Source organism: Quercus lobata, chromosome 4 (genome assembly GCF_001633185.2).
Source record: "Quercus lobata isolate SW786 chromosome 4, ValleyOak3.0 Primary Assembly, whole genome shotgun sequence".
Taxonomy (NCBI): Eukaryota; Viridiplantae; Streptophyta; class Magnoliopsida; order Fagales; family Fagaceae; genus Quercus; species Quercus lobata.
In genome coordinates this window covers 92371240-92443328 of record NC_044907.1, presented here as the reverse complement: position 1 = coordinate 92443328, position 72089 = coordinate 92371240, and the positions used below count along the sequence as shown (strand labels likewise).

Below are 72089 nucleotides of genomic sequence, written 5' to 3'. Positions count from 1 at the left end.
GTACATACTCACATAAAATCATAAATAACTTAGCACTTATTTAACACATACTATTCAAGTTTCTCCACAATGTCAAGCATGTTCTAAATCAAGAGAGAAATATCATAACTTATGTAATCCTCAAGAAAAATAAAACAAGACTCAAAATAAAATCTTTTTGTCTTTTTGAAAATTTTTCAATGTTTTTGGATTTTTTTTTTTTTAATAAAAACCAATCTAAAAAACAAAACAACCAAAAACAAAAACAAAACATGTCCATAAACAATTGAAAGAATTAAATCAGGGACAAGTTAGCAACACTCACCTTAGAGAATCTTTTCTCACCCATATAGCATGAGTCTTCGGCTTTGTAGGTGAAAATCCATTTGAAGCAGAGTGTATTTGAGAAATTATACCAATCTTCTGAGAAAGACTAAAATCCTGCAAATTCCTTTCACAAGCCAACAAGCTTAAATTTTTCAAAATAATATGAAACAATTTATATGGACTTATGGCAGGAGAAATATCATCACATATCCTAGATTGAAACACAAAATGCTTAAATTTCAATTTATGACAATTAGGACGAATGTGACCGGAGACACCACAAAAGTGACAAACAGGAACAAATTTAGGAACATCAGTATTCCTAATAACAAGTCTAGTCTCAGATTTTGGTTTTTGCCTCAACAAAGAACAATTTGGTCTAATATGACCAACAACACCATAAAGGTGACAAGTAGGCACAAAACAGATTTATTATGCTCTCTAACAGTAGGTTTAGACATAGCTTTAGAAACATCAGAGTTAACATCAGAATTTTTACCTTTGTCTAACCTAGCAAAATAAGCCTTTTCTTTATTATTCCTCTTGAAAGGAGGGATATAAACTTTCTCAATTTTAGGCTTAAGAGAAACAGAAACACTTCTGTTATCAACAGCAGACTTGCTACAAGTCAAATTTTCAATTTTAGCTTTAGATTCAACTAACTCTTGTTCCAAGCTTTTCATCTTCTCATCTTGAGAGGAAATTTGATTTCTCAAAAATTCATTCTTTTTATTAGATTCATCTAATCTAACAATCAATTCCTCTTTTTCAAGATTAGCCAATTTTAACTCTTCCTTGAATTTCTTAGCAATTTTCATAGATTTCAATAATTCCTTACGAAGAGTTTCACAGGCATCAATAAAATTAACAGAAGCATGAGCAGAAACATGATCAGAAAGACACTTCAAATTATCCATGACAACAGGGGTCAAGGATCAGCTCTTAAATCAAAAGATCTAAAACAAAAGAGCAACCCGCTCTGATACCACTTGACAGTTTTTAGACCCCTTAAACAATTGATTAAACCTAGGTAATTAGTCAAGTTGTTACTTAGTCCAATTATGCAAGTCTAGGTTATCACAATAATAAAGATCAAATCATGCAAAGCAGCGGAAAATAAATAACACACGATATGATCACCCAGGAAACCAAACCGGTAAAAAACCTGCGGAGGATTTAACCTAGCTATCTTCAAGGTAAACTTGAATCCACTATCTTGAAAGAATCGAAGTTCATACAAAAGGACTTACAAGCACCCCCGCTTGACTTCCTAATGCTACCAACCAGTAGAACTTACTGACACGACCACGTGCAAGCTCCGAATCCACGGACTCCTTCTTTCTTGGATTCCCACCAGCTACAAGCACCCCTGCTTGTGTATTCTTTAAGCTTTAATGGCAGCAACTGTTTTGATCATCAAGGTGTAGAGAATATCTTCACCTTGAAAACCCTCAGTTTGTGTAAAGGAAAACTCATCTAGATCTCACAAGAGATTTACACAAACCGAAATATGAGCAACACTAAAACGTGGCTAGGGTTTGCCTTTTATACTTAGGACAAATAAGAAACCCTAAAAACGTTTTAAAACAACTAGGGCTGAGTTGGAAAATTCTGCAGAAAAGCAATCTGCCCGAGTTTCGATCGGTTGAGCCAGACAGATTATGAAATCTTCTTCTTGCAGCTTGTATGTTCTTGAATCTTGACTTGAATCACATTGAGCATTGTCTAATAAAACCTATAGACTCTAAGATCTATATCTAGACAAGTTTGTGTTCACGATTTGCCAATTGTTCTAAACATTTAGAACCTAACAGACTGATTCCTTCAAAATATTTTGAAAAATCTACTAAAAGATTGGTTTCTGCTAATGGTTCTCAGATGAAAATTAAGTATGAATTGATTAATGCTCATGTCTGTCATAATAATATCTGTTTCGAGATTCCTTCTATTCTTGTTAAAAACATGACTGATAAAGTGATTCTTGGTTTGCCTTTTATAAATGCTTTGTATCCTTTTCTTGTGGAATATGATGGAATTACTACTAATTACTTTGGACAGAAAGTAAAGTTCAAATTTGCTTCAAAATTTGAAATTGACACTGATCCTACTTCGAACATGATTCATGCTAAATTTAGACATCTTAAATTTCTTCAGCAAGAAGTTAGATACAAGAAAATTGCTGAACAAATTTTTGATAAGTTGTTGCAATCCAAAATTGATAATTTTTAGAAAATACTGATTGATGATGTTTGCTCTAATGTTCCTAATGCTTTTTGGCATAGAAAAAACATATTGTTGACTTGCCTTATGTTAAATATTTTGATGAGAAAAATATTCCTACTAAAGCTTATCCTATTCAAATGAATGCTGAAACTATTGAATTTTGCAAAAAAGAAATCCATGATTTGTTGCAGAAAAAATTGATTAGGAATAGTAAGTCCCCCTGGTCTTGTTCAACTTTTTATGTACAGAAAAATGCTGAGATTGAAAGAGGAACCCCTAGATTAGTAATTAACTACAAACCCTTGAATAAGGTTTTGGAGTGGATTAGGTATCCTATTCCCAATAAGAATGACCTTGTCCATAGGCTAAGTGAAGTTGTGGTGTTCTCCAAGTTTGACATGAAATCTAGGTTCTGGCAAATCCAGATTAGTGAGAATGATATGTACAAAACTGCTTTTACCACTCCTTTTGGACATTATGAGTGGAATGTTATGCCATTGGGTCTTAAGAATGCCCCGAGTGAGTTTCAAAACATCATGAATGATATTTTTAATTCCTTCAGTCATTTCACCATTGTTTATATTGATGATGTTCTTGTTTACTCTAGTTCTATTAATGAACACTGGAAACATTTGTATTCGTTTCTGGATACTATTAAAAGAAATGGCCTTGTTGTCTCTACTAAGAAAATCAAATTGTTTCAAACCAAAGTTCGTTTCCTTGGCTATGACATCTCTGAAGGACAAATTCATCCTATAGATAGAGCCATCCAATTTGCTGATAAGTTTCCTGATGTTATCATTGATAAAATACAGCTCCAAAGATTTCTTGGGTCATTAAATTATGTAGCGGATTTCTACAAGGATATGAGGAAACAATGTAAACCTTTGTTTGACCGGTTAAAAACTAATCCTCCTCCTTGGTCTGATGTTCATACTTCCCTTGTTAAACAAATCAAATCTCATGTTAAGACATTGCCTTGTCTTGGTATTCCTACTATTGGTGCTTTCAAAATAGTTGAAATCGATGCCTCTAACATTGGTTATGGTGTATTCTGAAACAAAGAGTTTCTCCTGGGTCACCAGAACAAATTGTTCGTTTCTATTCTGGTATTTGGAACAATGCACAATTAAATTATAGTACTATTAAAAAAGAAATTTTATCCATAGTATGATGTATTTCAAAATTTCAAAGCGATTTATTAAACCAAAAGTTTTTGTTACATATTGATTGCAAAAGTGCTAAATATGTTATTGAAAAAGATGTTGAAAATATTGCATCAAAACATATTTTTGCTAGATGGCAAGCTATTTTGAGTGTTTTTGATTTTGACATTGAATATATTAAAGGATCTCAAAATGCTATCCCTGATTTCCTTACCTGTGAATTTCTGCAGTGTCACAATGGCAAGTAAACAGTCGAAAGACAAGACACTTGCCACTGCTAATCCAATTGTTAAAAAAGAACTTGTTTCCTCTTTGGACATTGTTAACCGTTTCACTCCCCTAGGTACTATTCCCAAGCCCAATTATTCTTCTGTTTTAGCCTCACCATATGATCCTTATGCTCTAGTCACTGTTAACCAACCTGTTAAAACTGCTTACCCTAATGCTTCCCAATATGTTAAAAAATAATCTATCCAAAACCTGTTTTCCATAAAGCCAAATAGGGCCTCCATTTCTAACTTTTTTAGGCTTGCTACTAGTTATTTCCCTCCACAATTTCACTGGATTCCTGAGCATGGCCAAAAGACTATGCAATACTATTCTAACATTCTACGTCATGAGAATTCAATCACTATCAAAGCCATAAGTGACAAGGCTAATACTAATAAGATTATTTATCACAGTGTTTACTTAAACCACATTATTTCTGAAGAAATGTGGGGCCCCAACCTTGCCACCACAAGAAGATTGCCAAAATCTCCTATTCCCTATTCATATCATGATTTATTACTGCCTGGTTCAAGTTCATGCTCCACCAAAATGAAAATATGTTTCACTCATGGTTTGTCAACTTTAACAAGGATTTTAACTTTGAATTCCCCCTCTGGTTCATCCGCTGGTGGTCTCAGTTTGGTTCAACTGTTGAAATATTCCCTACGCCATTGAAGGATGCTTTCCAAAATTTTACATTAAGATTCAGAATTGATGCTCATGGAGCTAAGTTGACTCCCCTGCTTCATTTTATTAAGGAATATAAGGTTCCTTGGATTCTAAAAAGGCAGTATGCTAAAAAAGGTGACGTTCTCGCTTGCTGTTGGTATGTTAAATGGTGGGATAAGTTTTCTCACACCCAATCCATTATTAACAATGTTACCAAAGATTTCCCTTCCCCAAGTGCTTCCCCAATAAGAATCACTACCCCAGTGCAAAAAGCTGTGGCTGATGCACCTGCTTCCTCATCTACTAAAAATGTTAAACCACATGTTAAGCCCAAAATGAAGGGTTCTCCTTTGGATGCAATCCACAAAGACCCCGATGCTTTGTATGCTCTGCTCACCAAGATGATTAAGGAAGATGAAGTTGTTGATTCAAAAGATGAACGGTCCTCTCAAGCCTCTGTTACAAAAGACCCTTACTACCCCTAGAATCAAGAGTGGTTTGGTCATGATGAAGAAGATGCTGATGACTTAGCAAAAGATTGATTGGAAGTTTGATTCCCCTTTATGGTATAAATATATATATATATATATATATATATATATCTAAAAGCTGAAATGTAGTATTTATTGTTGTTACGCTCCAGTTGAGCCATATCAATGTCCACGTCATTATCTTTTTTCTTTCAAATTTTCCTATAATTATTTTTAATATTTATTTATTTTAATATTTACACTTCTCTAACCTTTTTCTCTCCCTTACCTTTTCATCTCCCCACTACTTCTCCAACATTTCTCCCTCTCGTACCCTTTCATCTCCCCACTGTCCTCTACATTAATGTCATTCTTCCTCTTTCACTTCATCTTCCTTTATTTTTGTCTCTTCTTATTCACACCCTCTTACTATAAATTTGTCAGTATCTCTACCATTCAATGCATAGTTTTTCCGCACAAAACAAAAGGTCTCTCTCTCTCTCTCTCTCTCTCTCTCTCAATTTTTGGTGGATTTTTTTATTTTTCTTTCATCTCTGCTTTAGATTGATAATTTTTTATATTCTTTAAAACTCTACTTTGGGTTAATGTGACTTAGTTTAGTTTTTTAAATTGTTGTTGTTGTTTTTTGATTTCTTTGATTGTTAAATGTTATCATATTGCCTTATAAAGAATTAAATATAGCATATAAAAATATAATGTTATTCTATTACATAGCATAATTTGGATAATTTGGTATTTATTGTAATTTGGTATTTATTCTATTACATAGCATGATTTTATAGTGCTCAATTTAAATGTTAAATTATGAAACTTTACTAATTTTTTTTTATTTTTTAATCATTTGTGGTGGACAAAGTACTCTTAATAGTTGTATTAGAAGTACTCTATAATTTCATTTATTTAGATAAAAACAAAGGTTAGCCAAACGAAAATAATTGGATGGGTGACAAATTTTAGCTTTTGCAATTTTATTTTAATTATTATTATAATTTTATAACAATGCATATATAGAAATTTAATTCTTAGATTTTGCTAATAATTATTTATTTGATAATATGTTTTAGGTGGATGAAATTATAATTTTTGCAAAGAAAATAACTTTAATAGATAATTAACAACAAATTTTTTTTTTTTATAATTGGTCCAGTTAATCATTGTTAAGTTTTATTAATTTTTTTAGTTACATTTTATAGTGTTTGGATTGTAGGCAGAAAAAATAAGGTTTGAAAAATTTTGTTTAAAACTAAAAGAATAATTTCTAAAATTTATATTCTTTTTAATGATTCACAAATGTTATAAATAAATTTTATTAAAAAATGAATATTTTCATTAACTTGCCTTTTGAATTTTTGAGAAAAATTATATTGTTTTCATTTTGGTACTACAAAATTTATATTTATAATTTATGATTGTTCCAATATTACATTTATGATTGTTCCTATAATAAACAAAAATATGATTACAAATTAAATACATTATTCTTTACTAAATTAGTTTAAATTGAAAAAAAAAAAAATAATAAAACATACTCACAACTCAACTCGACACGCGAACATGAATTGTCACCCCTAGTCTTCTCTTATTTGTGTGTGTGTCTCTCTCTCTCTCCTTAGGAATCCCAAACAAATTAGTGGTTGTTCACCTTTACTATCTCACAATTGAGTAATTTTTCTTTTTTAACTTCTTTCTCTCTTCTTATGGTTCTTCTTCTTCTATTTTTGCCTTTTATTTTTCAGATTTGTAAAATTTTGTTGTCATTTTTTTCTTCCTTCTTATTTCAATTTCATTCTCTAAATTCTTTTTTTTTTTTATCATATGTTTTTTATTCCTTTTGATTTTGGTTTATATATATGTTATAAATGTTTTTTTTTTTTTTTAATACTTGTGTAGATATGAGATTGATGGCAAAAAATGGTGATGAAAAATTTTGTCACCAATAGGTTGAACTGACTATAAGCAAAAATTGGTGACGAAATAATTCTATATGTATATTATATATATATATATATATAGAGAGAGAGAGAGAGAGAAAGAGAGAGAGAGAGATGGGTTCAAGTTACACCTGGTATAACTTCACAAGAGTTAGAAAACATTCTTGCTATGTCATAATTATTCCCTAGAAATCAATGGTTGGCATTAACTCTTCCTATTAAATGTAGGAAAAAAAAAAAAAAAAAAGCATTGAACTCTCCCATCTCCACCGTCATCGTTTTCTCCTTTCTTTGTCACACGTCTTTTTAGTTCTATGCACTTTAAGCCTCAAGGCCCTCAACCATTGATTTCTAACACCATTGTTTCAAGGTACTGGAATTAGTGCTATAACAACATTTTTTTAAGAATCACTCATGGCCAAAATCACAATTATTTTAGAGAACAATTGTTGTGGCTAAGTTTTTCTAAAATATTCATGACCAATTTCGTTTAAGATCTGCCAAAATAATAGGTCTAAGGGTGAAATAATTGGAAAACCACTCATGGCTGAGTCTTTCTAAAGCACTCTACGTAATAATGTAATCATCTCTTTCACTTAGCTTATCATAATTATTATTTTGAAATTATTATTTCAAAAAGCAAGGATTATCCTTTCCCAAAAAAAAAAAAAAAAAAAAAAAAAAAGCAAGGATTACAAGGTCAAAAAAGCAGTAGGAACTAGGAATGGAGTTGGCCAAGATTGGTTTTGCAGTATGAGAAACCAGATCTACATAGAAAATTCTTCAATTCAATGAAGCTATTTATGAAAGAGGCTAATGATGAAAAAAAATCAGCCACAAAGAGTCTTTGCAACAAGACAGGTAACCAAACTGACTTGGTGGTGCTCAACAATCAACATAATACATGGTGGCTGCTCAGAATCATCTATAATCTAGGAGGAGAGAGAACAAATAACTCGTTTTTGGTAATGAGAGACTGGTATGGAATGTCATAAACAAATGATAATAAATGAAATGCTAATCAAAATATCAGTATTAATGAATTTTTTTTTTTACCGTTAGATCTACTTAAATTTAATGGTTTAAAAAATGTGTATGTAACTTGAACCTATCTCATATATATATATAATCAATGACGAAATATTTCATCACCTTATATGGTTAAATATTATAATAAAAAAATTACAAATTTAAAATCATTGGTGATGAATTTATTTCGTCTCTGAATATAATACTTAGTAACGAAAATATTAGGTGATAAAAAACTTTTATCACCTATCATTTTTTTTATTAAAATAATTTAGACCTATTAGTGATGAAAATTTTCATCACCGGGACATTTGGTGACGGGGTTTAGGTGACAAACGCTGTTTCATCACCATATGTCTTTGGCGAAGAAATAAGGACATTTTGTGACGAAAAGTTTCGTCACTATAATCCACTTTTGTTGTAGTGATTTTTAATTTATTTCCAACACTTTTTGCTTATTGTGTCTTTGTGGGTTTCACTCTTCTTTTTCTTTTTTTCCTTTTTTGGGCTATAATACATTCAACAATCAATATCTTATTTTCTTTAGCCTACTTTTATCTACAATAATTTAAACAAAAAGCTAAGGGTCCAAATAGATGATCTATGTGCTGCACAAATTCCGTTTCACTATTAACATGAATACCTCCTGCCAAATCATAAAATGCTTCATACACTTCAGGCCCAAAAAAAATACCCTTATTTTCTCATTTATTTGCTCAAAGTACCCTTTTGGTGTGTACATGTGAGAGTACCATAAGCTATACGTGCTCCATCACTCATTTCCCCAAAATCTCATTCTATGTGAAGTTATCTGAATTATGGTTTTACTAAATTTTTGGAATGAAATAACTCAAATAAAGTTATTGCTTTCATAACTTCCTTAAAGAAATTGACAACAACAATAAAATGAGGGCTTGTTGCATTAGCATGACCTGAATGAAGTTTGTCCTGACCGGTGAACTCATATTACCCAAATTATTAGCATCTTGCATTAAAAGAAAAATGGTTGCATATCAAAGGTCTAGTACAAGATCAACTGTCTAATGAAGATCCATCTACTAAATAATAAGAGGGATACCTCACGATTAGTGGCATTACGCCATCAGATGGTAAATTCCATAATCTGGCATTACAATAAAAGTGCATCACATATTAACTAAATCAGCAACTCATTCAAATACCGTTCTGCTCTGGAAAGGCTGAGTTCTGATCATTACTATGGTTATCATCATCATTTTCATCAAACCGCAATCTTGTGTTCTGGTCTATGAGAATACTCAAAATCTATATGTACAAAAGCTCGCTCAATTTCTGGGAGTTGCTCAAGTTTCACTTGAAGTGACTCACCGATATTATGAGCTTTGTTCAAAAGCATGTCTTGTGGCAAAATTATGTCAACCTCCACAAAATAATTTGAACCAAAAGTGTATGCTCTTACTGTGTCAATGTGCTTGATATCTTCATGGTGGTTCCATATCAGATATGTTAGCTTTGCCAAAAATTCAGGTGGTGCTGTCCTTCCAATTAGTGCCCAGACATTCTCAATGACTGTCTTCGTCCATGTATTCATTGTATATAATGCTATCTGCATCACAGGTTCAACAAATCATTATAAAAAGATAGATTAAGATCAACTCCAAGGAGCCAATCACAAATAGTGTCCATTTCTCTTTGAAAAATGAGAGATATAGAGTGAATACCCATATTTTGTCATGGCTGCAAGTGATTTTGATAATTATAAGAAAATAAAGGAAATTGATAACTTGTATGGTAGCTGAATTCAATTATCTTTATTATTTTTGGATAAATAAAAACAACAAATGCACCCAATTATCGAAAGTATAGTAGTAAAAAAAGAAAGAAAGAAAGGAGCGAAGAAGAAAGAAAAAAAGAAGAAGAGCTGCATATGAACTTACTATAACAGCTCCAGTAGGATCAATCCACCAATAATATCGAATGGCCAGGACGGCTGCTGCCAAACCAATTGAATTAGTAATAACGTCGAAAAAATGATCTTGAGCATAGGCTCTAATAATTTCATTTTTAAATCTTCGACAATAGACCATGAGCATAAACTTCACTATGGTCACACAGACCATTATTCCAATCATCCATTTCTCCTTCTGAGGATCCTTTTCAGGCTGGGTCTGTAATCAGCACAGGAAATGAAATAGATATTAAAGGAATCACTGATACAGTAAACAACTACAGAAAACGAAACTTAGAACAGTCATGTTTAAATGTTACATCCACCAACTCAGAATGTGATCTAACAAGGATCTCATACATTTAGGTAGTAGCTCAAAACCTATGTCATCCTTTTCATGAAGTACCAAGAACCAAAGTCATGTTGGACCTCAGAGTTCAGACGAGACATAAAGAAGGGAGTTAATTTTCAAACCCTCCTCAAAGCCAACTTTGATTAAAATATGTCTGAGTCTAGCCATAACAGTCATCTACATCCTTAACATAGATCGGAGCATGTGAGATAAAAGTTGCATACCTGTGCAAGGAATTGTCGACCAGACTCGAGCAGAATTTGTAATCCAAGAGTTGCCATTACTGAAGCAAAAACAATGATTCCCTGCAATCTCAAGCTAAATTAGTAAAATATTTGTTGCATTAAAGCGAAGTGTTGTAACAAAAAGTTGAAAAACAGTCTGGCTGTATATGATGTGATTATTAGCATGCCTTCACTCTTGAACCTACACTCAAATTTAAGCTCAAAACCAACGCTATTTATTCCCAAGAGAGTAGATTGTCCAACCACTTTTCCATTTTATCCCGGAAATTTTTATTCCTAAGACTAGATTGTGTATATTCACTGCAGTTTCTAATTAAACAAATATGCCCAAAACCAATGCTATTTGTTTTTAAACACAGTAATAGACCCCAAGCTCAACATTTTGGTAACAACATGAGAGCCTAAAGCATGGACCTGATAAAATATTTAGGCTTGAAATAAACTGTGGCATGACATCATGAAATGTCTATCTATTGCTTTTGCCTCTAGAATTTTTGGAATAAGACATAGCTGAGCCAATAGTACTAATGATGGAATAGCATTTCAGTTTATTTCCATCATTGATTACAGAAAGGTTTGATGAAATCATCAAATGGAGAAATAAAAACATAAAATCTTGACTTCTTTGGGGTAATTTTTTTTTTAAATAAAGTTTGAGATGCATAATTTTCACTCCACCAACTTCTGAGCAACCAAATGATCTACAGAAGCAACACTAACCAAGTACACATGAATGCTTATTATCAGCTTCAACAACCTAAATCCATCAGAATCTGAATTTTCAAAGAATTATTCAATTGGATGACTTACCACTGGCTGCATCCGGTTCTTTCCAATTGGATAACGATACTGGTTTGGATTTCTCATGGCATGGGCCGTGAACCACAATATAAAGCCTGACAAGAGATCTAAAAGTGAATCCAATGTTGAGGCAATAACCGCTAATGATCTGCTCTGAATAGAAACATAGAGTTTTGCTGCAAAGAGCACGACGTTAGCCATGTTTGATACATAGATAGCCATCCTCTCATTCTTTGCAAGCTTCTGCAACTCATCCTGAGAATAATAATGTGCAAAAAGATTAACAATGAAAAAATATTGGTTTTTCATTTCTAGGAAACAAGAAAGAAAGATTTTAGCTGTGATGAGATAGTATGGTTTTTTTTTTTTTTTTTTTTTTTTCCTCCCTTTTTGGTTTGTGGTATAGATGGAAGATTGAACTTAACCATTTCATATGAACGAAAATGTGTCATAGAGAAACAAAACATGAACACAAATAGTAGTCATTTGATATTATTTATGCAACCAAACTCAGAAATTTAAATTATTCTCCCATTTTGTTCCACAAAGTTGTCCTTCAAAATCATCAAGTTGAACACAACCAACCTCTGTTAGACTTCCAGGCACATAACCATTTGCAGCCACGGTCTCCATCTCCGTAAACCCTTCAAGGAGTCTTCCTTGTTTCTTATAATAATCAGCAACCTTGCTTCGTTTCCCTACAGTCAAAAGTACCAAGTTTAACATCATGTTCATTACTAGTCATGAATAAGGAGGTAGCATTCAAAGTCATTAAATATTGATGTTCCATTTTCCAAAATAACCCAACATAAATTATGTTAATGAGTAACAATACATTGAATTATTATGATATTAGAACTCCAAGCATAACACAAAAGGCCATATGTGAAGTCTGTAGTCACTCTCTATACGTATCATCTCCAAAGGGCATATTATAGAATGTCCCTTGCTGGTAAATGAAAGTTCCCAAAAAGCATCTAACTAGAATAAATTCTCTTCAAAATTTAAGGCCAAAAGATCAATGGTTTATATTTTTTCTCCATCTATTTATTTTCTTGTGTGGTTGTTGTGGTAACAAAATTGGGATGTCAAAATTCAACAATCAATTCATATGCATCAATAATTTCAGAAAATTTTCCTAGTGAAAGTTTTGGATTTGATGGCAATCATGCTCCACTTCAGCTATTGTGAAAGTCCATAGATTTTTCACCTAAAAGATTTTTCTTCCCAATATGAAAATTGAATCCTGACCAATCTCTAGAAGGGATGCAAAATTTACCATGGGGTCTATAGACCCCAATTGCCCCTTTTTTTTCACTAAACAAAGTTAAGAAACCATTGGATCAGTAACTCGGTTAAGTCAACTTCTAGTTGTCAAGCCCAAAATCAGTAACTTGGCCGAGTCAACTCAGTTACCAAGCCCCAAAAAAAAAAAAAAAAAAAAAAATCAGATCATCAAACATAAGGAACATCTTCGAAGTTCGTACTTTGTACAAAAATTTAGAAACTCGTCTGAGTCAACTCAGTTATCAAGCCAAAAATCAGATTTAGACTGAACCAAGAAACCAGTGACTCGAAGCCCAAAATCAGATTACATATTTTACATTAACAGAGAACATCTGTGTCCTTTTTTTATTTTTATTTTTTGGTAAATTGTTCATGAATCTTGCTAAGAAAAGAAAGAATATGGAATTTGAAGAAAAAAACAAAAAATGTAACTTTCATTCTAGTATTGGCATGTCCTGGCCATTATAAAACTGTTGGTCATTCTAGTATTGGCATGTTCTTTAGGATAATATCATTATATTATACGTACATAAATATATTGATAAAAAAAAGTTTTATCTTCCTTTTTCTTTTTCTTTTTTCAAGTACAATTAAATTCAATTATATGGTTAATCACTTGAAACAACCACACTTTTGAACTCAATTATATGGCTAAAGAATTGCTAATATGTTCTCTCTCTCTTTTATATAAATATATAAATATATATATATATATATATATATATATATATATTCATGAAAGAAGACTTACTTGGGACATGAAGAAAGCTGCTGAGAGTGAAGAAACCATGTTCACCACCATCTCTTCTTTCATCCAGTGTAGGAAACTCTGGCACACGGAGCCTCCAAGACCCAGATGACATGTCACTTCTGGTTGCCGATTCAACATCCTGTGGCACAAAATTCTCTCTTCTGCTCTCATGGGTCACCTCCATGTTATTCCCACCCTCTTCCATGATCACCTCCTCTCTCTCTCTCTCTCTCTCTCTCTCTCAGAGGCACAACAGAAAAACAAGACTGCGTACCCCTCTTATATTTGTTGAGCTTGAGCCTTTTGTTAATGAATCACAAAAACACACACAAAGAAACAGTACAAGACAGCACTGCAGTACCCTTCTATGTTGAGCTTGAACTTTTGTTGTTTGATACACAAAAACATGGGAAGTGTTACATAAATAACAAAGTTTTAGTACTGAGTCTTCACTGCGAAGAATGAGAATTTCTAAAGAAATGGGCTGGATGGATTATAATAAAGGAATATATAGAATAGTGGCATAAAATAGAAAGCAAAGGAATAAATAAGTTGAAGTTATGGATCACAATTGACATCTTTCTCGAACTTGCAAAGAAATTTCCTACCGACTAACAACGAAAAGTTAAAGCAACTTCCACGTGGTGCAGTATCATAAAGATTGCGTGTATAAAGTGTCCCTTTGGTCGAGTTCATATCATGACTCGGATGTTTACTGCTATACTTCCTAGGGGTGGCCAAAATAGGTGCCTTCGCCGTGGAGGCATAGCGGGAAAGGTGGGTCAAGCGAAACGTGTATTTTTCAATAAATTTTCTCACACTTATTAAATGAATGATTATGTATGATATCTATATTTTTTTTTTCAGATAATGTAATCGTGAAAGTGATAGTGGGCACGGAATAATGAGTATTTGATAATTAGGGTGTCTATAGCCCGCCAAACCTAATCCACCGGGGGGATCCGACCACATTTAAACCGAACTTGATCTAATTTGGTGACTGCGGGGCTCTACCTTAAAAATCCAACCACAATGGGTCAAATGATGGATTTTCTCCTCCAAAATCCAACCCACCCGATTCAACCAATGAACCTAGTCAAATCCAATGACGAGATCTATGCTAGATCTAGTGAAATCTCCACTAGATCTTTTCCATTCCAAGTAGTTCTCTGCCTTTCTCTACCATTAATCAATGTCGACTGCCTTGCCACCCTTGAAACTCCCAATCCATCTAATCCGTTGTTCCTTATTAGTCGATATCAAGTTGAGTTTTCCTCCACCTCATCTGATCAAGTTAGGGAGGGTTGAGCACAAACTTGACTTGATTCAACCCGTGGACACTCCTAGTGATTATCATTACTTCTTCTTTTTTTGTTTTTGTTATTATAATTCTCCCAATAATTAGGCTCTATTTGGTTAAGAGGATGAAAATGGGTGGAAAAATGGAAAAGATTATTTTAATAGTCCATTATATGTGTTTGGTAAATAGGATACGAAAGGCCTTTTTTTTTTTCTTTTTTTTTAAGAAGCAAATAAGATCAAAAAGCGAAATGATGGGAAATAAATATAAATTAATTTCCTTTATTTGGTTGAAAATAAAAATAATATGTTGAAAAAGATATTTTGTATGAATTTACTACGGTCCTAATTACATAGTATAAGAAGTTTTTTTTTAATTATTATATAAGAAAAATATTATTTATCATCAATTAAATTAGTAAAAATGATATCTTACAAAAGTTAATACGGCCCTATTTTTTTTAAATAAACGTTTTTTTATTATAAAATAAATGATAATACATCTCATTTCCTATATTTTATATCCTTCCTTTTATATTTCTTTGGGTTACAATTTTCCATGTAATTCAACAAGAGCATCCTAAGGAAACAAATTTCTCAATTTACTGATACTATGTACTCAAACATAAAAGATTCTCTTATGAGAAAATTATTGAGCTCGGTTCAGTATTAATACTAATTAGTACACATTAAAATAAGGTAAAATACTAATTAGTACATGTAAGGACTCAATTTGTAACGACCCCAAATTGGTTTATTGGGTTCGAACGTAAAGGCCCAAACAATAAATTTGTAGAGAGTGGGCTAAAAGGCTAGGCCTTGGTCACCGAACAGTGGTTGGTCATAGTGTTCATGGTGGACGCACAGAGGTGAACTAAGCTTGTCCATGAACCTTGTCCATTGAGCTTAATGTTCTCATTACTCCTTTCACTTTTTTGGTTCCCATCTTTCTTTTGGCGCATGAATCCTTACATTATATAGTCATTCTCAGTTGATCCTGACCTTCCATCTGTCGATCAGACAGATAACTACTCGAGTGCCTATCCCATCAACCGCCTCCCCCCACTTTCTATTAGTTGCAATAACCGAAACCACACTGTTCAGGGGTCTTTTCCCATCAATGTGGCTAGGACATTTGTTGGCGCATTCAATGCGGAGGTGACGTCTTTTCCTTGAACGATTCCCACACTGCACTCCCATACGAGTCCCATTCCACTCGCATTTTCTTCTTGGAGCGCTTTGGAGACTGCCTTTGGTGACATGTCGTTATTCCCTTTTAGTCCTCGGGATGCCGAGGACAGGGTCATCCTCGGCTGCATCTTTAGGCCATTTGGACTTTCGCTACTTGTCCTCGGCAACTACTCTCCTCGGCGCGGGCCTTGGGCCCTAATGGAAAGTGGGCCGGGACCACAAATTCTCTGGCCCCATAATAGCCCCTCAAAATTCTGCTGTCCGGATCCTCGGACGGAGAGGAGGGTTTTGATGACATCAAGTCTCTGTCATAGCTTGTCAATCCTTGTCATCTATCAGTTCAGAGACTCTTCGTCTACCCGAGACACGTTCTTGGAGCCTTGGAAGGTGAAACGTGTCTTCATTAAATGCGGGCAGCTCTGTACTTCCCACGTTCAACGGCGCGATGGTGATCTAACGGTGGAGATTTCCTTACCTTTATAGGCGGGAAAATTCGTGCAGTTACTTTCGATGGGAGATATAAATAATTTTTAGAACTGATTTGTCACTTCACTTTTGCACTTAAGAGTTCTAGCGTACATATTCTAGGTTCAGTCAAACTTTCATCCAAATTCAAGTCTATCTCCAGCACAAAAAGCCTGTTCGAGGAACCTTTCCTCTTTTCTGTAAGTTCTCTACCTTCACTAACTCATGTTTTTTATTTTCTGGGTTTATTTTTCTCTCGTTCCTCTCCTTCTCCCGTCACCCCCTGAGTCTATTTAGTAGTTCCTAAAGATGGTTAAATTGAAAAAGTTGATTGAGACCGAAGAGGTGATAGAAAAGTTCATCGCTGACTATAGGATTCCCCCCAACGTAAGTTTAAGGCACTGCAAGAAGGGGTAGTGGCATCTTAAGAGAAGGACGGGCGAGGTGGTTATTTCCCATGGGGTCGGTAATGAGGAGTTACCTTAGGTATTTCCGATTAGCTCCCACCCAGTGTACCGCCAATATGTTTAGGATTCTGGGTTGTGTGGATGCCTTAAACGAAAAAATGGGGCTAAGACTAACCCATCATGACGTAAATTGGTGCTACATTCTCCAAAATTTGAGGGGTAAATCCTACTATATGAAGACGAGAGAGACGATAGGGTTCGGCTAATCCAGTGCCTCCCCGAGTCTAACAAAGGGTTGAACAAGGACTTTCTTATTGTATCTGGGGAATGGCATGATGGCCTTCCTTGCCCAATTGTGGAGGGAGAACCAGTTGGGGTGTAGAGAGTAGAAGGGTGTCAATCCTTTGCGCCATCTTAATTTGGTGCGGTTCGGTTACTAACCATGTACATGCCTTCATTTGCCGACCCAAAGCACGTGATTAGAGCTAACGATCCTCTACTTCCGAAAATTACTATAGTAGAGTACGGGTTTTTGATCTCTGAAGGATCTCCTGTCCCGGAGGGCATCCCGTTGGCGGGCTCTTCCTCGTCTCACCAAGCAACGGAGGACAAAGGTGATTTGGGTCTGTTCGAGGAGGGATTTGGAGTATTTGACCAAGCTGACCCATCCGAGGATCCTCCCGATGATCTGGGTGATCCTAATTTGTCCGAAGCGGAACTATTGTCAGTGGGAACATCCTCTCGAGCCGAGATGGGTCTTAAGAGAAAGCCCCCGACCAGGTTATTCGACCTCATTGAGGGTCAGCCGGGGAAGGGTGCACAGGGAAAGTCGCAATCCAGTGCTCCAACTCCCCCACCCCAGCCCCAACCTGTCCAGACTAAGTCTTCCTCTTCCAAGTCGCAGCCACAATCTCCCCGTCCCAAATTTCCTGCTCCTCCTCAATCAGCTATACCTCCTCGGCCTGAGCCAACCGACCCAAAGAGAAAGAGGAGTCCCAAGGGTAAGGAACCAATGGACGGGGGGAAATCTCAATCCTCTCGGGAGGGGGACGAAACCCCACGACCTCAAAAACAGTTAAAGATCGGGCATCAAGGCCACGGGAAAGAGATCGATGCCCAATCCGTGCCGAGCACTTGGCTTCCCGCCCCAATGCTCCACGGGGAGCCATTGTTAGAAGACGCATCCATGAGGAGCCTTGGAGACGGAGAAGGCGGTTATGTGGCCGACGCGCTAGAAAGGACCCTACTGCTTCCTACTGATATGGAAGAGTTGAAGAATATAAGGATGCAGGAGGTTTTCCTCAGCGTGAAGAGGTACCTGGGTATGGTAAGGCTCCTAAAACCTAAGACTCCATCGATTCTTTCTCCTAGATTCTCATTCATAATGTGTTTGTCTCAATTAGCAGGCTATCCAGGCCACCTATAGGATGGAGGAAAAAGTTAAGGGGCAGAGTAAGGCCGCAAAGATTGAGCGCAATAAATGTATAGACGCTGCACGAACCCTCAAAACTTCCGAGGCTGATCTCGCGAAGGCCAGGGAGGACTTAAAGGAGGCTACTAGAGCCAAGGATAGTGCCGAGGCAGGTTTGACTGGTACCCAAAAATAGGCCGAGGAACAGACGAGGCGCCTACTTACTGCCGAGGAGCAATTGGTGATTGCCAAGGAGCAGATCAGTGATTTAAAGAAGAAACTGATCGAGGCAGACAACGCTAAAGGCGTGGCGAAATTTGCTAAGGATGAAGCCGTGAGGGCAAGAAGGAGGCTGAGTTTGCCAAGACTGAGGCCGAAACTGTTAAGGACAAGGCCGAGGAGGAGAGTTATGAGGCGGGGGTGGCTGAAACCCAGGCCCTCCTTAAAGCTCAAATCCCTAGTGTATGCAGGCTATACTGCTCCCAGGTTTGGGACGAGACCCTCAAACAAGCTGGGGTGGAGGCTTCGTCCGACTTGTGGAAGGCGGAGAGCATATTTTATCCTCCAGCCATCCATGAAACTGCCTCCGCCAGTTCCGAGGCTATGAGCGTTCCATAGGAGGCTGAGGCTGCTCGGTCAGAAGCTGCTCAGCTCATTGTTATTCCCGGTGAGTCGACTGAGGGAGAAGAGCCTCATGAGGCGACAGAAGCACCTGGAGGCCTGAATCTTAAGATGCCTCAGGAGGCTGCCAGGTCTGCAATCAGTGCTCAGATTTCTGGTGCCAAGGAGCCAGCCCTCTTTGTTAAGCCCTTTCAGGCCATTCCCCTTACTGATGTCTCCAAATGCACCGAGGCTAATCCTGCTCAGCCGTCCCAGGAAGGGGATGTCTCCCAGGGCCCCGAGGCTAGTCCTGCTCAGCCTTCCCAAGATGTGGTAAAAACGAAATTGAAGAAGTAGAAGCCCTGACCAACTTTTGTATTTGTTTCTAGTTTAACCGTTAATTAGTTTCCCTTTTATTTTGAGGACTTTAGAGTTTGCATGTAATTAAACTCTTTGACCACATGTATGAAATTTTTTTTTTCCTTTTTCCTTTAAATTACATGTTTGTTGCCCTTGCCGATATTTACTATTGTTGCAAATCTCATGGTTTTTGAACCAGTTATCTTAACATATATGAATGGTTGTGCATATGATATATTTGGAATCACATCCCGAATTCTAACTTACCCGCGCCCATGGGGTGTTGAACTTGTATCTAAACATATTTCTGGGGAACTAAAGGCATCATCCGAGGTGCCAAGTGTATTATTGAGCAGGGCCTGGTACTTAAATTTTCTTGGAGTATCTAGTTTCCCCATAGGTTTTAGTCCGAGGACCACGCAAGATTTTGGTTCTGTCTAGTACTTTCTTTTTGTAGTGGTTCTTTAAGTAGTTGGTTTCCCCATAGGTTTGAGTCCAAGGACAATACCCTAGTTCTGTCCAAAATTTAGATTTTCTTTAAGTAGTTGGTTTCCCCATAAGTTTGAGTCCGAGGACCATGCAATACCCTGGTTCTGTCCAAAACTTATAGTTTTTGCTTAAAGTAGTTGGTTCCCCATAGGTTTGAGTCCGAGGACCATGCAATACCTGGTTCTGTCCAAAACTTAGATTTTCTTTACGTAGTTGGTTTCCCCATAGGTTTGAGCTCGAAAACCATACAATACCTTGGGTCTGTCCAAAACTTATAGTTTTTGCTTAAAGTAGTTGGTTTCCCCACAAGTTTGAGTCCGAGGACCATACAATACCCTGGTTCTGTCCAAAACTTAGATTTTCTTTAAGTAGTTGGTTTCCCCATAGGTTTGAGTCCGAGGACCATGCAATACCCTGATTCTGTCCAAAACTTAGATTTTCTTTAAGTAATTGGTTTCCCCATAGGTTTGAGTCTGAGAACCATACAATACCTTGGTTCTGTCCAAAACTTATAGTTTTTCTCCAAGTAGTTGGTTTCCCCATAGGTTTGAGTCCGAGAACCATACGATACCTTGGTTCTATCCAAAACTTATAGTTTTTCTCTAAGTAGTTGGTTTCCCATAGGTTTGAGTTCGAGGAACATGCAATACCCTAGTTCTGTCCAAAACTTATAGTTTTTCTCTAAGTAGTTGGTTTCCCCATAGGTTTGAGTCTGAGGACCATACAATACCCTGATTCTGTCCAAAACTTAGATTTTCTTTAAGTAGTTGGTTTCCCCATAGGTTTGAGTCCGAGGACCATATAATACCTTGGTTCTATCCAAAACTTAGATTTTCTTTAAGTAGTTGGTTTCCCCATAGGTTTGAATCCGAGGACCATACAATACCCTGGTTCTGTCCAAAACTTAGATTTTCTTTAAGTAGTTTCGAGGATTAGCCCCTTAACCAAGGTGTGGGGCGTTGACTTGATGTTGGAAGCCCCTAGAACTGCCCGTGCCACTGGCACTTCGGAGCGTAGCTTCTAGTGGAATTTTATATTAGGGCAACAACAGCGGGCTACTGGAAATGATGGAGGGGCTTTCGCAGACCCTTGCTAGACAAGGGCTTGATCCTACCACCGCCTGTGCCAACGCACAAGCCTTCCCATAGACGGCGCCAATCGTAAGGACTCAATTTGTAACGACCCCAAATTGGTTTATTGGGTTCGAGCGTAAAGACCCAAACAATAAATTTGTAGAGAGTGGGCTAAAAGGCTAGCCTTGGTCACCGGACAGTGGTTGGTCATGGTGTTCATAGTGGACGCACAGAGGTGAACTGAGCTTGTCCATGAACCTTGTCCATTGAGCTTAATGTTCTCATTACTCCTTTCACTTTTTTGGTTCCCATCTTTCTTTTGGCGCATGAATCCTTACATTATATAACCCTTCTCAGTTGATCCTGACCTTCCATCTATCGATCAGGCGGATAACTACTCGAGTGCCTATCCCATCAACCGCCTCTCCCCACTTTCTGTTAGTTGCAATAACCAAATCCACCCTGTTCAGGGGTCTTTTCCCATCAATGTGGCTAGGACGTTTGTTGGCGCATTCAATGCGGAGGTGACGTCTTTTCCTTGAACCATTCCCACACTGAACTCCCGTGCGAATCTCATTCCACTCGCCTTTTCTTCTTGGAGCACTTTGAAGGCTACCTTTGATGACGTGTCGTTATTCCCTTTTAGTCATCGGGATGCCGAGGACAGGGTCATCCTCGGCTACATCTTTAGGCCATTTGAATTTTCGCTACTTGTCCTTAGCAACTATTCTCCTCGGTGCGGACCTTGGGCTCTAATGAAAAGTGGACCGGGACCACAAATTCTTTGGCCCCACAGTATACATTTAAAAAAAAAAAAGCTCCTCTAAAAAAAAAAAAAAAAACTAATTCCAAGAGTCAGAGTAATTCCTGGCCCCACTGTAGCTGCTTTCTTTCTTCTTCTTTTTTGTTTCTTTCTATCTTTTCTTTTCTTTTTTTTCTTTTTTTTTAATATAGATAAGTAGTTGGCAAATGACAATAAAGTGAAAGGATATTTAAGTAATTTGACCTAAAAAGACCATTTTTCCTCCTCTACTTTTTTTTTTGGGTGGGACCAACTCATCCATTTTCTTCCAGATGTTTCTTTGTGAACCAAACCGAGAAAAACCTGCCAAAGCTTTTATAATCGAATTGACACCTTTTTATGTATAAAATACTTGAAAATTTAGAGAGAAGAATTTGAATTGCAAAACTAACAGCAGCATATTATAATTATCTTAAAAAAAATTAAAAAAAAAAAAAAACCTACGTGTTCCCTCCACATTTTTTTAAGTTTTTCATTCATCAACTATTCACCCCCAATAATATAAGCTACTTAATTAGGATTGGTTAATTTATTGAGACAAAAGAAAGTTAGGACTCAGATTATCTACCATCTTTATCTCCAGAATGTGGATAGAAAGTTTGGAAATAGAAAAGGACCCCAATGGTCCAATACCCACAAGAGAATACTTCTTTTTTTTCTTTTTTCTTTTAATACCGATTTTATTTTATAGACAAAATTTAACTACAAAATAAGTTATAACTTTATGCTACAACCTTACTCAATATCTTTTTCTTTAAGGTGAATTTTGACAAATCCACCATTGGATTACATATTCTTCTTATTTCCTCCATGTTTGTAAAATTTCTAGAAAATTGAAGATCAATAGTTATGTCATCAATAAATTATTTAAATTACAAATTTTTGTAGTTTAAAATTATGCATAAAATATAAGCTTATAAATCATATAATAAATAATATCTGATTGACATAAAATTTGATATGTGTATTAAGAACGTAAAAAATATGGAATTCAATGGTTAGATTTTTAAAATATATAGTAATGTTTATTTTATTGAATAAGATTGTAATTTTAGCCAACAATCAATTTTGTAACAAAATTTTGTCTTTATTTTATTTTGTCTTTATTTTAATTTTTAAAAAGTTTACAAAATGATACGATATTGGCAGGAGAGAATAAATGTAGCATCAATTTTATTAGAAAAAGTTTATAAGTTGATATAACAATTGTTGCGATGTGCAGGAACCAACCGCAACCGACATAGTCAAAGTCTTAAGTGACCGACAATAGAATATATACTAATTATGATGTGGTTGATGTCGATCGTTAGTGGAAAAACCAAATTATACTACGTTTTATATTAGTCAATCTGATTCTAAAAAAAAAAAGAAAAGACTTAGTCAATCTATATGCTGATATCATCAACCATGGCTGGAGAATGCATTGCAGTGCAGCTTGGGAAGCAGAGAATCGAAAAATGGACCATGTCGGCTCCGCAGGAACTACGTATTGCACACCTCTAATTGTCGGGATGAATGCCACGTCAATAATAACATATATACAATTTTTTAAAAGTTATATTTTATTTTTTATTTTGTATTTAAAAGTCGACTCAATAGGGAATTTGTTAATAAACTTTTTAAAGGAAATTTTGATAACAGAGAAATAAAAATAAATAAAAAATTGTCAAAAAACTAGTTACTTCTATATTTTCTTATAAAAATTTTCTAAAAATATTTTTTAAATCAATAGGTATTCGTTAACTTTTCCTATATAAAGGTTATGTATGAAAATTTTATGTATTTTATCTAAAATTAAAAAAAAAAAATAGTTAACATGTATTTTATGTCAAATAAAAACTAGTTTGTTGTGACAATATGTATATGAGAATACTAAAATTTAAAATTTTGATTTTGGAAGAAATGTAGTTTGTTGTGACAAAATGTATTCTATTGTTGCCTAATATGATTTTGTGGTTACCACTCATCTTGTAACAATAAGATAGATCGATTAATTTAGATGGATAAGACTTCAAATGTTGTTTTATGAATAATTGTTCTTTATCATTAGAACAAAACAACAATTAGTCCCCTACTCTACAAGTTATTTTACCAGTTGAACTTGAGCTAACTCAAATCCACAATATTGTTTGGATTCAAATTCTATTAGATGTGCATTAATATATATATATATATATATATATATATATATATATATATATATATATTCAAAGCATGCAAAGTTGTACAAGGACGATTTTTCTTTCTTGAAAAATAATTAAACCAACTACTCATCAAAGGTAATAAATATTGTTGAAATAATACTCCTAAGCACCAAACTTTCTGTATCATGATGTCTAGTGGTACATGTTGCTGCCAACAGGGATGTTGGGTGTAACACTATCACCCTATAATTTTACTACTAATTTATTTCATATGCATGTATTAAAGAGGAGGCCCATGGTTAAATGAATTTATTTGATTTAGTTCTAATATATTTAAATAAGATAATTATTATGGTATAAGAGACCCAAGAGAGATGGCATAAATAAATAGATGGGCATTGATAAGCTTAAAAACTCTAGCCTTTTATCCTTAAACTTTACATATATATAAATAAGCATATGTTTGGATAGTGGCAAGCATCCCATGTTTTGCGCGTCCAACGTTTTTTAGCAGTGCACGGGACCCGCAAATACTTTTTTCAAAAAAATAACTTTAAAACTAAGTCCCACAATACTATTCACACATTTAAAAATTATTTTACTATAATGTTTTCAGTTTTCAACAATAATCGATATTTAAACAGACACTAAGGGAGTGTTTGGATAGAATTATGTTGCGTCTACGTTTGCGTTTTGCTTCTTTTTTTTTCTTTTTTTTTTCTTTTTTTCTTTCACTCGTTTCCAGCTTTTAGAGACAAAGTTTACTGTTCACGTACTATTCATGGGACCCACAGCCACTTTATTTAGAAAAAAATATTAAAAATGGATCCCACGATACTATTCACACATTTAAAAATTATTTTGCTAAAGTATTTTCAATTTTCAGTTTTAGCAAAAATAAGTTGTATCCAAACGGACCTTAAGAGATTTCCCCTCTTTTAGTGGCACCACACAATTTTCTTGATTATCTTCTCTGCAGCTGTGCGTGTGAGAATCAGGCCAGCCCTCCCCTCCTTATTATAGCACTTGCAGCAGTGGAGCTAAATAGCTATATAGCTATTTTAGCTCCACCAAAACACCAAAAAGAAGCATGTAGTAGTGGAGCTAAATTTATTTTTTTTAGCTCCATTGCTACAATGCACATCTATAGATAGATGTGCACTGTTCATGAGAGCTAAACAAAAAAAATATTATTTTACTCCCGGCCTGATTAAAATAATAAAAACTCTCTCTCTCTCAGTCACTCCATCTAAAAGCTCTCATCTCATCTCTCAAAACTCTCTCAAGCAAACGGTGAGATCAGTGTGCGTTGGTATCGGGGTTAAGATTGGTGTGTGGTTTCGACGTTTGGGTAGCTACATTTGGGTTTGGTGGGTTTCAGCATTTGGGTTGCTGGATTTCAGGGGTCACGGTGGAGATGGTGGTGGTGGTGGGTCGTTTTGCTAATGTTGGGTCGTATTGGCGTGGGTCTGATTTGTGATTTGTGGTCCCGATTTGTGATTTGTGGCTGTGGTGTTTTGTGGTGTGTTGTGGGTTTGTTTTGTGGTGGCTGTGGGTTTGTTGGTGATGCTGTGTTGGTGGTGGTTGTGCCGCATTTTTTATTTTTTATTTTGTTTGTAATTGGTGATTTTGTTTGGTCTAGATTGAGGAAACAAATTGGAGATTTGGGTTGGTGTTTTTTTTTTTTTTTTTTCCCCTGCTATGGACTGCTGGTGGTGGTGGTGGTTGTTGTGGGTGTGGCTGATGGTAGAGGTGGTTGTGGTTTGTGCTGTGGATGTTTTTTGGGTAGTGGAATATATTATTTCATTGTGTTGAAAGCTAAAATAGATCTACTGTTACAGCATATATATAGGTAAAATAGATAAAGTAACTTTTGGTGGAGCTAAATAGCTAAATTTTTAGCTCCACTACCGTGGATGCTCTTGAGTTCTTTTATTTATGTGACACCTATCAAGCTTCTATATGGTTTAAGGGTTAGTGATATCTCCCACATCTAGGAAAGAGAATGTTTATGTATATTTAGTCTTTATGCCCACATATCATAGGTTGGTAGGCGTGAACTCAGGCAATTTAATTTTGTCACCATGCTAATGAGAAAAAGGTTCTTTTATGTTTACTATATAATTATACTTATCTTTTTTTTTTTGAGAAAAATATAATTATACTTATCTAAGTAAGTTCACCACCAATTTATCATCTACGCACATATCATTGTTCAAATATTTTGTCCAGACTTTATCATTTATGTTTTGCGGCATCAAGGGAATAATAGACTATGTGATGGCTAGACGCCTAGACCTATAATGACAAAATATTGTTTCATTTTTTATATTCATTTCTGTGATCATAGAGGAGCCCCTTTACCATTATGTATAAATAGGCTATTCTATTTGTACCAATATGGTATAGGGGTGTACTCAATCCTTCTTTATCCATTAGTTCCCAGTCCCTCTCTTCGTCGCGGGGTAGAGTTCCCTAGAGTTGCGGTACATTCATGCCGATTAATAGATAGTGAAAATCTATGGAACAAGCTGATCAAATGTGAAAGTGAATTGGATAGTTAAGTAAGTAATGAGAAAATTTTGAAAATATTAGTGTAGTACAAAATTATACTGTTAAGCATGAAAATAGATTTTTAAATGGGAAATTTTTGTAAATTGATGGACCTATATTTTGTACAAAAATTTTTTGTATTTCATCTAAAATCGAAACAGTTTTAGTTAACATGTATTTTATGTCAAATTAAAACTAGTTTGTTGTGACAATATGTATATGAGAATACTAAAATTTTAAATTTTGATTTTGGAAGGAATATAGTTTGTTGTGCCAATATGTATTCTATTGTTGCCTAACAAGATTTTGTGATTTGTCAGCCTTATATGATAATTATAGCAAATGGTGTGGTAAATGGTATGATCCTAGAATTTGTGAGATAAATATGATAGTTTTTCATCTTGTAACAATAAGATAGATTAAAGATAGATTGATTAATTTAGATGAATAAGACTTCAAATGTTGTTCTACAAATAATTATTCTTTATCATTAGGACAAAACAACAATTAATCCCCCTAATCTACAAGATATTTTATCAGTTGGACTTGGGCTGACTCAAACTCACGACATTGCTTGGGTTCAAAATCTATTAGATGTGTACCCAAAAAAAAAAAAAAAAAAAAAAAAAAATTCTACCATAACCATGCATGGTTGTACACAAACAAATTTTCTTTCTTGAAAAATAATAAAACCAATTTCTCAACCAAAAAATAATAATAAAACCAACAACTTATCAAAGTTAATACTCCAATAATTGTTGAAAATAATACTCCTAAGCACCAAACTTTCTTGCACCATGATGTCTGGTGGTATATGTTGCTGCCACCAAAGTCAAACGTCGTGTTTTTTTTTTTTTTTTTTTGATAAAAACAACACAGAGAACTTTCATTAAACTGAATTCTGAGTAAATAAGATTACATCTCTTCTCACTTGACATTGAATAATGGGTGGAGTGTCCTCCACCCATACTACACAGTCAGAAACAAGTTTGGCATTTCGAGCCATTAAGTGGGCAGCAACATTTCCAGTTCTCCGAACATGGCTAGCAGTCCATACCTGGACCTTCTGCCTCCAGTGCACTGCTCCTTCAATAATTGGACGGATTGATATCGATGGCAAACTTTTCCCCAGCAGTGCATTGGTCACCACTTGAGCATCACCTTCCAAAATCACTTGATTGAGTCCTAGGTCCCCTGCAAGCAGTAATCCCTCCTCAAAAGCTTTAGCTTCCACTTCCACAGCCCCTAACGGTAACTCCAGCTTTTTACTCATAGCTCCCATAATCTGGCCTTGTGCGTTTCTGATTACAACACCAACACCACAGCTACCCGGCTCCAAAAACACTGCCCCATCCACATTTACTTTGTACCACCCTTCACACGGAGGCGTCCATCTCTCAGTTCTCGAAGACGGAGTACTAATCGAAGCTGCATTCAAAGAATTGAACTCCTCCACCATAATTTCAGTTTCCTTAGCAATTGTCTTCCCTGACTTGCCACAACCTTCAAACTTTACAGCATTCCTATTTTTCCAAATACACCAAGCTATGATGGCAAAAAACTCCCAGCTGATTTCCCTTCTTTCCTCCCATAATTTCCACACAACTTCCATGAAATCCCGCAACGGGCTTTGAAACTTTGGCAAAGCAAGCTTTGACTCCCTCCACACAGCCTCGGCCATCTCACAATCCCAAAGCGCATGCCCCGAAGACTCTACTTTCCCAAAAACTCCACATACGTCCTCCACAGGAATTCTTTTGAGCTTAAGACCGTAGTTTGTAGGGAGGATATTCTTGCACGCTCTCCACATAAAATGCTTTACCTTGCTTGGACAGTGCAGACTCCAGATAAATTTCCAGAACTCATTCCACTTCTTTGGATTTGATGCCTCTCCCCCATCAGCTGATCTCCTTTGTTCCTTCAGCCAACTACATGCCACTTTATACCCACTGCTCACAGTAAATCTCCCATTTTGGGTCCATGCCCAAGTTATAGCATCCTCTGGAAAAGTGTGGCTAATTGGAATGCTTAATATAGTCTCAGCTTCGTAAGGAAGGAAAACGCTGCATACCAAGTTTTTGTTCCAACCGCCACCCTCTCGATCTAGAAGAGAATCCACCATATTACTCTCAAAAGCATGGGGCCGGGGACTAGTAACTTTGAAGGATTTTTGGGTTGGCAACCATCTATCACCCAATATTCTCACCCTTTGACCATTTCCTATGCTCCAGCGCAGCCCCCTTTCAAGGACATTTTTAGCTTCCATCAAGCTCCTCCATGTGTATGAAGGCTTCTTACCTACTTGTGCCTCCATGAAATTGCTTTCCGGAAAATACTTCGTTTTTAAGACTCTGTGTGTAAGAGAATCCGGATTTTGCATAAGCCTCCACCCTTGCTTTGCAAGTAAAGCTAAATTAAACGCCTTGAGATCTTTGAAGCCCATCCCCCCATCAGCTTTTGGTTTGCACATTTTCTCCCAAGCAATCCATGCTAGTTTCTTTTCCTTGTCACGCTGTCCCCACCAAAAATTACAAACCAAAGAGTTTAGCTCGCTGCACAAGGAGTCGGGGATTTTAAAGCAATTCATTGTGTAAGTTGGAGTAGCTTGGGCAACAGCCTTTATGAGAATTTCCCTGCCTGCCGGTGACAACAATTTTCCTTTCCAACTTGCTATTTTGCGCCCAACTTGGTCCTTAATGCGATTGAATGCTTTCTTTTTTCCCCTCCCAACCAAAGGGGGCAAACCCAAATACTTCTCATGTTGGAGAATGATCTGAGCTCCAAACATATCCTTTTCCACTTCTTGAACCTCCACCTTTGTATTTTTACTAAAAAATAGGGATGTCTTTTCTCTGTTTAGCTTCTGCCCAGACTCTCTTTCATAGTTATCCAGAATTTTGGTGACTTTTAGCCCCTCTTCTATCGATGCCTTACAGAAAACAATACAATCATCCGCAAAAAGTAAATGGGACACCCTTGGGGCTCCTCTACACACTGAAATACCCCTTAGATTTTCGCCAGACTCATCTCTTCTTAGCATGGCCGAGAGACCCTCCGCACACAGGAGAAATAAGTATGGGGAGATTGGGTCCCCTTGCCTAAGTCCTCTTGTTGGAGCAATTTTACCCTTAGGTTCCCCATTAATTAAAACCGAATATGAGACCCTGGATACACACATCATCATCAAAGATATCCACCGATCTTGGAAGCCCATTCTTCGCATCATTGCCTCCAGGAAACCCCATTCCACCCGGTCGTATGCTTTGCTCATGTCCAACTTGATTGCCATTAGACCTTCTTTACCCTTCCTTCTTTGATTGATGCAATGCATGACTTCAAAAGCAACCAAGACATTGTCTGTGATTTGTCTACCAGGAACAAAAGCACTTTGAGCATCACTAACCACTTTTGGAAGTACCCCTTTCAGCCTGTTAGCAAGAACCTTGGATACAATTTTATATATCACATTACACAAGCTAATAGGGCGATATTCAGAAATTTTTTGGGGGGATTTCACTTTGGGAATCAAGCAGATGTATGTATCATTTAGACCATTAGGCATTATTCCAGTTCTAAGTATATGCATAACACTTTGAATAACCTGAGGACCTACCACATCCCAATTTGAATAACCTGAGGACCTACCACATCCCAATACTTTTGGAAAAATATAGGGGACATACCATCCGGGCCAGGGGACTTAGTTGGGTGCATCTGCATAAGGGCTCGCCACACTTCCTCTTCCTTAAATTCCTTCAGGAGCTCAGTGTTCATTTCTTCTGAAACTCTTCTGCCAACAGCACCAAGACTTGCTTCAAACTCTGTTGGGTAGGATATGCTATAGATCTCAGTAAAATACTCTAGAATGATATTTTCAACCACCACTCTGTCCTCTGTCCATCTTCCCTGCGGATCACAAATTCCTTCAATTCTGTTTTTTCTTTGTCGATTGTTGGCCGTGGCGTGAAAGAACTTAGTATTCCGGTCTCCACATTTGATCCATAGCGCCCTTGATCTCTGATTCCACATCAATTCCTCCCGAAATAGCACCTCATTTATTTCCTTTTTTAAGCCTTGAATCTCTTCTGCTGACTCATGAAGCAAATTTAATTCTTCCAGTTGTTGTAGGCGCCTTTGTTTCTGTTTCAGAACTCTATTAACATTCCCAAATACTTTGTAGTTCCAATCCTGAAGACGACCTTTGCATCTTTGATGACGTTTCTGAATTGACATTGCTGGACTACAGTTCCACGGATCCCACGCCGATTCTATAACTTCTCTGCAACTCTCTTCCCTAGTCCACATCTCTTCAAACATAAATCTTCTCTTAACTACCCTTTTTGGACCTCTCATTCTTAGAGACAGAGACAGTAAACAATGGTCAGAAGCTGCCATTGCTCTATGATAAACCTTCGCTTCCGGGAACAAGTTTAACCACTCCTCATTAGCTACCATTCTATCCAACCTAACCAACGTTCGTTGTTCCCCAAATCTCCCATTACACCAGGTAAACCGCTGACCCACAAGACCCATGTCAATAAGCCCACAATAACACAAACAATCTCTAAACCCTTTCATCTGCCTAGCATCTCTTTCCAACCAACCCAACTTTTCATCAGAATTAAGAATCTCATTAAAATCCCTAAACACAATCCAAGGCATTTGACACTGACTTTTTAAAGAGACAAGTAAATCCCAGGAGATTGATCTCATACCTAAATCGGGGTGTCCATAAAACCCCGTAGCACGCCACGGCTGTGCACCATTTCCTTCGCTCACGACCACATCAATATGTGTATTGGAGTAGCTCTTCAAACGAACATCACACCCTTCTTTCCACAACATAGCCAAACCCCCACTACGGCCATCTGACTTGACCGAAATTCCTTGTGTCAAACCGATTTTTCTTTGTAGACCCTTAATTCTATTCTGAGTTGCTTTGGTCTCTGCTAGAAAAACCAATAACGGATCGCAAACTTTCACCTCATCTGCGAGAGCACAAACCGCCGGAGCTGATCCCATTCCCCGGCAGTTCCACGCTAGGATAGTCATTGAGCTCGGTGGTGCTGCCTCGCAGCAACCGCCACTCCGCCATCCTTGATTTTTGCTTTCCCTGTACTTTCCTTGCTTTGCGCCTCACCCTTCTTACGTTTTGTATTTCTGAGCTGCTGATCAAGTTCTTCCAGTTGTGTAGGACCTTCTCTTTTCCTCTGAATAGGGTCGGACATCTCTTTACTTTCTTTACACAAACCAGCCCGGGCCTTTCTCTTCCAATGACCGCTATTTGGGCCTAAGTTTTCCACAACCCAGCCCACATCTACTTCGTACATCATCGCCACTGGGCCGTCCTTATTTTCGTCTAAAGCCAAGCCCACTTGACAGTCGTATATTGGGTCTTGTAGTGCTGACTTAAAATCAAACTTTGGGATTTCACTAGGTTGTGTCCCCGTCACCTTTTCCATGCTTCCTCCTTTCCCGCCTAATTCAATCCCACTTTCCCAGTTTTTCTTTCCCAACTGAGCTAACGTTTCCCTTGTATTTTCACCAAGGTTTCTATCATTACCATTTTGGTGAATAGCTTCTGCGGTCAGTTCTCCCCCGTTTGACATTTTTGTCAGCTTCCCCAACGTGTCTTCCTCGAGGATTGATACTTCCGTTACTTGCTCATCACGCGCCACCACCCTTCTTGGCTCAACCAGATCAATCTGCCCCCCTTCCAAACCAACTTTGGTTTACTTCTTGTGTCGCCACCCTCCTTCTTATTTGCAAAGCTATACTCACCTCCCGACCGCCTTGCTAGTTCCCCTCTCAGCCAAGCCCCATATTGGAGATCACCCCTCTCTTCTACCTTGTCACTTCCTGCGCTCTCCGGGCACTCCTTCAGGTCATGTTCTAATAGACCACATCGATAACAGAAGTTTGGAAGGCGTTCATATTTGAAATGCACCCACCTCGCTTCTTCCCCCTCCAAATTAATTTTTCGGCCTCTGATTAACTTCCGTGTAACATCTACTTCAACCCGAACTCGAAGATATCTCCCCCACTGAACACCGGTGTCCGCCACATCTACCTCCATTACCTTACCCAAACTAGCTCCAATTGCTCTCCCTGTTTCTCTAGTTCTGCTCTTGAGGGGAAGATTATAGATTTGCACCCAGAATGGTGACCATTTCAGCACAATATCTTTCGGGTCTTGCTCTCCTTCAAACTCTTGCAAAAGCATCAGCTGTTTTTCGTAGTGCCACGGTCTCATCTCCATCACTCTTTTCTTGTCTTTTGCATCCTCAAACTCTGCCAAAAATAACTCCTCTTCAATCACCGAAAGCTGAAGACTTTTGTTCAGTTTCCATAGCATCCTTATATTCTTTCTCAGAGCATCTAACATAATACCCCTTCGTGATAGTACCCTCACGACCAGGCAGTTTTTTCCCCTCTCGTTTGCAGCTCTCGTACATTCGCCTCCAAGAGAAATACTTACCTCCTCTTCTTCGGTGACTTTAAGTTTCTACCATAAAGTTTCGAGCTCCTCCGCCATTCCTATCCCGTTAACAAAAACCAACCCTGACCTCATCACCAGAGGAGAAGGTCACTTGACTCCCACAAGAACCTGTGGGACCGACTCTGCCTCTACGTGCCAAAAGGCTCGAGAGCACTTCTAGTCAATCAAACGTCGTGTTAGAATCATTTTCTCCCTTCCTTGTGCGTGTCTTTGTTTCTAATAAAAAAATAAAAATAAGAAGGTCAAATGTTGGATGCCATGATACGAGTGCTCAACTATCATTTAATTATCTTAGACTTATTCCTTCAAAAAAAAAAAAAAAAAAAAAATTCCTTAGACTTAAAGAGGCCAATTTTTGTATGTTTTGAATCATATAAATTTATAGGAGCAGATATAGATAAAACTACAGAAAAAATCTAAGTTAAAATTAATTTTACGAACTCCAACAAAAGGTATTTGTATTTCTGTGCTGGAACTGGTTTGGGTCAAATTGTATATAAAATCGTCAACCAAACTGAATATAGTAGGTCATGGGTTCTTGTCTTTGAAACCGAATATATTATGCTTCATTGTATGACCATTGGAACTTTAAGGTGACGATAAGATCTGCACCATTTGTAAAGGAATTAGGAATTAGGAATTTTTGGCTTGGTGGTGACTACTGGTGAGGACTTTGCTTGGTATCTCGGTTATGTTTGGCCCCACCTGATAATGAATGGTGGCCATTTGGACCTTGTCGACAATGGTGATGGAGATATTTCAACTTTTTGGACGTATATATCTTGTTAGACCATTTTCAAGATTGTTATTAAGACCTCTGTACAACTTCTTCAATATGTCAGAAGTTGTTACTTCAGTCTTGCATATGTTAGATCAATATGTCTCTCAACTCTCAAGTTTTAAAGTTTCTTCTTCAATCCTATAAAAAAAAAAAAAAGATTTCTTTCTTCAATTTTTTTTTTTTTTTAAATTATAAAGTAAGGCCCTTTAAATAATAAATAAATAAAATCAAGTCTTCAGTGTGGATTCATCAATCCTATATCACGTGACTATAAGGATAATATCATGTATACAACCGGACCTTAATAAGACTATCATTATGAGTACAACACATTCGTTGAAGCTTTACTATTCGAACTTCTCAACTCATGCAAGTATCATAAGAAGTGGTACAAGAATTCCTACCACTCAAGCCACACCCTGAAATGGTGAGCTGGTCATGCCTTGGGTATGCTCCCGAGAAGTCATGCATTTCACAGTTTCACTCCTCATAGCTATCACTTTCTATGTGGGTATGGGACATCTCAAATGAACCATTAGAGGATAAGATCTTAGCTTAACCAATTTTTTTTTTTCTTTAAACTATCGAAAAAATCTATAACCACAACTTTTTGGACCTCTAATTTGGTAGGTTATAAGTGACGAAGAAAAATAAGTGGGTCCATGTGAAATTAACAAATAACCGGTCACAATCTGTCATATAAGATAAGTGTAAAAATATGTGTGGTAAAAAGTGTGGATCTAGAATTACTCTAAACCTTCACATTCCCTTTTATAATAGAAGGCTAAAATTGTGCCACTTCATCACTCCACCAATGTTCCTATCACCTTAAGTAGTGTTAGTTGCTACAAGTTTTACTACATTAAACTTACAAACTGATATGTCACCCATTGTAAAGAGACAATTCAAATTCAAATATTTATTTTTTTTAAATGGTTGAAACTCATTAATTACATTCATTGCTACATCAATTTGTAAATTTTATTTAGTACAGCTCGTAGTATTTTTAGCATTTTTCTTTCACCCTACTTAATCCCATTAAACTTCCATTTTTCTTTCACTTTAATTAATCCAGTTAAATTGCTACATCAATTTGATATGTCTCCACTTCCATAGTCTGTTCTCTATCCCTCTCTCTCTCCATTTTTATCTTCTCCATCATCATTTTCAAACTTTCTCACTTCCTTATTCTCATCTTAACATTCTCAGTTCTCACTTTATCTTTTATCAGTCCCTTTTTGCTTTTTTATTTTGTTAGTAGAAGAAAATTGTAAAATTTCATGTATTTGCCCTTTTTTTTTTGTGATGCTAATATATTCAAGACTTCAAGTTCTCTTTTATTATATTTTGTACAATTTAGGTTTCTTAATAACTGACCTAGAAAAAATTCAGTTTGGTTTTTTTTTTCTTTAAAAATAATTTTTTTATGATTATGCAAGAAGGTGAAGATTTAAAGAACTAGAATTCCCAAAAAAAAAACTCTAGAAGATCTCTAGATATTAAAACACATCGAGCAAATAATAGGATTTAACAAACGAATTGTAGCAATAGGTGCACACACAAAGGCACTTACTGCTTCTTTCTTGCCTCTACTTTTGATGGCACAAACCATAATTTCGTCTCACATTTGAAGTGGAGAGAAGACCTAGCCTTAATATATATAAGTAAACCAATGTAAGAAAGACCCTTCAATCTAACCTCATATCAAAGTAGGATATAGACCCAATTAACAAAGGTGAACCGAGGCTTGCTCTTGAATACACAAAAAGACATTTCTGACAAAACAAAGCTTAAAGAGCCAACATCTTGAACCTTACTAACATGGCCATAGAATAATTTAGCAGCAGTTACATTGCAGCCTAAACGGCTGTTGCAATACTGACTAATTGGAAGAAGATTTAACACACCTGAGAATAGAAAGTCTTACACACTCATTTCGAGTCGTGGCAGAACAACAATTTTAGCAGCCACAAAATGGAGAATCAATAGTGTGGCAGTACTAAAGAAGTTCCCAAGTAAAATTGAAGGTCAATGCTTCCATAGCTCCCATATAATTAAATCGACAAAAACAATAAAATGAGGGCTTGCAGCTCAAGTTTATCTTATAAAATATCCAACTTTTATCACCTTACATAAAAAGGAAAATGGTTGGGTATTAAGGATTAGCAGAAGATCAACGGTCTAATGATACTAGACCGTAAGATGTTAAAATTCTATTCAGTCTGTTTGGCAAAATACATAAAATTGAGCCACATATTAACTGAATCAGCACCTCTTTTGAAAGCCCTTGTGCATTGGAAAGGCCGAGGTCTGACCATACTACTGCCATCATTGTCATCAAGCCATGGTCTTGTGTTCAGGCCTGTGAGTATACTCAAAATCTATATGCACAAAAGCTCTCTCAACTTCAGGGAGTTGCTCCAGCTTCTCTTGCAATGTCTCGCCAATATTATGTGCTTTGTTCAGAACCATGTCATGTGGCAAAACTACATCAACCTCCACAAAATAATGAGTACCAATAGTGTATGCTCGTACTGTATCAATGTGCTTGATATCTTCATGGTGGTTCCATATCAGATATGTTAGCTTTGCCAAATATTCAGGTGGTGCTGTCCTTCCAATTAGTGCATATACATTCTCAAAGACAGTCTTTGTCCATGTATTCATTGTATATAATGCTATCTGCAAAACAGGTTCAAGAAATTATCATAATTAGATATAGTAATGTTCAACTCCAAGAAGCCTACAAAAATTCCATCCAAATGCCACTTGTACCTGTTTTGAAAACAGCACTTTTTCAAAAAATTTCTTTTTAAAAGCTCTCCTTTTTGTAGGTATATCTTTTTCAAACACCCCATTTTCAAAATGCAGAAAAAGGAGATTTACCAAAAAGGAATTCTACCATGTCAAGGCAAAGAGTGGCATTTTACCCCCCCCCCCCCCTTTTTTTTTTTTAAATGAGAGACATAATAGACAAAAAAAATCAATATTTTGTTATGAAAAACATGGTTGCTCGTAATTATGATAATTTTATGAAAAGAAAGAAAATTAAAAACTTGAAGAGTAGCTGAACCCAATTATATAACATACAGTAAAAAAGGGGAAAGGGAAAAAAAATCAGTTGCATATGAACTCACTATAACAGCTCCAGTAGGATCAATCCACCAATAATATCGAATGGCCAGGACAGCTGCTGCCAAACCGACTGAATTAGTAATAACATCAAAGAAATGATCTTGTGCATAGGCTCTAACAATTTTATTTTCAAATCTTCGACAATAGACCATGAGCACAAACTTCACTATAGTTACGGAGCACATTATTCCAATCATCCATCTCTCCTTCACAGGATCCTTTTCAGGCTCAGACTGTAATCAGCATATGAAATGGAGAATATATTAATCACTGATATTGTAAAAGATTACAAAACTAGAACTGTAGAACAACCATGCACAAGTGTTGCAGCCACCAACTAAGACTGTGATCTAACTAGGATCTCATACATTTGGATAGTACCTCAAAACCTATGTCATCCGAAAGCACTAATAATTAAGGAAGCCTTGGAGCTCTGAGTTCTGACTAGACATCAAGAAGGGTGCTAATCTACAAACCCTTCTCAAATCCAACTTTGGTTAACATGTGTACGAGCCCAACTGTGCTCACCACCATATATGCCCTTAAGTTGAAGAAAATAGTATTAAATTGCATACCTTATTAACGAATTGTCGACCAGACTCAAGCAGTATTTGTAATCCAAGAGTTGCCATTACTGATGCAAAAACAATGATTCCCTGCATGCTCAATATAAATTAGTAAAATATTTGTTGTGTTATAGCGTTAAGTGTTGTAACAAAAAATTCAAACACAGTCTGGGCATATCTGATGTGATTATTAGCATGCCTTGGGTCCACATCCCCATAAGTCATAGTCACCCATGAACCTACATTCAAAAACTATGCACAAAATCAATGCCATTTATTCCCCTTAGAGTAGATTGTTTGACTGCTTTTCCATTTTATCCCCAAAAAAAAAAAAAAAAGGCTTCTATTCTAGAGTATCTTTTCATTTTGCCTGATATGCAGAAGCAAAAAGCCTAGGGTCACCTGCATTTTCTCATTAAAAACAAAGTAGCAAACTCTGTCAAAAACCACTTCTTTTTTTGGCAAACACACTAAGCTCAATATTTCAATAACATAATGAGATTCTAAAGCATGACCTAATGAAATCTCTGGACGTCTATTACATTAATTTCAAGCTTCTAGTAATAGAATAAAACTAGCCTAAGTGCCTAACACCATTAGGGGTCTCTTCCCCCTCCAGCATTTGTGGAATAAGATATAGCTGAGGCAACACCAGTAATGATGGGAAAAGCATTGCAGTCTATTTCCCTCATTCATCAGAAGAAATATTGGCGAAATGGAAAAAAGAAAAGTATATAACCTTGAATTATTTGGGGCTAACTTGTTAATCAGTTTAAGATGCGAAATCTCTCTTCAACAAATTCTGAGCAACCAACTGAGGCAAAGGGTGCAACACTAACCCAATTACAGATGACTTCTCATTATCAGCTTTAACAACTTAAATCTATCAGAATATTCATTTTAATAGAATATGGAATACAAAAACATTAAAGCAGCTAAAACAGTAGCCTTTTCTGTTGTACTCAGTTGAAGTTATCATAATGGCCTGACAGAAAAGAGAAGATTATTTTTTATTGTGGCAGTAAAACATATTAAACTGATTGCAGGAAGGGAGAGTATAAAGTTTAAATATGCATTATGGTATTTCCAAATGCACCCTCACAATTGTTAGATTAGATGACTTACCACTGGCTGCATCCGTTTCTTTCCAATTGGATAATGATACTGGTTTGGGTTTCGCATGGCATGAGCTGTAAACCACAATATGAAACCCGACAAGAGATCTAAGAGTGAATCCAAGGTTGAGGCAATAACCGACAATGATCTGCTCTCAATAGAAGCAAAGATCTTCGCTGCAAAGAGCACAACATTAGATATGTTTGATATATGGATGGCCATCCTTTCACTCTTTGCAAGCAGCTTCATCTCATCCTGAGAAAGTGTAAGTAGATCAACAAAGAAAATCAATTTCTGTTTCCCGGGACACTAGACAGATTTAGTTGAGAAGATCTTTTTTTTTGTTGGGGGGGGGGGGGGGGGGGGGGAGGTGAGTGGGGGAAGGAGCTTGAAACTTTTATTACACAAGGTGATATATGTGTCATAGAGAAGGAAAACATGAACACGAATTGTAGTCATTGATTTCCGCAATCAAACTGAGAAATTTCCTTCCTGCTTTGTTCCACAAGTTACAATTTAACACCACTAAAATGGACATGCATTTGAAAAATAATTTTAAAAAGGGGAAAAAAAACAAAAACAAAAGAAAGAAGTTGGGCATGGCCTCCATCTTGGATGAAACTTGTGAATATGTCCTCTAAACTTGATAATGTTTGACTTTAGAAACAAGCATTAAAAGAATGTTTATCAATAAAATCTTTTTGATAAAAATATTCCCTCTCCCCTTTTCATTTCAATAAAAGCTTGTTGCAAATACCCAAAAAAAAAAAAAAATTAAAGAGCTCTCAAATCCCATAAAATATCACAAGAAATAGATGAAAGTTTTTTGCAGAACTCCAACCTCTGTTAGACTTCCAGGAGCAAAACCTATTTCACTCATAGCCTCCATCTCAGTATACTCTTCAAGGAGCCTTTCTTGTTTCTTGTAATAGTCAGCAACCTTGCTTTGTTTCCCTGCAGTCAAAAGTACAATGTTCACATTACATTCATCACTAATATGAACAACGGGGAAAATTAAAGCATCCAAATTCATCAAATTTTTATGTTTCATTTTTCAAAAGAACTAAACATCACATATGTTAAATATTAAGAAAACGTTTTTTTTTTTTTTTTTTTTTATAAGTGTTTGTTAAAGATTAAGAAAACATTGATTGATTATGATTATAACCTAGGAAGCACAGAAACTTCATTTATGATGTCGTATCAGTGTCATACCGGCTGTGCTATGTAATAATTTTTCAGAAATTGCTCGTGTTGCTATGTCATACCAGTGTCTGTACCCATGCTTCCTAGATTATAATCCTAAGCATAACAACTGAAAACAAAAGGCAATATGTGAAGTGCCTTATCATAACTCCAATAGGAAGTTCAAAGCTGTCAGGTTATCCATAATTACTCCTGCTCAAAATCATCTCTAAAGAATGTGAAAGAGGTTATTCCCAAAATCCTTCCAACTCCACCATTCAGAAATTTTAAGTGCAGGAAGTAAGGAACGTCCTTGCTGTGAAATTGAAGATCCAAAGATCCCAATATATATCTAACAAGAATAAAATATCTTCAAACTGCAAACACAAAAATTTCAATGGTTTTATGTTTTTTCCAATTTATTTATTCAAGTGTAGTTGTTATCATAACTAAGTCAGGATAGTCCAACATTGAGTAAACATTTCAAATATCAATTTATTAGATTCAATAGTTTCAGGATCATATTTGCACGAAATTCCCTAGTTAAGTTTTGGATTTGATGCTCCATTTCAGCTATTTTGAAGGACAACATCACAAAGTTACTTTATCAAATACTAGTATATTTTCAGCAAATATGGGACATCATGACAACCACAGACTATTTTCTGCTTTTAGAACAGCTGGAGAACATAAATGAAAAATTCCATATAAATGCTTGTTTGCGACATATGGATACCTAAGCAAGATTCGATGCCTTCAGCATAAGGACCATTAAATTTCTTTGCTACAAACAGCTTACATTTGACGATCTAAAATCATGATGGGAGGTATAAATTACACCAATTTTTACTCAAAACTGGAAAAACCAGCCCATTAATGAAAACTGATTAAAGGACTAAGATACACCAATTTTGAACCAATTCAAGTCATCCACAGATGACTGAGGGATTCTAATCATTTTTTAAAATGAAAAAAATAAAATAAAATCATACAGCAATCAACAAGGTCAACCTCCCTATAAGAGTCATCACTAACTATAGCAATAGGACGGTGCTTTGTTTTTTTTTTAATTGGTAATTTACTCATGCACTGGATGGTCCTGAACCCAAAACCTCACTCTCCACCTAAGCTCTCACTCTCCACCTAAGCTTATAAAGGGAGAAGGTGCCAGTTAAGCTAGAGCTCATTGGCAGCCAGTGGTTTTTTCTTAAAAACTTTCTGAATATTCTTTCACTGAACAAAACCAAATCAAGTAGAATTGCACATGTTCTATCTAGCGTGTTCTGCTTGTCTTTTCTAGGTTAGGTTAGGACAGTAGATTACAACTAATGAAGAGACAACTTCTCACTTTAGTACACGAGTTGTTGCCTTTAACATTTCAAATTTTTAGGAACAGATAGAGTAACGTTGGCATGACAATGTAGATAAGAAAGAGTTTCTTTTGTTGAATGGGCCTTTGTCTTTTATGTGTTCAACCTTTTGTAATGTTATGTTAGCAGTTTAGATAAGGAAGTTAAGAAAGCATATCTTTTTTTTGATAAGTAGAAGCTAAGAAAGCATATCTCTTTGGCATTCTATATAAAACTTCACCACCGAATGCAAAGGTCAAAGTGTGGAAGACAAAGAGCGGTGAGTTTTCTTAAATGAGAGCAAAGTGTGTGTGATTATTCCAAGTACCAATAAAAAAATTCTCTCTTTCCCCAGAACTCCTTTGTTTGCTTGTGCTGAAACCAATTGCAATATATTTGTGAAGATATTCTCAACCTGAGTGTGAAATTTATTATTGTGACAAAACATCTTCAGTGCAAAACTCAACACAACCAACCATACTTAGGCATAATTTATATAACAAGCTAAAACAATCACCATTTATTTTTTTTTTTATTGGTAAGTTACACATGCACTCAATGGGTCTTGAACCCATGGCCATACCTTCCACCTAGAACTTATAAGGTGAAGGGGTTTTACTTGAGCTAAAACCGTTGCCAAATTCTGATAGAATAGGACAAAAAACTTCTTCTAAGGTTTAATTTTTTTCCCCCTAAATTGAATGAATAAAAATGCCTTTCTATTTTCCTTCCAATAATATTGAGTTAAATATTAATATATTTTTTTTGCTTCTTCTTTTTTACGACTATTTTATGCAGTTTGCCAATTCATAAACCAAAGTCATACTTCTTAAGAATTCCTAAGTGATTCCAAATTTTTTTCAAGATGTTGTAACAACCTTAATTAACCATCTTACATCTTTTAAAACCTTTTGCCAATAATTTATAAATGAATAACATATATCAATCAATAACTGAACAAACAAAACACATGGCTTAAAAGTGTATTAGGCTTTAATGACATCTAATAGGGACCATTACCTGATTATAGACCCGGGGAATTTTTCTTAATGTGTAAAGAGAGCATTAGTTTCCTGTCAATATTTTCTGCTGGACTAATTATTCCAAATTCCTAAGCTATTGAGAAAGAGTGAATGCATCACATATGTGATACCTACACGCATCATGAATCTTATAAATACATAGTGCATGAATTACTATCTTTATAAAGCTACAGATAGAAGAATGCGTCACATGCATAGATGAAGCCCTTTTTATAGAATGCTTTGATATAACAAACAAATATATTATGTAGTACCTGTGTGCATGTATCTTGTTTTTTATTAGCAATCCTCGTCATAGTATTCCATTTCACAAATGGGTTCCATGTCATAATTAATTTTTCCAAAGGTATTCAATACTATACATGCATATATTGTGTTTGAAGAAAATTGTGCCACACAATGAGCCCAAAACTCAAGCTACAGAAACTTCCACATAATTAAAAAAAAAAAAAATACAAACACATTCATTTGGTACAGAGATTACCATATCCTCACCTAAGTCCATACACTGGGCACCTAAAAGATCCCTCTCCCAAAATGAATGACACTCAGAATGTGAAGCCTGACCACTCCCTTGAAGGATTAAAGAGTGTGCCATTTGGCCCCTAGGCCAGTGGCAGAAAAACACAACCATGAAAAAGAAATGTCCAAGTAATACGGATCGGTGACTTGGCTGAGCCAACTCAGTTCTAAGCCAAAGGTAAAATTAATAGTGAATAGTTCCTTCAGTTCTTCTAGGTCCACTGAATTTCCTACAACAATTTGCAACAACTTGGTGACATATGCAACTATGATAGTGAATTATCACATTCACATGGACCCACTACTTTTTCTCCATTACTCTATGTCAAAGACTCTCTATAGTTCATTAGCTCTATATTCTCTATAGTCTGCCTTTTTTTTTTTTAGTAGCAATTTTCAAAGTACAACTTTTTTAACCAACACTATTTCAAAAAAGTTGAAAAATGGGTACTAGGTGCTGGTGCCGTATATTAAGTTCACCAATTAAATTGATTCTATATTCTAACTTCCCTAATTAAATTCAAACATGTGGTTGTATACAAGTACTATATAGCACAAAGTGTTAACTTTCAATAGACAATCAATTTGGTTCGTTGTTCAATGCATTGAAGAAAATGTATCCCCAAATACAATTAACCATGCGGTTCATTGTTATAATGCATCTAGGTAATTGCATCTAAGTTGGGCCCTAAAGCCAAAAATTAGATAAGATTCATCAAAGAAATCCATAACTCGGCTGAGTCAACTCAGTTTAAAAACCCAAATACCAGCTTTCATTGGACAAAGAGCATCTCTTTTTTCTTTTATATATATATATATATATATATATATATATATATATAAAGGGTCTTTAATCTTTCCCAGAAAGAAGCCAAAAAAGAGAATAAAGAGCACAACTTTCATTCTATATTGACATGGGCCACATGGTCTGGCTAATGGCTATTATAAAACTCTCTTGGTGCCAGACTTTCTGAACAAATAAAATCTTTGAGAAAAAATAAATTCTGGGTCTTGAATCTTTACCACTAAGAATCAAAATAAAAAGTAAAAAAAACACAGCTTTCCCTTCATTCTATATTGATATGCCACGACCGTTAAAACTCGCAAACAAAACAAGAAAAGCAAATACCTTATTGCACATAACATCAATAATACCATACATACATAAAGATTTGTGAAGATGGTTTACTTGGGGTTCGAAGAAGGCGGCGCAGATTAAAGGAGCTATGATCACCATCCTTTCTTGGAGGCAGTGCAGGAAAGTCTAGCACATTGAGCCTCCATGTAGTAGACGACATGTCGTCTCTCTCCACCTCCTGTGGCAATAGAGGCTCCGTTTTGCTCTTAATGTTCGCCTCAGCTATGGCTTTCGTTCCATCTTCCATGACCACGACTCTCTCTCTCTCTCTCTCTCTGTCTCTTTCACAAACACAGAGAAAAAACAAAAACAAAAACAACAACAACAAGGCTGTTGGGGTTGTTGTTCTATGCTTTTATGTAGAGCTTTCGGTTTCGGTTTAGTTTTCAATGAGAATCACGAAAACATATAAGTTTCCCAAGTTTTATTTATAGCAAGTCTCCTGGATTGCTGCACAAGCGTACAACTGTGTTGAGAATACATGGTCGGTTTATATTTTATAATTTATTTTTGGTAAATATATTTATTAGTATTTAGAAATATTTATTGCTTTTAGATATATCTACTTGAATACTTAGATTAAATTTAAGTAAAATTTCTATTTTGTATAAAAATAAAAAAATTAAAATTAAAATATATTTTGACCTAATTTGTCTAGGACTTTATATTTTCAAAAAAAAAAAATTATTGTGATGTTCATAATATTTTCACAATAAATCATAAGTGGTTAATTATTATTGGTTCTAATTTAAGTTTACTACTAAAATTATTTTTTTGTCCCACCAATAACAACCTATCACTTAGAATTTATTGTAAAAATATTGTGGATATAATATTTCTCTTAATATAAGAGATTTTTTTTTTTAAAATTTTTAATTACTAGTTGATTTATTAGTATCAAGATTTTTTTTTCTTCTCAAAAATAATATTTATTTTTTACTAAAATAAATTATGTCTACATCTTTTTTTTTATTTACTAATTGGGTTATTTAGTATCAAAGAGAGATATATATATATATATATATATATTTTTTTTTTCTTTTCTTTTCTTTTCTTCTAATAAAAAGAGATATATTTTTTACTAAATAAGTTATGTGATATGTCCACATTTATAATCTATAATTTATGCTAACCTCATCACACATGTATCTAGAGACTTTTTATTAATATTATAATTATTTTATTTCACAATTTTTCATTCATCCAAATTTAAGATTTTTTTTAATAGAATTTTAATTTATAATGTTCATTTCTGATGATTGTTTTCTTTATTTTCAAACTAAGACATCAATCTGTTTTTAGTATAAGTAAAGATTGAACCCTTTATTCATCCAAATTTGAGATTTAATTTACATTCGTGAAACACATAAAATCTCATCATATATATATAAATATATATATATATATATATATATATATTTATTTATTTATTTAAAACCAAAAACTAAGAGAAAATCGAAATTAGATTTCAAATTGAATTTCAATCGTGGGCTAATGTCATGACATGTGTCCCAAAAATTTTCTTAAATTTTTTTTTTTTTTCCTGAGAAATTTTTTTCTTAATTTTGGTGCAACACAATAATTACATAGCTTCAATCTCAATTTAATATTTACTACTCAAATATTCTTGAAATAAGAACCCCCTACATCTCATTCATTGTTCATATGAACGAAAAGTCAATGATCTCCATTAACAAAAAGCACATGCTCCCAAGAAAAGGTGAGTAAATTTTTTCCTTTCTTTTTGAGAAAATTTTGTTCTTGAATTATATATATATATATATATGATTAATGTTGCATTTTATTCTTCCATGATTAATGTTGCATTTTTATTTTTTGTTTGATAAGTGTTTATAGATCAATTTGATTGATATTGTCAGTAATTTTGTTCGAAAAATGGGGTTTCTGGTGAGTTATATGTTGTTTTTTTTTTTTAAATAAAAAAACCAATCTATATCTATCTTTATATATATCTTCTTTCTTTTCTTTTCTTTTTTATAAATCTATTATATATATATATATATATATATATATATATATATTTATTTATTTATATCTAAAAGCTGAAACATAACATTTATTGTTACTATACTTCTGTTAAGCTACATCAGTGACCACATCATCCACCTATTTTTTAACATCTATATCTATATCTATATCATATATATCTAAAAGTTGAAATGTAACATTTATTGTTGTTATGTTTTTATTGAGTCACATCAATGACCATATCATTCACCTATTTTCCAACAACTTTTTTTTTTGGATGGGAAGACTGCAACTTTCATTAAGAGAATCAAATAAAGTGTATATCATGGAGAAGAGCTTGCTCTAGGAAGCAAGGGGTCTCTTCCATCCAAGTCAAATAATCTGCAATGCCTAAAGCATGCTTTACTAACAAGTGTGCAGGTCTATTACCTTGCCTTTTCACATGGGAAAAATTAATTCTATCTAAAGGCCTACAAGACATCAGAATACCTCGTATCACAGGTGCTATCATAGATGGTGGTGTAGAGGAACCACAAAGTGCATTGTAAACCACCAAAGAATCCCCCTTCAAGAACAAAGTCATGGACACCCACATCTCGTGCAAAATCCAGCCCCACTTCAAATGCCTTAGCCTCCACTTCTAGAGCACCTAAAGGAGAGTTCAACTTCCTACATAGAGTAGCAATAACTTGCCCATTTGAATCTTTGATCATCACTCCCACACTAGCACATTTTTGGGCCGAGAATACCGCGCCGTTGACGTTAACTTTATATCTCGCAACTTGAGGAGAAGACCACCCAACAACTATATCTATATCTATATATATCTAAAAACTGAAGTATAACATGTATTATTGTTACGCTTCTGTTGAGCCACATTAGCTACCACATCATCCACTTATTTTCCAACATTTTCTCTCTCTCTCTCTTGTAACTATTTTTTTTTTTCTTATTAATTTTCCATCTTACAATTACATTTCCCCCTCACTTTTACTTTTTTTATCTTCCCACTACTCTATACATTAACGTTATAATTCTTCTATCTCTTTATCTTCGTTTTATTTTGACTTTTCTTCTCCCCTTTTTTATTTACTATAAAAATTTGTTACGCTCTATTTCATTCAATCCACTTATTTTCCAACATTTTCTCTCTCTCTCTCTTGTAACTATTTTTTTTTCTTATTAATTTTCCATCTTACAATTACATTTCCCCCTCACTTTTACTTTTTTATCTTCCCACTACTCTATACATTAACGTTATAATTCTTCTATCTCTTTATCTTCGTTTTATTTTGACTTTTCTTCTCCCCTTTTTTATTTACTATAAAAATTTGTTACGCTCTATTTCATTCAATCCACTTATTTTCCAACACAAAAAGGTGACTCTCTCTCTCTCTCTCTCTCTCTCTCTCTCTCTCTCTCTCTCTCTCTCTCTCTCTCTCTCTCTCTCTCTCTCTCTCGTTGGGACAAGAAAACCAAAAAGAAAGAATAAAAAAAAAAGAAGAAAGAAAGAATTAAAATGAATATTTAAATAAAGTGGTAAAAGAATAGAAGACGTGATGTATGGTGTATTGTAAAATGATATATTAAAATAGATAAAATAACTTTTTGATGTGTCAAAATAGCAATTTTTTGTTTTTTAGAATACTAGATGCTAGTGGTCTAAAGCACCCATATATCAATTTTATCACAAATGTTTTTCTTTTTAAATGAGAACTTTATTCAATTAATAAACATCAATTACAAAGTTTGTAAAACTCACAAAGGCCACGTACGGCAGAAAGAGACACACCTATAGAAAAAGAGGCCAATATCTTGAAATACATGCGACTCCAAATAGATATTCGGACAAACACTTGATAGACTTCTCATAAATATCGCCAAAGTTGATATGGTGGGCTGAATCTTTAGTTTCCCTGCTTAAGCACAACATCAAGAGCACGTCATATACTATACTATATAGACAAATTAGGCCGTGGCTTAAGGTGACTAAACCAGTAGGCAAACGCCGCAAACCCAAAATGGAAGAAGGTTCCTCTATTAATTAAGAAAATATATTATATTCATTTTTCCTACACAATGGCATTTTAATTAAGGCCCCTTGACCTATAAAAAAAAATTTAAGGTCCTATCTATTAGCCAATAGAATGCATTTTCTTAATTTTTAAAATATCAAGAGAACCCAAAATGCAAAAGATGAAGAGACAAACTTAAAATACAAATCCAAGGTTCCTATCAAAATTAAAATCTGAATTAATAGTTCTACAAACAAATTTATTGATAAAATCAAACGTTCAAGACTTGAAAAATTTGCCAAGAGATCAAGGCTGCGTTTGAATCGACTTCAAAGTGATTCCGGAAATGATTTTCCGGAAAATAGGTGTGTTTGGTTGGTCCGGAAAATTCTATTTTCCGGAAATTGAAATCCGTTGACCGAAAAAAAAGGCCTTTGACCACGGAAATCAATTACCACTTCTATTTTCACTTCAAAGGATTTTCGGGAAAAAAGAGAGAGAGAGAGAGCGCGCGCGCGTGCGCGAGAGGAGAAGACCAGTCCGAGCTCCAGTCCGCGCCGATCTCCAGTTCGAGCTCCAGTCCGTGCGCGCGAGAGGATAAGACCAGTCCGACGACGGCGATCGACGCTTCGCGAGATCGCGCCGGATCGAGATCGCGCCGGCGAGATCGCGCCGGATCGAGATCGCGCCGGCGAGATCGCGATCTCGGATCGCGATCGTGTTTTCTGGATTTGTGTTTTCTGGATTCGTGTTTTCTGGGTTGTGGCTTGTGTCTGGATTTATGTTTTCCTTTCTTCTTTTCCAAACACTAGAAAATATTTTCCGGAAAATTTTTTGAAATGCAACCAAACACATAGAAATATTTTTCTTTTCCAGAAATTAGCATTTCCGGAAAATATGTATTTTCCGGAAAACGTTTTATGGCAACCAAACACAGCCCAAGAGACAGTGTTTATCTCAAGGGTTAATTACAACTTATCTACCTGTAGTTTGGTTGAAATTTAAGTTGTCTATCAATGGTTTGAAATTTAGCACTTTACCCACCTAAGATTATCTCAGTTAGGGTTTTGTTACCCACCTCTGTTAAAAATTTGGCTAAATATGTATTTTTGCTCACTTTTATGTCTCTCTCCTCGCAAAACATTAAAATATATATATATATATATATATATAAATAAAAAATAAAAATAAAAAACTTAAAAAAGAGAGGGTTTTGTAAAAATTATGAACAAACATTTCTACCACCATAGAAGCTTATGTCAAGAATCATCTCTAGGAAAAATAAATTCCTTCATCCATTTCTAAGCAACCAACGAAGCTATAGCATCTAAAGCTTAAATCAAACCAAAAAATATTCCCCCCCCCCCCCAAAAAAAAAAAAAAAAAAAAAATCAAATCAAACACCAAATTTTTTATAACTCCATAACTGATCTAAGAAGAAGGCTGGGTTTGTTCCTAGAGAGATAGTATTCAACATAGTCCATGATAAATTATAATAGGTAACAACATTATCATCATCATCATGAATTAAAAAGCCATAACAAACCCCTTTAAGCTTTAATGCTGGAGTGAGGTAAGGTGATGATTCGATCTTATAAGATTAATAGTGCATGTTTGCGGCGTTTGGTTTGATGATTATAGCTTGATTCTTCTTCGTCTTCTTCTTCAGAATTATTGGGATTTGAATATTCATAGTTGTTGTCTCTTGAAGTTGGGCTTCTTCCTTCCCTATAGATAGTAGAATCATAGCCCTCTTCCATTATCTTCTCAACTGTCAGTAGTGAATAGTGTGATACTCGTACCTTCTATTCTTCTTTAAAATATACAAGCAAGGGGTTTGTTCTATTAATTAGTGAATAGTCTGGGTATTTTTTGGTTTGATTTAAGCTTTAGATGTTATGGCTTCGTTGGTTGCTTAGAAATGGATGAAGGAATTTGTTTTTGCTAAAGATGATTCTTGGCATAAGCTTCTATGGTGGTGGTAATGTTTGCTCATAATTTTTACAAAACCCTCACTTTTGATCTTGTTTTCTCTTGTTCTGTTATGTTTTTTTATGTTTTTAGTGGAGAGAGACATAAAAAAGAGCAAAAATACATATTTAACCTCAATTTTAACAAATGTGGGTAACAGAACCCTAACTGAGATAACTTCAGGTGGGTAAAGTGTCAAATTTCAAACCACGGGTAAGCAACTTAAATTTTAGTCAAACTACAGGTAGTTAAGTTGTAATTTTAACCCTTATCTCAAATAAAAAATGAGAAATTATAAAATAATAATAATAATAACAAAAGGAAAAAAAAAATTCACTCTCTCCATCTTTTCTCAAGAAATCAATCCCCAAATTTTTTGTTTCTACTCATTGATCACCTTGTTACTTTAAATCTTGATTTTTTTTTTTTTTTAATGCTTTCTTTGTACTTAATTAATGGACTGCTCTATCCACTACAAAAAAAAAGGTTCTATGGCCGCGTTTTTAAAACGCGGCTATATGTCAAAAAAACGTGGCTATAGCCTATAGCCACGTTTTTTTAGGCCACGCTTTCTAGTGTGGCCTAAAACCTGTGACTATAGGACTGACGGTCCTATGGCCACACTTTTTAACCGCAGCCCAAGACCAGATTCTATAGCCGCGCTTAAAACGTGGCCTAAGACCAGGACCTATGGCCGCGTTTAAAACGTGGCCATAGGACTGGACCAATAGTCGCGTTTAAAACGTGGCCTAAGACCAGGACCTATGGCCGCGTTTAAAACGTGGCTATAGGATTGGACCAATGGCTGCGTTTAAAACGTGGCTATAGGTGACAACTATAGCCGCATTTTTTAAATGTGGCTATAGGACATATTTTTAGCCGCGTTTAAAAACGCGGCTATAGCCCTTTTTTTCTTTTTTTCCTATAGCCCTTTTTTCTTCAGCACAATGCTGAAGAAAGACATTCACTGTCAAACGAAATCCTTGTTTTCAATTTCAATTTACTGTATTCCTTACAAGATCTCCACCCACACAGTAAACACATATTAAAGAGATATCTCCTTTGTTCCAATTTTCATGTTGGCTTCTATCTACTCCCCTTTCCTTTTGTTCTTCAACTTTTTTTTGTTATAATCTTGCACTCTTCATTTATTGTTGGTTTTCTAGTCTATTTTGTAAAAAATTAAATTCTATAAAGATATGGTGTAATACTCAAGTTTTACACCCTCTAATCTTAATATATCCCATCATCGTATCACATATTAAAGAGTAGACACGTATAACCACAATTAATCAATTCTAATATCCATCTGAAAATTCAACCCAAGTGAGAGTTTATTGAAATATTATTAAGTGTGGTATGATGTATAGAGTTTTAAATAAATAGTTGATATGCAATCTTTAATTGAATAATGTAAAATATGAGTTTTACTCTCATGACTCATTTATAACAGCCGAATGAGAAACTATCTTTAGAGTCTACAAGACTAGTTTCATGGCTGAATGAGAAACTCTCTTTAGCTGAACGGTAGAAAACAATTGCCTTAAAAGTGTTTTGTATTCATACAATTCTTTTATAACTGAACGGTAATATATCATACATATTTAATTCTTCAAAACAACAAACTAGAGGAAAAAGAAAAAAAGTACAACGTAGGATGAGATAGCACAAGAGGAGGCTTACAAATCAATTGCAAGGCTTCCATTATTTTACATATAACATTATAGATATTGCATCACATATAAACTAAATCAGCAACTCATTTGAAGGCCCTAGTGCTCTAGAGAGGCTGAGCTCTGTTCATTTCTACTGTCATCATTGTCATCAAACCTTTCTCTTGTGTTCAGGTTTATGAGTACACTCGAAATCTATATGTACAAAAGCTCGCTCAACTTCTGGGAGTTGCTCAAGTTTTATTTGCAGTGACTCACCAATATTATGAGCTTTGTTCAGAAGCATTTCTTTTGGCAAAACTATGTCAACCTCCACAAAATAATGAGAACCAAAAGTGTATGCTCTTACTGTGTCAATGTGCTTGATATCTTTATGGTGGTTCCATATCAGATAGGTTAGCTTTGCCAAGAATTCAGGTGGTGCCGTCCTCCCAATTAGTGACCAGACATTCTCAATGACTGTCTTTGTCCATGTATTCATTATATATAATGCTATCTGCATGGGTTCAAAAACATCAATATAGAAAGCTAGATTAAGAATTAACTCCAAGGAGCCAACGAATATTTTATCCTCACGCTACAAATAGTGGGCATTTCACTTAAAATATGAGACATTACAGTGAAAACCATTATTTTTTTCATGCGCAAAACATAGCAGCTGGTAGAGGTACGCAGCCAACTCACCAACCTGCAAAAATTGACCCGATCCAACTCAACCCATCAGGTTGAGTCAGTTTTTAGGGGTTTGTAGGTTGGGTTGAGTTGTGAATTTTTTTTTTTTTTTTTTTTTTTAATTTACAGTGGGTCAGGTTAGGTTCAGGACATAAAATTTACAAATCCGTCTAACTCGACCCAATCCACTTATATTTAATATATATTTAAATTAAAATATATTATTCAATTTTGTTATTTACTTTTTTTTGCCCATTTTCCTAAATAAAACTCAAACCTTAAGTTTTACTTATGATGTTTGTATTGGTTGGTGTTATACTAAAAGATTATTTAGTTGTAGTTTGTATTGGTTGGTGTTATACTAAAAGATTATTTAGTTGTAAATTTGCTTTTATTTGTAATAGTGTTGTTCTAATTCTCAATCTAATAATAATAAAAGTAATTAAAAAAAAGTATAACACATGGGTCCTACCAAATTAATGTGGATTGGGTTGGATTCCTATGATGGGTTGGATTGGATTTTTTTAACCTACCAGTTATAATGAGTTGAGTTGAAAAAACCTACAACCTAACCCAACCTATGCACACTACTATCTACTGGTGATTGTGATAGTTTTAGGAAGTTGACGGTAAAGCCTTTTATATATATATATATATATAGTAAAGTCTTAATTGAATAAACTTGAAATTTACAAGACTGAAATGGACGAAAATAAAATCAAACGACTGAAATAAATTATGGTAAAACTTAGAGAATGTGTTTTGTATACTATTAAAGTACAAATAAACCCAATTATCAAAAGTGCATTAAAGCTGAAAGATAGGGAAAAAAAATAGTCACTTATGAACTCACTATAATAGCTCCAATAGGATCAATCCACCAATAATATCGAATGGCCAGAACAGCTGCTACCAAACCAACTGAATTTGTAATAACGTCGAAAAAATGATCTTGAGCATAGGCTCTAACTATTTCATTTTTAAATTTTCGACAAAAGACCATGAGCATAAACTTCACTATGGTTACAGAGACCATTATCCCAATCATCCATTTCTCTTTCCCTGAATCAGTTTTATGATGGGTCTGAAATAACACATGAAATGAAAATTAATTACTACAAAAATTAGAAATTTAGAATAGTCATGTTCAAATGTTTCTAAATACAATGTTTAGTGATGAAAATTTCATCACCTATCATTTTTTATATTAAACAAATTTAAATATGTTAGTGACAAAAATTTTCATCACCAAGATGACCACCAATATTATGTGACAAATGATGTTTCGTTACCATATGTCTTATACAACGAAATAAGGACATATCGTTACGAAAAGTTTCGTCACCATAGTCCATTTTTGTTGCATTTACCAACTTAGAATGTGATCTAAGTAGGATCTTATACATTTCGGTAGTACCTCAAAACTTATGTCATCCTTAAGGTACCAATAATCAAGGTCACATAAGGGAGCTAATTTTCAAACCCTTCTCAAACCCATGTTCACAGCCATCTATATCCTTAACATATATAGGTCAGAGCACAAAGTTGCATACCTTTGAAATGAATTCTCGACCAGACGATCAAGCAGAACTTGTAATCCAAGAGTTGCCATTACTGCTGCAAAAACCATGATTCCCTGCAAGCTCAAGCTAAATTTGTAAATTATTTGTTGGGTTAAAACATTGTCATTTTTATAGATGTGATTATTTGCATGCCTTGGGTCCACATCCCCAAAAGTCAGTCATTTTTTAACCTACTTTCAAAACATATAATCTTGGCATCTTTTGGGCTAGGTTGCACGGACACGCCATTTTTGGCGTCGTGTCGGTGTCGGACACATGTCGGACACCGGAACGGGTACGACTCGTCGGATTCCGGTGTCCGGCGAGTGTCTCTTTTTTTTTTTTTTTTTCGCTTCTCCAACACGCCGCCGACACGGCTCCGACGCTGCTCCGACAAGCTAGCAGTGAAAAAAAAAAAAGAAAAATCACAGATGTCTGACCTCTGACCTCTACCCGCTGCTGCTGCCGCTGCCCTCCGTCGCTTGCCGGAGCTAGATCGGGCCGATCGGCGAGCTCCTCCTCTCTCCTTCTTCTTCTTCTTCTTCTGCTTCTTTTTCTTTTTCTTTTTCTTTGCTCTCTCACCCAGATGCCTTCTTCTTCTTCTGCTTCATTTACGTTTTCTTTTTCTTTTTCGTTCATTTTAACTTTTCTAATATTTTTTTATATTTCCTCTTTGTTTTGTGGGTCTTCTGCCAACCCCACGTGAAAGCCAGTTTCAAACATTCAATTTCAAATTTTAACTATTGAGTACCATGTGTCAGTCATGATTTCTTTGATATGCCATTGGTCCAAAAGAAAATAATTTATATTATTATTTTGACTATTATTTTTAGTATTAGTATTAGTATTTGAACGTAACATATTTAAACTTTTGATTTGTACTCTAAATATTTTATGTGTATTATTGTATTATTTTTGGCGTTAGTTTACTTATTTATAATTTTTATATAATTTAAATTCTAGACATAAATGTATTTTATGTCTAAAAATATTAAAAAATATCCTAAATATAAAATTTAATTAATTATTTAACCGCCGTGTCCCCGCCGTGTCGTGTCCTTATTTTTCAAAAATTGCCGTATCCTCGTGTCCGTGTCCGTGTCGTGTCCGTATCCGTGTCCGTGTCCGTGCAACATAGCTTTTGGGTTAACTCTAATTTCATTAGTTGAAGATGAATAATTTTCACTCCACCGACTTCTGAGTAAACCATATGAGCCACAGATGCAACGGTATCTAAGTACACATAAAAACTCATTATTTATCAGTCTCAAGTTTCAACAACTTAAATGATTGGATTGGATGACTCACCACTGGCTGCATCCGGTTCTTTCCAATTGGATAACGATCCTGGTTTTTTTTTCTCATGGCATTGGCTGTAAACCACAATATAAACCCTGACAAGAGATCTAAGAGTGAATCCAAGGTTGAGGCAATAACAGCCAACGATCTGCTCTCAATGGAAACATATAGTTTTGCCACAAAGAGGACGACGTTAGCCATGTTTGATACATAGATCGCCATCCTCTCACCCTTTGCAAGCTGCTGCATCTCATCCTGAGAATAACAATGAAAAAAAATATTGGTTTCTGATTTTTAGCTGCTGCATCTCATCCTAAGGAGGGGGTGAATTTTTCATTAACCATTTCATATGGTCAAAATTTTGTCATAGTCATAAAGAAGCAAAACATGAACACAAATAGTAATCATTCAATATTGTTATTTCTGCAACGAAACTCAGAAATTAGCTTCATTATCAAGGTGAACACGACCAACCTCTGTTAGACTTCCAGGCATACAACCTGTTTCAGTGACGGTCTCCATCTCAACAAACCCTTCAAGGAGCCTCTCTTGTTTCGCGTAATAATCAGCAACCTTGTTTCGTTTCCCTGCAGTCAAGAGTATGAGTATCACATTATGTTCAATGTTCATCACTAGTAAATGGATAAGGAGGTGAATGAACGCATCCTAAAGTTCTCAAATATTGATATTTCTTTTTCCAAAAGAACCAAACATCAAGTTTGGTAAAGAATAATAAGAAAACATAAAATGATTATGATATTACAACTCCATGCATAACACCTTAACGCAACAAGCCATATGTGGAGTGCCTTGATAAAACTATACATGCAAAAACACACGCACACATATAAAACAGTGATTGTTGCACATCAGTGTGTACGTACACACAGTTTTTCAGCAACAGAAATCGTGAGGTGATGAAAGATGATTTCAGTTGTTGCACACCTGTATGTCCGTACACTGGTATACAACAAGTATTTTCCATATATATATATATAGAGAGAGAGAGAGAGAGAGTCATGAAGAACGCTTACTTGGCATATGAAGAAGGCTTTGGAGTGTGAAGAAACCACCCTCACGAACTCTACTTTCAGCTATTGCAGGGAACTCCTGCACACTGAGCCTCCAAGCAGACCGAGACGACATGTCAGTCCTCGGTGCTGATGCAACATCTTGTGGCAAGAAATTCACCCTTGCGCTCTCATATCTCCAAGACTCAGATGACATGTCAGTCCTTGGTGGCGATTCAACATCTTGTGGAACAACTTTCACCCTTCCACTCTTGAGCCTCCAAGACGCAGATGACATGTCAGGCCTTGGTGCTGATTCAACATCTTGTGGCATAACTCTCACCCTTCCGCTCTCATGGGTCACTTCCATGATGACCTTCTCTTTCCCTCTCTCTAATAACAAGACTCTACCCTTCTATGTTGAGGTTGAGCTTTTGTTATTTGATACGCAAAAACATGGGAACGTCTTCCATATATATATAGAGCGAGTCTAGTATTGCTTGGCCTTCACTCCAAAGACCAAGACTCTCTATGTTGAGGTTGAGCTTTGTTATTTTTTAAACAAATATTCTAGGACTACAACGAATTTTATATTTATTTTCATAACAAACCCATGCATGATTGACTGTGAGTGGTGGATTTATGCAATAGTGAAGACAATATTTCAATTCAAATGACAAGATTATAATAAAAGAAAACATTAAAAGTAAAATTAATCTAAAAATTATTAATTAATAAGTATAATAAAATAAATGAAAAATTTTAGGCCAAAGTGATACAATCTAATAAATGTGATAGATTTTTTGTTATTATTATATGGACCGGTTATTTTTTCCATTGAGCTACCATGAGTAGGGTGAAAGTCCATGGGAATGAATTTTTAGAGCAGAACCCATTAGTTAGCGAGTAATACTACAATTACAAATTATTTTACAACATTTTTACAAAATTATTGATATGACATATTCTTATTTGTACTCATCTAAGCCCACGACTAGTAACGCTTTTTTACTTATCAATAATAACTCACTACATCAGCAGTTTATAAAAAATTTTATAAAAAAAATTGTAGCTTTAACATTTTCCTTAGCTAACTTTTTTTTTTTTTTTTAATAAGAAAAAGATGATAAGTATTGATTTTTTTTTTCTTAATATATGAGAAGTTCTAAATCAGCTAAAAGACCTTCTTCATAAATATGATATTACCAAGAGTCAATTTTTGCAAAGTTCAGGAGAGGCAATTGCCCCTTCTCACTCCCTAGCTCTGCTGTTGGATTCATGTGAAGACAAGCAACTAATTACAGTCTGTTACATTGGATAATTGTGGAAATAAGTGTAAAATTAGTTATGGTCCTAAAAGAACTCTCGTTTTCATTTCATTTATTTATTTATAAATAGGATAGTATTTCAAATCTATGGTGTCCACTTTACGATTATTGCTCTTTATTATCAGGTCTAAACACCAATTAGTTTTTAGTGTAGACTAGGGATCCATATTTCTTATTTGATGAGAAGAAATTTTATTAATACAAATAAGAAATTTTATTAATTAAGCTAACTGAAACTCACAGAGCCTATGTTATTTTATACAAAAAATACTTTTTTCTTGTTGTCTCATATTTTTTTAATAGATAATCTTTTTTATATATAGAGAGAGAAATAAGCTAGTTTTTAAAATTTTTTTTTTGTCACACAATAATATAAAAATTACAAAAAATTATATCTTTTTGTTAAATACTATATAAATAAATGACCAAAAATTAATTGTGGGTGCCTAAAAATAAGGCTTGATGTGGACCATAAAAAAAGATTTTTTTTTTTTTTTCATTATTCAATAGTTATAACAGAAAATAAAAATGAATTTAAACTCTAAATATCTCAGAAATGCTGGAACAGTTGAATTACAAGACTCTTAGCCATAGTATGCACAATAATACAACAAGCATTGTATTGCATGGTATTGTCTAGTCTTCAATCCAAAAATGGAGACTTTCTACATTTTTTTTTTTCATAAACTAGAGACTTTCTCCACACACACATATATACTTTTTGTCTCAATTTTTTCTATAAATAATCTAACCCTTTTTTTTCCAAATAAACTAACTTTTAATTTTTTTTTATACACTTAATATAAAGGTTATAAAAATTATATTTTTTAATAAGAAAAAAGACTTGTTACACACACTTGTGTGGATGCAATAATGATTCTAAGTCACTATTCTAAATTTGAAAACATGACTTAAAGTCACGATTTCAATACATTTACATACTTGTGAATGCACTCAAGTGTGTAATAGACATTGATTTTTGGATACCCTAAACGCATTAGTTTAGGAAATTTTTTTAGAAACTTTTTATGAGAAAATAAAAAGTAACTAATTTTTATAACTTTTTATATTTTCTATAAAACTAATATTAAAACTCTTTTAAAATAGTTTATTAACAAATATTCTATAACCACCTTGTTAACCCGACCCAAATTTAATAAATACCATGCAAATAAACTTTCGAAAACTGCCATACTGACACCCAAAAAATGACTAGATGGATCATAATAAAAAATTAAAGTAGAAGAAAATAGAAAGGAAAGGAACATCACAGTTGACATCTTCCACCTATAATAATTCATGCAAACTAAGAGCAACTTCCACGTAGCATTATAAAGATCGATTACGTGCAGAAAGTGCCTGTTCGTTCGAGTTCATATCTGACTCGGATATTCATATTACTCCTGTGTTTCCTATGGGCAAGCAAAACCAGTTTTATTATAAAAAGTTTACAAATTGAGTTAGTAACTATCATTGTTGGGTTGTGTAGGATTAAACACTTTACTTTATAATAATTAATTTATTATATATATATATATATATATATATATATTATACATGCAAACCTGGTTGAATGGTATACTAATTTAAATATTTTATTCTGCATAAAGTATCGACTATTAAATCCACTCTATGGGCTCGACTTGGTGGTTTTTCTTAAAAAAACAATCGACGTATACCAAATCGATCGTCACATATTAATTTAAATATGTTATATATGTTTATAATAAAAATAAGGTAAAATGTATCATAACTCCCTAAGATATGCCTAGTATGCGCCTTTGGTTCATAAAATTTCAAAAGTGAGAATTATTAATTTCTGAAATTTATAAAATAAGTGTAATTAGTTTCTCTGTTAACTTCCATCGCTTCTCTTGCCTGTATGTGTGTTTGGGATCTAAGTTTCAGCTCGTGTTTTGCTGAATTTGTTTACACAGGTCTCGAACAAAAGAAAATTGGATCCCATGTGTGTTTGCAAAAAGCAACTTTTAAGATTTGCTTTAGCTTTATTTTTGCAACTACAAAAATATTATTAGTAGGTCCCACACAACTAGAAATTGGGTCTCATGTGAGCCGTGACGGCTCCAAAAATTTTGTTTAGGGAGTCATTAAGAAATTTAAATTATAAAAATTTTAATAAAAGAGAACTTGGATATATTAAGTTATCGACTAAAAATAAATGAATTTTTACAATTTTCTTCTATAAGTTTTCAAATTTTGAATTGTTACATGATAATTCATTATGAGTATTTATTGCCAACGTGAGTAACTATGGCCATTTTATTTTGTTAAGTTTGTCTAAATTTTTATTTTTATGCAGTTATTATTATATATTTGTTATTGTTTTTATAAAAATATTTTAAACTAAATGACTAAACTCAACTTATTGGCTTTATATTAATTATTGATGCACACAACCACACTCATTCGTACATAAAATAATTCACTACATGTTTACTTAACCAATCAAATGCTTGAAAAATCACTAACTTTGCAATTTTTTTCTTGAATTTTTCTAACTTTATGATAAAAAGTTATCATAACATGATAACTATACACACTCATGTCACAAACACTCTCTATTTCCTAATTATTAAATTATATAAAGTTATATTATATTTATATTGTACACACACAAACATTTACACACGTCATTATTCATACAAATAACATTATAACAAAAAGTATTGCACACAATCAATATTAGACAAACTCATACACATATAATATAAATTTATAATAAAAAGTGACACCCACAATTCACAAACACCTACTCTTAAAGTCGGAAACACTTGTAATAAGGATGTATAATATTTAAGCCAGGGTGTGCAAAAATATTTTTAAGAAAAAATTAATGTATTAAACTAACAAAAAAAATGATTAAATATATATATATATATATATATATATATATATATATCTTTTTTTTCTTTTTTTGAAGTCAGGGGGTTCATTTGAACCCTTGAACAAAGTGCCCTGCATATAGGTCTGCAAAAAGCAACTTATAAGATTTATGTTTAGACCGAAGAAGATAAGAGAGCTTAAGAGAGAAATGGATGAGGGTGAACTGCCTATGGTGGCGACAACCAACTAAAGGCGGAGCAAGGAGGCTCAAGTTAGAGAGAGAATCAGAAAGTGAGAGAGAGCTTGACATTAGAAAGAGAAGGAAGGTGGTGTTAAGAATTTTTTTTGTTCGTTTAGGTTCCCGGAAAATGTTGCAAAACGAGAAAAAAAAAATTGAATTATTGTATTTTTTTTTTCAGTTTTAGTTGTTATTTTAATTATTCAAAATATGTTTTTATTTTAATTATTTTAGGTTTTTATCTGACCTAGAATATTAATACATGTGTCACAATTTAATTGGATCGAATAGCACACGTCATAAGCTTATGTGGCACTTAACGGACACATCAGCATAAAACTAATAGAAGTGCTGACAATCAAAATGGTATGAAACTTCAGGGTGTAAAATCCAAATTTTGAAACTTTTGGATGTAAAATCAAAAAATTCTCAAGTGACAAGGTGTGTTTTGCATTTTAACTTATTAATAATGTTTGTGAGTTACACATTCAATATATTTCTATTTCACTTTTAGTTTTTTTCTAGTGTATTTTCAACAACAACGAAAATCAACTTATTTTGTTTTGCTTTTAACTTTTATTTGTAGTACTTTTAACAAATAATTAAAAAAAGTTGTTCTCAATAACAGGGGGGGAAATTTCACTTCACCACCTTAAACTATACCCTAGATTACATTTTGCACCTTTAACTTTTCGAATGCACAATTTGCACCATAAACTATAACCTTTGTTACACTTTATATCTCAATATCAAGATTACTGTTAACTTGGATGGAAAACCAAAGTTTAAGGTGCAAAGTGTAATCGAAAGTATAGTTTAGGGTAGTATAGTATAATTTCTCCATTGTTTTTAAGGGATTAAGAAGATGGGCAATTGAGTATTTTTACATGATGTCATATTTTTCCATCTAAGCTAACAGCAAACTTAACATCATGGTGCAAATTGTAACAATAGTTATAATTTAGGGTACAAAACATGTATTCAAAAAGTTTAGGCAAAAAACCCATTTTCGTTCTTACATTTTCACGCGATTCTCACTTTGGTCCCTAACTTTTAGTTTTACCGATTTTAGTCCCTATCCTAAAAAACGCGTCTCGTTTTTGTCTCTATCATTACATCAGAGACAAAAAATGCACACATGCCAAACGGAGTGCACTGTTAACACACTAAAAGCTAACATGACCATTAAAATAATAATAATAAAAAATGTTATATGGCATTAAAAAATACCACGTCAACATTTAAATTAAAAAAATTAATTTATTAATTTTAACTAAATAAAAAGAATTAAAAACAAAATTAAAAACTAAAAATCATATGAATTGAGATCTGAGTGTGTCTTGAACAAGAACACAAACCCAGATCCAAGAACACAAACCCATAAATTAAAATAAAATAAAATAAAATAAAATAAATAAATAAAACCAACAAACAACACCATTTAACACCGAATTCTCCAGCAAATCACTAATCCACATGATTTCACAAAGTCCATAATTAAGTAACTAATCAGCCATACAAAACTGAATTCTCCAACAAATCAAACTCATAAACCCAGTAAACAATCCAATCTCCAATAAACCCATAAACCTATATTTTCTTAGGAAACAAACACAAAATAAACCCAAAAAATTGAGCTCAAATCAAATTCATAAATCGCCCCCATTTTCTCAAACCCAACAAAATCATCAAAGACTCGTAACCACAACAAGCCACACCCAAAATCTGGGTTTGTTTTCACTCACTCTCTCTCTAGCAGTTGTGAGTGAGAGAAGTTTTGGTGGGATTTTTTTTTTTTTTTGGGTTCTGGGTTAGAACGGAGGAGGGATGGTGGTGGCGGAGAATGATCAGGAAGCAAGTGGTACCAAGTCGAAGTCGAAGTCGAAGTCTGCGTGGAAGACTCTAGTGGCGGTGGCAATGAATGGCAACAATGCTCCTCCTCCTCCTCCTGTAATGATTGGTGCCTCGTCTGATTCTTGGCCAACTCTTTTTGATGCGGCCACAATGGCGGCGACGGGAGGAGCAGCCTCAAAGCCTTGAGGTAGAGGTTGGAGAGCGAGCCAATGGCGTCGCGATAGGCGGTCGAAGAGTTTCAAGAAAGAAGTTGGGATTTTTTGCTTCAACTCTACCATTGCTAGGTGGGTTGATATGGAGGGAGATCTTGTGTTTTGCTTTGTGGCTTTTGGATTGGATTTGGGTTCTTGGCTTCTTGCTGTTCCTTTTGCTGTTGTAATGATGACATTTTTTAGAGGAGAGTGAGAGAGAGAGGTGTTGTTGGTGTTGTTACATTTGAGATCTGGGTGTTGTTTTTTTGAGTGAGTTTGAGTGAAGGAAAGAAAGTGTGTATGTGGGTGTTTTTTTCTTTCTTTGTTCTTAGATCTGGAATTCTGTTGTTCTTGTTCAGGACACACTTAGATTTCAGGGTTTGGTTTTTTTTTTTTTTTTTTTTTTAATTTTTGGGTTTGTGTTCTTGGATCTGAGTTTGTGTTCTTGTTTGAGATACACTTAGATCTCAATTCATATGATTTTTAGTTTTTAATTCTATTTTTAATTTTTTTATTTAGTTAAAATTAATAAATTAATTTTTTAATTTAAATGCTAATGTTGCTTTTTTTAATGCCAAATAACATTTTTTATTATTATTTTAATGGCCACGTCAGCTTTTAGTGTGCCAACAGTGCACTCCATTTGCCACGTGTGTATTTTTCGTCTCTGATGTAACGGTAAGGACAAAAACAAGACGTGTTTTTCAGGATAGGGACTAAAAACGGTGAAAATAAAAATTAGGGACCAAAGTGGGAATCATGTAAAAATGTAGGGACAAAAATGAGTTTTTTGTCAAAAATTTATGGTACAAAGTGTAATCAGGTGTATAATTTAAGGTAGTAAAATATATTTTTCCCCCAATAATAGACACTCCAACCAGCGTTACAATCTTACTCAAACCTTCACAAAAATAAAATAAAAAATAAAATAAAATAAAAAAGGCATTAAAAAAAAAAAAAAGATCGACCAAGAAAAGAACTTTAACTATAAGCTCTCTTTGGGCCTGTTTGGTTAGTTATCTCTAGCCAACATTTTCACATTTTAAACAATCTTACACACTTTTCAACACATTTTTTCACCCACACATATATCAAAAACACTCAAACAACATTACTCAAACTAACTTACCAAACAGGCCCATCTCTGTCATAGATTGTCTTTGAAAAAAAATTTAGATTTGCATAGAAAATGACAAATTTGATCCCATTTTTCAACCTACATCTAACCTCACTTAGAGGGCAAAAGGGTGACTTCACAACCTAGGGGTAGCATCTTAATTCTGACCATTTGATCCTCAGTCAATCCACTAAAACAGGTCTTGATGTCATAACAATCAAAACAAGTGGACACAAACCTCAATCAAACCATCAAATTGAAAGATATCGAAGAATCAAGTTTCAATGGTAAAGATGCACTCACATTGTCAAGCCTAATCATATATGATTATGAATAATTGGTTTTGATTGGTCTCATTTAGGATCAATTTAAATAAATGACATGTCATGGTCCTATTGGTTCAAGGCTAACACTAAAGGTAAGCCGCACACACATAATTAGTCCTACCATCATTCATTAATGAACCCTTAATTTTAGTCAAAATTGATCATTAAAATTAGGGTAAATTGCAACTTACCTACCTGTGATTTGACCGAAATTTAAATTGCTTACTAATAGTTTGAAATTTGGCACTTTACCTAGAGTCCAAATCTTCTGTCTCATCTTTCTTGCTCCACTCCATACTCCACTAATAAATATTTGCCATATGTACACCTATTTAAGTCAAATTTAATTTTTAGATTTTTATTATTTAGTTTCCTAAAATAAATCAAAAAACTCAAACCCTCCCCACAGCCACCATTACTATTCCTCCTCCTCCACCACCACCACCACCACCAACAAGCTTCATTGGCGCCACCAAGAGGAGATCCAACATCGTCAACGGCCTACCACCCCCGCCAACCACCCACCCACCACCACCAGTTGTCAATTACCAAAAATGAAATTAAAAAAAAAATAAATAAAAATAAAAAAAAAACACAAACACATCCCCCATCAATCACCATCGGTCCACCACTCTTTAGCGCCTCTAGGAAGAGATGGCGACGCCATCAAAGCCGCCATGTCTGGGTACTAGCCATGGGTTTGAAGAAGAATGGTGGTCATGGATACCCACCAACAAGATGTCATAAAACTAATATTAGACATGTTTTTTGAAGACAAGGAGCGGTGGTGGATAGCCATTGATGTCACCAGTGATCTTCTCCAAGTAGTGCCAGCGAAGTTGGTGGTGGCTGGTGGGGATTATTTGAGTTTTTGTTTTTTACTTTTTTGGTTTTTTATTTATATTAGGAAACTGAAACAATGAAAGGCTGAAAATTAGATTTTACTTAAATAGGTGTACATATGGCAAATATTTATTGGTAGAGCATAGGGAGCAAGAAAGATGAGACAGAAGATTTGGACTCCTTTATCCAATTGAGGTTAGCTCAATTAGGCTTCCGTAACCCACCTCTATTTAAAATTGAGTTAAATATGTATTTTTGCTCTCTTTTATGTCTCTCTCCACCAAAAACAAGAAAAAACATAGAAAAACATGAGAAAATAAATCAAAAAGGAAGGGTTTTGTAAAAATTAAGAACAAAACATTACTACTACCGTAGAGGCTTCTGTTAAGAATCATCAGATCTAGCAAAAACAAATTCTTTCATCTATTTCTAAGCAACCAACAAAGCCATAGCATCTAAAGCTTAAATCAAACCCAAAAAATTCAGACTTCAAATTTGTTGCAACTCCATGGCTGGTCTAAGAAGAAGGCTGGGGTTTGTGTTGAGTTTGGTTTCTGGGGTTCGTTAATGGTGGATTAGGATTAGGAGTTTTGACTGAAGGAAGGCTTCAACGTAGATGTTTTGGTTTCGATTAAGTTGTTAAATTAGTTTGGGGTTTGTTAATGGTGGGTTTGGGTTTGGGGCCATGAATTTGTTAAGATTAGGTGTGATAATCTGGTTTGGTTTTCCGATGGAGGAGGGCTTAGTGGAGGATTTATTTTTCTTATGTTAGAATCATACGACTAGTGGGAGTAATTTTCTTTGACCTCTTAATTTTCATTAAATTTTTCTCTTCCTTCTGTTGTTCAGTTTGGTCCTACAGCTAATTCCTTTTCGGTTTCACATCTACATCCTTGGATGATTTTAATTTGTGGGCATCACTAGCTATCGTTTTTCCCCTGAGTGATCTTCCACTATTAGGATTCTTGGCATCCTGCTCTATTGAATCCTTTACTAATTTATAATCACCTCTAAATTTTCTTTTTCTTAGACTTCTTTTTGCCCATATGTTCATCTGGTGTGTTGTGACATCAAAACTTTGAATATGTCATCATTTGTTTAGTGATGTCTCTCCGTCTTAATTATTTTATAAAACAATTAAATTGCAAAAGAAAAGTAACCATAACCATACACTTGGATCAGTTGCTAATCCAAACTCTGTATGTGAGAAAACTCAAACGTAAAGAACTATGTTCCTCCTAACTCTTTGTATGGGTATTTGTTGGAATCTGTCAATTTGATGCAATTAGTGTAAATGTAAGATTGAAATGCTAAAATGTTGAATAAAATTTTTTACCAACAACTTTTTTTATCTTATTTTATCTTGTTTTTCTATGTTTTCTCTTGTTCTTAGAGGAGAGAGACATAGAAGGAAGCAAAAATACATATTTAACCCCATTTTTAACACTACAAGAAAACTGAGCAATTGCGGCGGGCCTATTGCGGCGGGTGCAAAAACCGCCGCTATATGTCTCCTATTGCGGCGCTTTTTTGGCCCGCCGCAATAGCTCTAGTATTTTGCGGCATACTACAGTGGCGGGCTGATGACCCGCCGCAATAAACCTGTTTTAGTGGCACTCAACTTAGATATAGTGACGGGTCAATGAACCGCCGCAATAGCTCAAGTATTTTGCGGCAAACTACAATGGAGGGCGAATGACCCACTGCAATAGACCTGTTTTAGCAGCATTAATCTTAGATATAGCGGCGGGTCATTAACCCGCCGCAATAAACATTTAAATTTCCCTCTATTTTTTCGTCTTCCCATTTAAAGATCAAATAGTAAATTACACCCGATTGGCATGAAAATTGACATGCATGTTAAGAACATATAGAAAATACGATCCAACGGTTGGATTTTCAAAATTTAAATTCAACAATAAGTTATTGGTTGGTGTAACATTTTTTAGAGTTACATCAAGTGTAACTAGAACTCCACGATATATTTCTTAATTCGATGTGAATTTTGACAAATGTACCGTTAGATTACATTATCTTCATATATTTTTCATGCATACAAAATTTCAAGGTGATCAAAGATTAATAGTCATGTCATCAATCAATTGTTTAAATTCAAGTTTTTGTAATTTAAAATAACGCATAAAAGATGAGTTTAAAGATCAAATGGTAAATTACACCCGATTGGCATGAAAATTGGCATACATGTTAAAAACAAATAGAAAATATGATCCACGGTTAGATTTTCAAAATATGAATTCAACAATAAATTATTGGTTGGTGTAACATTTTTTAGAATTACACCAAGTGTAACTTGAACCCAACGCTATATTTCTTAATTCGATGTGAATTTCGACAAATCTACTGTTCGATTACATTATCTTCATATATTTTTCAAGCATACAAAATTTCAAGGTGATCAAAAATTAATAGTCATGTCAATAATAAATTGTTTAAATTCAAGTTTTTGTAATTTAAAATAACGCATAAAAGATGAGTTTAAAGATCGAATGGTAAATTGCACCCGATTGGTATGAAAATTGGCATGCATGTTAAGAACATATAGAAAATGATATCCAACGGTTGGATTTTCAAAATTTGAATTCAACAATAAGTTATTGGTTGGTGTAACATTTTTTAGAGTTACATCAAGGGTAACTTGAACCTAATGCTATATTTCTTAATTCGATGTGAATTTTGACAAATCGGCGAGCTGATGCTCAACGGCGACGCTTCAGCGTCGCGATCGGTGAGCTGAAGCGTCGCAATCACGACGCTTAGCTCGCCGATTCGCGACGCTGAAGCTCGCCGATCGCGACGCTGAAGCGTTGCCGTTAAGCTCCGATGAAGCTCAACAACGACGCTTCAACGTCGTGATCGCGTCGCTCAGCTCGCCGTTGAGCTTCATCGGCGAGCTGAAGCTCAACGGCGACACTAATCGCGATGCTTGTAAAAGTCCCAAAAAATGATGATTGGTCGGAGGATTTTGATTTTGCAGAAGAGGTCTTTCAGCTCCGTTCGGCGGATCCTATGTCCATACACCTCCCAAACTCTGAACCCGAATCTATCCCCAGCCCAAGCCTCGGCGTCGTTTCGGTCCGCTGGTAGTCATAGTAGTATTCTTCATGTGAGTCCCCTGTTCTTCTTGTATTTTGTTATCTCGGTGCGTCGTCGTTTTTAGCTTAATGATCAAGTCACATCGTTATTTATTTATTTATTTATTTATTTATTATAGTTTTCATATAGAGTTAAATTAACATTTCTATAATTACCGTGAAACATTTATGAATTAGTCTAGTTTGTCACACCTAATTGAGCTTGGTATATGTAGGAAAATTTGAGGATGAACTAGTTCTTCATTGACTTTATTGGACCCTTTCTCAATACCATAAAGTGATCATGACCATTTTATGATTGGCACAACATTTCTTTGATGAATTATAATTGAATAGCTCCATAAATACAAATGAGCAAAGCATTCTAATTTGTTGAGTCAATTTCCATCCAAATGACTGATGACCAATCCATGGGTCAGTCCTATGATTGGTCTGGTTTACTTGGTGTTTTGTAGTGGGCATGTGTTCATTTGTTGTCATCAATTCTATTGATCTTGTCAATACGACTTTCTTGCTTTAAAAGCATAATAATGTGCAACTTGCTTGTAAATATAGATCTTTTCCATTTTGTAGTTCAATGTTCCATATATTGCTGTGAATAGAAGTTTCTTTTCAAGTCATGCTGTAGCAGATCTTCTAGTGGGTGGGATAGTTGATGTACCGTTAGCACAAACTGGTGAAGGCATTGCTGAATGTGAACTTCTTAAATGGTTTGTGCAAGAGGTGAGTGAACGAAGCTAATTGTTTGTGTTTATGTCTTTACATTTATTAGCTTCTACCTCTTCTTCACCTTTCTTTTTTTTTTTGGCTAAGTATTTGTATTTATTTCTTGATGTCAGCTCAATGATTGGTTGTAATTGTCAATAGCTGATGGCTTTTTCATTGTATTCCTTGTTCAAAATTATTGATACTCTCTTCCCTCATTTTCAAATTCTCAGTAGTATATTTGTGTATTTCAGGATGCTTATAGATGTAAAGTTCTTTGTTGTTTTTGGTTTGAGTTTTGTTTGCCATGATTTTTCTTTGGTCTATCAAACATGTATTATCAAGAATATATTATCTTCTTGGTACAGATTCCTTGCTTGGTTTGGATGCATTCTGATAAGATGGAGGCTGGTTTTGCTTTGACATTCATCTTAGTAATTAATTCTAATGATATGATTGGGATTTTTTTTATACATGAAATCAAATTTTGCGAACCAACTATCTCTACAATGTCTTCTACCTGTCCCCATGCTGTGGCTTAGGTGGTAAAGGGGTAGGGGTGAAGTTGGGGTAGGTTGCGCTCTAATCTTTCAGAACAAAATAATATTTGTGTTAAATTAATAGATTGGGGTTTCAAGTCATATGTTTTCTATCCAAACTAATTTACTCTTTTTCTTCTTCCTTCTTGGGTTTGTGTTGTTGATTTTCCTTTTTATATCTACAGGATATTCAAGAGGCACATGTTGGGCAAATAGTTGCTGTATTTGGTGTGGATTGTGCATCAGGTCCCACTTATCCCTTTGCACTTGTGTACACAATAATTTATGTTTTTGTGTTGTTTTCCATAATTGTCTAAATAGAATTGGGGTCGAAGTGAGAAGTGAGGAGCTAGTGCAAGTTGAAGTTTCTAAAAGTGAGAGGAAAATATCAAAATGGACATTCAAGCCCATGACCTCTAAGTAAAATGACATTCCCTATAGTTTGCAACTGAGATGTCTAGGGTTCGAGTCTCCCTTCCCCGACTTGAAATGTATGAAAATAATAATGGTTTTCAGAATGGGTATAATTACTTAGACTGCTAATATTTGAGATGAGAGCATGAGGCTTTGAAACCTGATGATTATGACTTTTTTTTTCTAGTTGCTTTTTTCTTTTTCTTTTCTGATTTTTCTCAACTTATGCATTTTTTGTGTGATTAGGATATACATTTACTGATGGGTCAGTTAAATCCACAATGACTTCTATGAATGTCCCTAAGCCAATGATGTCTTTAGCCGTTCAACCAATTTCAAAAGATTCAGGAGGACAAGTGAGTGGTTTGTTTAAGTGTGCCTATATGTGTGCATGTTGTATTTGTTAGTGTCCAATGTTACATGACAACCTTCTTGTTTTCTTTTTTGATAGTTTTCAAAGGCTTTGAATCATTTTCAGAGAGAGGATCCTACTTTGTGTAAGTATAAGTTTTCATGTAGATTGTTAGATTTGGTTCTCCATTGGGAAAAACTAGACTTTGGTTAAGTTACTTATAACCATGACTTGGTGCAGAAACCTTAGCTATTACTTAGTCCTAAAATTTTTTCTTAGCTTGATTAGTAATGTGGGACTATATGTCTTGCAAGATGAATATCTTAGGACTTTATATATTTACACTATACTAGTTGGAAAATAGTATTGGCAAGTTTGTCTGCTTTGCAATTTGTTTTCTTCTGCGTAAAAGAAATTAACAGTTTTTATGTATCCAAATTTTTAAATCACAGTTGTGTGTTGCCCAAGTGCTCAAGGACATTTCAAAAGTTTTAGATTATTACTGTCTTCTATGATATTTTGCATTTAATTTCATAATTAGATATCAAGGTAAGATTATGTAGACCTGTCTTGGCTTCTGTCTTCCATCATAATTGTTGGCCTTTCTCCCTGAGTACACCACCGCTGTACTTAGTTTTGTTTTTTTTAATAAAATTTTCGTTACTTATCAAAAAAAAAGAAAAATTGTTGGCCAACTTATGCTTGAATTATATGGAACTCAAAGCACCTTGTTATTTAAGGATGCTTTCTACGTGACTAAAGGTTGAGGGTAAACTTACAAGTTTGACATGGATATGCTACAGATTACACAAGGGATTTACCTTTTGTTAAAATGAATTTTATTTCATAATCTTTAAAAACAATATAAGATATGTTGTTTTGAGAACGTTTTAGAATTTTATTTCACACTTTAGAATTTTGATTATAGTATTAGATTAATTTCAGCGGTTGTTTTATTCAAATGAACACATCTTTTTTTTGTAAATTTTAAGATGGTGGTTATAGACAATGTTATGTATTTGATAATATATTTCTATGTTAATATTACATTAGTTTCAAGACATTTGTGGTCTTGTTAATTAATTACATTTGTGGTATTGTGTTAGTAGAGCTAAAACTATTACAGGTCCTTTGTAACAGGTTTGTGTACCATTTATTTATTAGCAAACAGCAGTTTTAAAACCCACTGGAAAAAAAAAAAAAAAAAAAAAAAAAAAAAAAAAAAAAAACCTATAGCGGCGGTCAAAAAGCGCCGCTAAAAGTATATTTAGGTGTTTTGATCAATTGTCTATAGTGGCGCTCTTTGCCAGCCGCTAAAGGTAGACACCAATAGCGACGGGCATTACCCCACCGCTAAAAGTTAGTCCCATGAATTCTAAAGACGTATTGCGGCGGTTTTATGTCTGCCGCTAAAAGGTACATCTATAGCGACGCTTTTGGCGACCGCCGCAATCGACCTTTAGTGGCACTGCAGCACTGACGGGACGGCCCGCCAGAATAGTACCCACCGCTATAGGTCGAATGTACCTTTAGCGGCGGTTATGGACCGCCGCAATAGCCCCTTTTTCTTGTAGTGTAATAAAGGTGGGTTATGAAACCCTAACTGAGCTAACCTCAGGTGGGTAAAGTGTCAAATTTCAAACTACGGGTAGACATCTTAAATTTTGGTCAAATTACAAGTGAGTAAGTTGTAATTAACCCTTAAAATTAATTAATTTGATAACAATTGAGGTTTTATCATGTCTGGTTAGGATTAATTAGGTGCAATATCGAAAAAAAAAAAAAAAATCGCAACATCAATTACAAATTGAAGCTAAAAAGGAAGCTAATGGTTGTCACTACTCACTAGGTCCAAATATCAACCGGCACTTGGACTAATCATCAATTTGCCAATTGGAACTTAAAGAAAATTGACCCCAATTTCTTTCCTTTCCAGTTTTTCCTAGCTAATTACTCCAATCAACCCCAACTTTAATGCCCTCAACCCTCTAGAACCTTCCCCCTACCACTATAAACAGAGGAGAATTCCTCATTTCAAAGCACTGATCCACTCCCTTAAACCTCTAAGGAGAGTAAGAGTACTTGTCATACCTTGGCCTACCTGCAATTCGAGGTATTGAGAAAGTGTCTATTCTCTACTTCCCCTCTAGACCTTTGGAGTAATTCCCCTAAGATCTTAGAAGATGTAAAGATATAGCATTATGAATATGGTCTTCCTAAGTCTTGGAGTGCAATTTTGTTTCAATGTTCTATTTGTAGGATTAATTTGATAAGGAATCCCTCATTCTCAGTGGCAAATCCAAATTTTTTTTTTTAGAGTGGTTATTAAAAAATTTAAATTATACAAAATTTAATAAAAAGATAACTTGAATAAATTTGCATTACCCAAAAAATAAAAAATAAAAAATAAAAAAACACATGAATACAAATACATGAAGTTTTACAATTTATTTCTACT

General features: G+C 34.8%; 3 protein-coding genes, 1 long non-coding RNA gene and 1 pseudogene across 4 annotated transcripts; 2 read left to right on the top strand and 3 right to left on the bottom strand.

Annotated features, from left to right (window-relative positions):
* Positions 1-9076: 9076 nt before the first annotated feature.
* LOC115987339 (metal tolerance protein 9-like) lies at positions 9077-13688 on the bottom strand. The gene is made up of 6 exons (XM_031110866.1): positions 13449-13688; positions 11996-12108; positions 11420-11665; positions 10589-10669; positions 10002-10232; positions 9077-9670 (listed from the first exon to the last, which is right to left on the bottom strand). Exons 1-6 carry the CDS (start codon positions 13651-13653, stop codon positions 9326-9328), a joined length of 1221 nt encoding a protein of 406 aa, XP_030966726.1. The 5' UTR covers positions 13654-13688; the 3' UTR covers positions 9077-9325.
* Positions 13689-17252: 3564 nt separating this feature from the next.
* On the top strand, positions 17253-19178 carry LOC115986171. Its single transcript, XM_031109028.1, has 3 exons — positions 17253-18137; positions 18217-18390; positions 18840-19178. The coding sequence occupies exons 1-3, from the start codon at positions 17253-17255 to the stop codon at positions 19176-19178; spliced, it is 1398 nt and encodes a 465-aa protein (XP_030964888.1).
* A 16359-nt stretch (positions 19179-35537) lies between these two features.
* On the bottom strand, positions 35538-43948 carry LOC115987292 (metal tolerance protein 9-like). The gene is made up of 6 exons (XM_031110815.1): positions 43628-43948; positions 39181-39293; positions 38349-38594; positions 37233-37313; positions 36660-36890; positions 35538-36204 (listed from the first exon to the last, which is right to left on the bottom strand). The coding sequence occupies exons 1-6, from the start codon at positions 43821-43823 to the stop codon at positions 35860-35862; spliced, it is 1212 nt and encodes a 403-aa protein (XP_030966675.1). The 5' UTR covers positions 43824-43948; the 3' UTR covers positions 35538-35859.
* Positions 43949-51260: 7312 nt separating this feature from the next.
* Positions 51261-55906, bottom strand: LOC115987814 (annotated as a pseudogene).
* A 13141-nt stretch (positions 55907-69047) lies between these two features.
* Positions 69048-69897, top strand: LOC115984144. Its single transcript, XR_004090410.1, has 3 exons — positions 69048-69111; positions 69526-69635; positions 69731-69897. It is a non-coding gene; the product is annotated as an uncharacterized LOC115984144 (long non-coding RNA).
* Positions 69898-72089: the final 2192 nt, after the last annotated feature.

Bases quoted from the DNA above. Each gene is read 5' to 3' on its own strand.
- LOC115987292 (XM_031110815.1), bottom strand. From the start codon at position 43,823: ATGGAAGATGGAACGAAAGCCATAGCTGAGGCGAACATTAAGAGCAAA. The intron at 38,595-39,180 runs GTTGGAGTTCTG...ACACTTTCTCAG, and splicing joins CTCCTGGAAGTCTAACAGAG to GATGAGATGAAGCTGCTTGC. The intron at 36,205-36,659 runs GTGAGTTCATAT...CCTGTTTTGCAG, and splicing joins ATCCTACTGGAGCTGTTATA to ATAGCATTATATACAATGAA.
- LOC115986171 (XM_031109028.1), top strand. From the start codon at position 17,253: ATGTACATGCCTTCATTTGCCGACCCAAAGCACGTGATTAGAGCTAAC. The intron at 18,138-18,216 runs GTAAGGCTCCTA...CTCAATTAGCAG, and splicing joins TGAAGAGGTACCTGGGTATG to GCTATCCAGGCCACCTATAG. The intron at 18,391-18,839 runs GCAGGTTTGACT...AGCGTTCCATAG, and splicing joins GAGCCAAGGATAGTGCCGAG to GAGGCTGAGGCTGCTCGGTC.
- LOC115987339 (XM_031110866.1), bottom strand. From the start codon at position 13,653: ATGGAAGAGGGTGGGAATAACATGGAGGTGACCCATGAGAGCAGAAGA. The intron at 10,670-11,419 runs GTAAGTCATCCA...TTGAGATTGCAG, and splicing joins AGAACCGGATGCAGCCAGTG to GGAATCATTGTTTTTGCTTC. The intron at 10,233-10,588 runs GTATGCAACTTT...TGCTGATTACAG, and splicing joins GTCGACAATTCCTTGCACAG to ACCCAGCCTGAAAAGGATCC.